The following is a 72,089-nucleotide window of genomic DNA, read 5'->3' as shown; positions in this document are numbered from 1 at the left end:
CGGTATTTTAAAGGTGTGTGTTTGATTCTGGTGCTAAGCTATCAGCCTCCTTTGTTAGCTTCAACTGCTAACAGGTAAGGACACGTGCTTGCTGCCAAATAATATTTACCCAGAAAGGTTTAGTTTTCAATCCAGTAAATAATGTGTCCCTAACATCATTTTACTAAATTTGATAACTAAGTAAACACCATTAAGTCCCATTTCTCCAGAAAGATTTGGCTCTTTTCCAAAATATTCCCTTAATAATATTTCTTTAAATATTATTTTAATAAATAAAGGCAGCTAATGAGACCCCGTTGAGAATTAGTCATCCAGAAGTTTGGTTTTTTTCAGCAGATCATTCTTAAAACATTATTTTATTAAAATAATATTTTATCTGATACTACATTGGGAATGGTTGTCTGAGTTAGTTCCAAGACTAACTTCACGTCACCTTCAGATTCTTCAAGATAATCCTTGGTTCTCAAACATAAATAACATTGCATGGTAATATTGCATCACTCTTCCGATCATGATTTCCAATCATCTTTAATCAACTTGTTTATATTGTACATAGCCCATGAGTCTTCGTTATTCTTTAATTCTGCTTGGTAGTTTAGTTGGATTGTTTTAGCATAGTAAAGAGTTTGTTGATTGAAATATGTTTGACTTTGAGCTGACTTATTTTTGTTAATAAATTCTTATATTTTAAGAAATTGTGTGAATTCATTCCATATATGTGCAGAGTTTTACTGTTCAATAATGTCAGAGCTCGTCTTACATCTTTCTATTTTGTCCTAATACCATCGCCTTACTGGGCTGGTATTCACAGGACAACCCTTAACAGACTGAAATATTATTTGAGAAAATATTAAAATATTCATATTAAATATTAAATAATATTCTCAGATTCATAATTCCAACATTGGCGTCCCTGGGTGGGCATTACTATGAACAGCTTGCACTGTACATAAATGCAAATGAATAAACCACAACTGCACATTATTGATCCACCAAGTGATTAGCTTAAAACCAGCTGTCACTGGTCACAATAGGACTCAAAACATCAGAGTTCTAACATCAGATGTCATTGATTATATTTAAGAGAGCATTATAACTCATGACATTACAGGAGTTCACCATTTTAGACTTTCATCAAAATGAATAACTCCAATATCTACGTGATAGTAACAATCAACTCTGCTACATAGGCTAAATTTTAGATGTTCTGACTCAGTCTGGTTTCTTCTGTGTAAGCAATGACTTGAGACTTGGTTTAACATCAGCTAACCTCACTGTCCAGACAGTTGCTGCACATCTGTATCAAGAGGCTGTGTTTTGTGTATGACCACAATCTGAAACCGAATTAACTTTGCAGTTAATTTTAGTATCTGACCTGATTTATGATGCATGTATCCATTCGGGAACTTTATAGTTTGTTTTATGTTTTGAAAGAACAGGATTTATTGCCAGATTAGATCACAAATTTAATGTAATCCACCCTCCCATAAAGGGGGCTCTATCAAAATCCAAATTGCAATTATTACCCTTAGGAGGTGTAGCAATTTTCTTTTTCCTTTGCATTTTAAACAAAATTCCCTTTCAAGGTTAAGAGTAGTGTCTAATCAAAAAACATTTATGTTAAAATCACAAATATCCTTAGAGAAAGGAGTAGCATTGTGACACTTAGAGCATAGTGTTGTCATAAGTCACAGGTTGAATGATTGTCTGGTGCACCCATTTTACAATCAAATGTTTCCAATATATGTATAGTCAAATATATATATATATATTATATATGGACATACATTTGTTAGATGTTGTTGCTTTTAGCAATATTCTCATAACTTTGTTGTTGTTTTGTAGTGTCTGCCAGAATGATGGAATCAAACTCCATTATGAATTCAGCAGACGTGGAGATGCAGAAAGTGGTGGTTGCTGATCTCATCCGTTTGTCTCCAGATGAGCGGGATGCTTTAAATCAGTTTGACCTTGCTGCATGTGCTGAGAGGATTCAGGAGTTGGTAAACTTCATTAAGTATCTGACTAGAGATGCTCTGATTTCAGATGTTCTATGTCAGCCTACCTTGTATCAGCAGAAATCACAACTGGAAGCTAAAAGATATCTTCAGTTACAGACTGACCACCAGGTGGCTCTTCAAAGAGAGAATGCTGCAAAGCTTGAGCTCTCAAAAGCTGAGGAGAAGATGGGAAAAGCTGAAGCAAAGTTAGTTGACTTGAGGGCAGATGAGTTCAAGAAAGCTTCATCCCAAAAGCAGGAACAGACCCCCACCTTTCAGGTACCTGATTTGCATTTTCACTCACAGCAGCTGCAGCAGCCACAGCAGGAGGCAGAGTCAGACAGCAGACCTCCAGCACCTAGGTTAGAGTCTCCCCTTCCTAAATTTAATCCAAGTGTTCAACTTACTTCCACAGACCTTAACAGAAGTGTTGGAAGTCAGATGGTCTCCAGTGGTGTCCTGCCAAATTCCATTGCAGTGAACAACCACCAAGATGACCATGTGCTGGACTCAGCGTGCACAAGTGGTCCAATTCGGTGGGAGGAGCACCCTTCCTGCCTGATCGGCACCCGTCTCCCTTCTGACTCTGTGGCGACCCCTAGGGGCCAGGAGAGGCGCACATGGTTCTCAGGTGACTCAATCCAACCTGACCCACCACCACTTGCACGAGTCCATTCATTAGAAAGCTCTCATTTAAATCATGATAAAACTTGTTTCATTCCCCTGAGGTTAGGTTATGATCTTCCACCATTTAAGGAACCTAACCAGCATGACTTCTCAGATGGACGTGATCCACCTTGGGAGCATGTCTGTGTCAAACAGCTTGAATCACTTGCTAAGGACATAGACATTTTTGATCCAGGTAGCCAGGAGTCAAATATTGATGCTTAACTGCTTGAGGTTGAACATTGTCTTCTTGACTTGCGTTTTCCTTCTGATCGTGAGAAGCTGAGGCTTATTTGGAAAACAACAGCTAAGAGTGTTCATGTGTTCATAAAAACACTTCCTCCAGAAATTAGTGACAGTTATCCAGCTCTCTGCCAGGCTCTTAGAGAGGAGTACTATGTTTACAGAGATTAAGCTGCTGCCACTATTAATGCTTTGACAGTTTTGCAGAAACAAGATGAACCTCCCTGATAATATTTCCACTGTTTAAAGACAGCTTACTTTCAGGGATGTTATGCCCGAGGTCTTGAAGAAGACCACACTTTTAAGTCTTTGTTTCTTCACAACCTCCACGTTAGCGTGCAGTATGAAGTGACCATGCATTGCATAACAGAGAATCTCTCCATGCAGGAGACTCGTAGATATGCTCAGCTTGTGTGGGAAACGTGTCCATGCAGACAGAGCAGGAAAAGGCAAAGTTAGAGTGTTAAACATTCAAACTGACAACAGACCTAATAAGAAGCACAAAGTCAGTCCCCAAGTGACGCAACAGAACCACAGGGGTGGTAACTGGCGTCAGGCAAAAGACAAGCCACCAGTTAAAAGACAAACACCTTTTCACAGTGCAACATCGAACTGTAAGGTTGGTGGTAAAGAGTGGAGCCACTCCAAAGATGCCATCACAAAGGAGGAGTTTGAGATGATCTGCAGGTGCGTTATAACTGAGGTAACGGCGTTCCTAAAAGACATGGCAAGCCGTTGCAGTCCAGAATCAACCCTGTAAAATCTATCAAACAAGGTATGAAGATGGTAAATAATTTCCAACACCCTATACTCTGTTTTAATCTTTTTCTTTATTATGGTTTTGAACTTGAGAAATTATTAAGGTTTTAAAAGCAGTATTATTATGGTGTGAACATTATTACATGACTTTTGTTTTGTTTTTGTTTTTCTTGAAAACATCTTATTAGTGTCAGTCTCTGCCCAAACCTGCCTCACGCCTGTCCAAACACTAACCTCTGAACCAAAATGAACTGTTGAACTCTGCCTACCTGCAGGAACCCAGTGACTCTTTTCACCTGGCTGAGGACTAATTGTTAGCCCCAAAGACTGTGGACTTCATCTCATTCTTCGGAACTAAAAGGGGGGATGTTGGGACCCAGCCATGGATTTCAACATTAAACTCCGGTACAAACTTTTCTGGAACTTTCAAAATAAATTGCATTAACCTACTTCCGGCACAGCCAAGCAAACTGTAACAGCAGACTTCCCATGATGCCACTGGCTGCATAAAAGCACCCCCATTTCCAATGGTCCGATCTCTTCCACCTGGGACTCCGCTGCGAGGCTGGCCGGAGAGACAAGGGCAATAATGTCTCTTTGCTAGCAAAAAGACCTAAACTTTTCAAACTGGATCCAAGGGTGTCATACAATCATCGATCATATGCACTAAGATAAGTACAAATGAATCACTCTGTGTATCCGGTAGAATAAGGGAATTAAGGTACACGCCTGGCTTGACTTTCTCTCTGAGGCCTGCAAAAGCAAACTGTGTTCCAGAGGAGTCCCAGTAGAGAAGCTGTCTCTATAAGCTGAGTGAAGCGGTTTTTCCTGCCTGAGAGAAGGACAACAGTTTGGCCGACAGAACAGCCGCCACTACCCACAGCTAAGGAGGTTAGCTGTAACTAACCGTTTAAAGACTGTGGATGTTTCTTCAAACGTCCCCCCTCCCACAGCCCCCGACAACCCACAGCAATCCCGACCCAGGGACACCCCTGATCCCATAAACCCAAAAGGCCTCCATATCAACAACAACACCTGCAGGATGAAGCCTAAGGTACCCCACCCCATCTAGGTAATGGATCCAATCAAATGAGCCCAGAGAGATTGATCTGATGTGGAGGCAGAGGCTGTCTCAAGACTACTATAATCAAACAAAGGTCTTTATACTCGTTGATACTAATAATGTTTTTATTTTTCCAATTCATGAAGATTTTTTAGAGATACATAAGGCAGTGAAAACCATGTAAACTGAATTTGTCTCCATGGTGACATCATCTAAGCTGCCCAACAAGCAAACTGAGAGGGAAGATGGAATATTACATCTCAGACACCCTGATAAGTATTCACATATCTGGCACAAGAACTTCTGAAAAGGTACTAGACAGAGCAAAACCCATCCTGAACATTTCTTGACCCATGTAGTATACTCTATGAAGGATTTTGTATTGTATTAATTGCAATCTGGGGTTACTAGCCCCTTCCTGGGCTGCCACCTTACCGTGGTGGAGTGGTTTCAGTGTCCCAATGATCCTAGGAGCTATATTGTCGGGCTTTATGCCCCTGTAGGGTCACCGAAGGCAAACAGGTCCTAGGTGAGGGATCAGACAAAGCACAGCCCCCTTATGACGAATAACATAGATGGAAGCAGTGTTCCTTCATCCAAACGCGGGTCACCGGGGCCCCACTCTGGAGCCAGGTCTGGAGGTGGGGCATGCTAGCGAGTGCCTGGTTGCCGGACTTTCACCCATTGAGCCCAGCCGGTCACAGCCCGAAAAGGAAACGTGGATCCCCTTTTCCGATGGGCTCACCACCCGTGGGAGGGGCCAAAGGGGTTGGGTGCATTGTGGTATGGATGCCGGCCGAAGGCTCTTGGAACATGGAATGTCTCCTCTCTGGTGGGGAAGGAGTCGAAGTTGGTGTGTGAGGTAGAGAGGTTCCGGCTAGAAATAGTTGGGCTCACCTCAACGCACAGCTCTGGCTCTGGAACCAGTCTACTTGAGAGGGGTTTGAGCAAAGCTTTCCACTGACCACTACCTGGTAGTGAGCTGGCTCGGATGGTGGGAAAGGATGCCGGTCAGACCTGGCAGACCCAAACATACTGGCAGAGTCTCCCGTGAGGCGGAACTTCAACTTCCACCTCCAGGAGAGCTTCAACACCTTCAAGGAGATGGGGTACATTTAGTCCAAGTGGGCCTCAAGTGGAGGAGTTCAAGTATCTTGGGATCTTGTTCATGAATGAATTGAGCGGGAGATCGAAAGACGGATTGGTGCTGCATCAGCAGTGATGCGGGCGCTGTACCGGTCTGTCATGGTGAAGAAAGAGCTGAGTCAAAATGCAAAGCTCTTGATTTACCAGTCGATCTACGATCCCACCCTCATCCTACCCTCATCTATGGTCATGAGCTTTGGGTCATGACCGAAAGAACGAGATCACGGATACAAGCGGCCGAAATGAATTTCCTCCGCAGGGTGTCTGGGCTCTCCCTTAGAGATAGGGTGAGAAGCTCGGTCATCTGGGAGGGACTCAGAGTAGACCCACTGCTTCACCACATTGAGAGGAGCCAGTTGAGGTGGCTTGGGCATCTGGTCAGGATGCCTCCTGGACACCTCCCTGGTGAGGTGTTCCGGGCACGTCCCACCAGGAGGAGGCCCAGAGGAAGACCCAGGACATGCTGGAGGGACTATGTTTCTCAGCTGGCCTGGGAACGCCTCGGGATTCCCCCGGACGTGGGCCAAGTGGCTGGGCAGCAGCCTAAGTCAGCTTAGGCTGCTAACCCCCTGCTATCCGACCCCATGGGGCTACACCTCCCATTTCGGAAAGGGCAAAACAAAGATAAAAGGAAAAATGGGGAAGAGATAAATAGAGATATAAGAGGGAATTATTCTAGATTTAAAAGAATTAGAATAACACTTAAGAGTAAAGAAACAATAATACATTTCAAAACCAAACTATATAGACTAACTTGGACTTATTTATTCTAAGCTGATTGTATGTTTTTCTGTCTTTAAAACACAGTTTTGGGTTCAGGAGAAAGGTTGAAGGGGTGGAAGGAGGGTGTCACTCTGAGCACGATATATGCAAGAACCACTACTGCAAACGGAGCGATATTATTGGTGCTGTGGTGTCAGCTGATTACATGACTGATGTATAGACATGTTGTCATTCTTTATAACAGTTCATCACAAGTTCAGCCTAATTTGTAGGTAGGGAGTTTGGGTCTGGGCAAAATCCAGAAGTTGAAAAGGTTCTGAAAGACATACTCCTTTACACAGTAAATCTGAGGCTCCCTTCATATGATAACGTTTGTCCAAGAAAGGAGCAAGATCTTACTATCTCTGGAGATATGGTCCTAATTCCCTGTCTGATCTAGACCAGGGATTCCCACACATTTCAACCTGAGGCTTCAGAGTTCCTCCAGACCTGATGAATAGATCTGTACTTCAATATGAGCCTGGTTGAAATTAAATCTTCCTATGTTCAACTAATTTGATCAAAAATGCACATAGGGGCCACAAATCTCATTTGGGAGCCAATCCATTTTTGGAGCAGCTCCGGAGTTGTTAAACAGAGAGAAACAGGCCTTGTTTCTCACGTTAGCACCAAACACAGAACAACCTGCTGTTATGTTTCATTGTTACGTTAAGATGATGAAACCATCCAGCATCTTGAGCTGAGCTGTCAATCAGCAGCAGCAGTCTTATCTGTGGGCAGCAGGGGCTGATGGGAGCTTTGAGGAGCCGTTAGAAACCACGTGGTCCTCGTCTGATCTCACAGCTCGTCCTTGTTTGGCCTCAGCTGCATCAGAGCTCCACTTCTCCCCAGGTTCACCAGAGGAAACACCACTGCACAAAATGCTTTTCCTCCTAGCTGCTGCTCTGGGCTGTCTGTGTTCAGGTGAGTGTTTCCAGCCAATCAGGAGCCAACACCTGGAACAAACACTGTCCCACTGACTTTCACCTGTCTGTCTGTGTCTCTACAGCGCTGGCTGCCATGGCAACACAGCTGAGTCAGGATGATGTAACTCTGACCAGGAGAGAAGGTCAGAGCGTCTCCTTCAGCTGTGGAGGAACTGGACAGTGTGGTCGTTATGCTGTAACCTGGTACCAGAAGAAAGAAACATTTAGGCCAATTATTTATATCACCAGTGGTGGTAGCGCATCTAAACCTTTCAATCATCCTCAGCAAAATGATTTCTTAGCTGAGAGAAATCAGAACGACTGTAAACTGATGATAATTAATGTTAAACCTGAGCATTCAGACTCCTACTACTGCAGCTGTAGGAAGTCTGGTTCCACATTGAGAAATGATCCCTGCAGCCTGAACAAAAACCTCCAGATGAACAGATGTCAAACAGTGTTTGTGACAGAAAGAGAGCAATAAACCACAGCCCAGGTTCATTGATTTCACATCCATCTCAGAGACACACTGAGCAGGAAGATTTCACATTTCTTTCAATATTATTTACAGACTTTATACGTTTATGGTTTCGTTATAAATGAAATCACAAAATGCACTTGAATCACAAATCAAAATTATTTAAATGATTTAAAAGGCTTGGTTTTATTAAAGACAGCCACATTTATTGTCTTCTTGTCCTTGCAGAGACCTTGCATTGACTTCCATTCATTGCTATAGCCTTAACCTGACCCTAACCCTAAACTTGGTGCCTGGTTCACACGGCAAGATTTTAAAATTGTCGGTGGATATTCAAAACCTGAAAGACCCCACACATGATGATAAAAAATTGAGGATGTAACAGGTTTGGCCCCACGGCAAGGCTCACACACCACTCACCGCTCAAGAGATTTCACTCACAAACAATCATATCCCAGACAGGATATCTCTCAAGATCGAACATGAGTTCAAGTAAATTGACATGGCCGACAAGGAAGAAGCAATGTCAATGTTTTCTGTTAAAACGTGAACAGAGAATAAACATCACAAACAGAAAAGGTGTTGGTCAAAGGAGTGGAGACATTGCAAGCAGGGGATTTGCTTGCAACACTGTGATATGGAGGTGATTAGATGTGTTTGTTTAGTTGTGGGGTGACCATGGCGATGGTGGTAGGGGTTTGTAACCGGACATGACAGACATTTGTTATGATGCGTCACCATGGCAATGGGGTTGTTTGTTTTTTTTTACAACTGGGAGCAGCTTATTAATATCTCAAAAGCTGAAATAATACTTCAGCTACAACCTTCAAACCATCTCTTCCATCGATTATGATGGACAATGTGAGATCATTGGGAAACAACTTGGAAGAAGTCCAAGCCCTACAAAGGACCCTGCCAGAGTATCGGGAATCCAGTATTATGTGTTTCACTAAGACATGGCTGCAGGATCACATCCCAGACTCCAGCTTCTTCCTGCAAGCCTTTCTAAACATACAGGCAGACAGAGATTTAAAATGAAGTGGCAAACACAAAGGAGGTGGAGTATCAGTATTTGAGAACAACAGATGGTGTAATCCAGGACATATTACTGTGAAGTGTCGTCTCCCCAGTCCAGATATTGAACTGTCAGCATAAGTTTTCATCCGAATTATTTACCCAGTGTTATTTTGGGAACAGTTTACGTTCCACCTTTAGCTGTTGCCAACACTGTATGTGATGCCATCATCTCAGTTGTTGCTAAGCTACAGACACAACACCCCAATGCATTTGTGGCAATATCTGGTGATTTTAACCATGCTTCACTCTCTGCTACACTTCTAACATTTCAACAGTTTGTCAGCTGCTCTACCAAAGAACACAAAACGTTGGATTTGTTTTATCCAAATGTCAACGACTCATACATCTCTAAAGCAGGACGAAGGTAAATCAGATCACAATCTTTTGTTTTTCACTGCTGGAAATGTAAGCCACTTGTTAAGAGGCAACCTGTAATAAAGGATTGTGAGAAAATGGCCACAGGAAGCTGAAGAAGCTCTGCAAGGTTGCATTGAGGCTACAGACTGGGATGCACTGTGCCAGCCACATAGAGAGGACATCAATGCCATGACTAAGTGTGTCACCGCCTATATTAACTTCTGTGTAGATAACACCATCCCCACCAGAACGGTGAGATGTTTCCCTAATAACAGACTCTGGATCACCAGTGACCTGAAGGACCTGCTTAACGAGAAAAGCAAAGCCTCCAGAGAGGGAGACAGGGAATTATTGAGGAGTAGCCTAAAGTCAAGATAAGATACAGCAAGGAGGTGTACAAGAACAAGCTGGAGAAAAAGCTCCAGCAAAACAATATCAGACACGTGTGGTCATGGATCAAGAATATCACAGGCTTCAAGCATGTCATGGTTTTTGTAACAGATCTGACCCACATGCAGAAACACTCAGAAGACCAGAGAAAAGTTAATTGAGTTTGGTGGAATGTGGTGGGAGGTGTGCGCGGCGGAGGGTGAGCACGGTTTGGTTCCGGAGGCCAGTGAGACCGAAGAGGCTTGGGGCTGTCTGCTGGAGCTTGATCTGAGGAGGATTACTTGGAGACTTGGAATCTTGGACCATTGAGAGTGGTAAGCTTGATGGCATCAACCGGGACTTGGAGAGACCTGGAAGGAGATCATGAGAAGGTAAGTAACTTAGAGTTCTTAGACAAAGACTTAGAACTTGGACAGTCAGTTACAACAAAGGCAAACACTTAGGCGCTGAAGTGCTGACAGCCTGCCGCCTATGGGCACTGGGAAAGAGGTAATGCGCTACACCTGTGCTCCTCCACACTGCAGCTCCGGCGACCTCTAGTGACTAAACAGAGTTAATAGCTGGCAACACAGACAGAAACTCCCAGACCCCAACAAAGCAGAAAGAAGATCGGACCGATGGATGTCTGGACAGAGCCAATGAACTAATCACATTCTTCAATAGGTTCAGTTCAGAAACAAGCTCAGCATCATTCTCTCCTGCTCACAGCCAAACTGACACCCCACCCTCCTTTGAACTACAGCTTTTCTGTCACACCTCAAATGTTTTATCTTCCACCTCAATCATGGACCCTTCTGCTTTTACACGTTTGCCTTCAACCAAATCAGAAGATGCTGATGATCCCTTTGCCTCCCCTTCCACTTGTGTTTCCCAAGGAGCCGGATGAAGGAGCAACTGGAGATATTGAATTGGAATGAGGCTGCAGGTCCAGATCGTTGCAGCCCTAGAGTCCCGAAGGCCTGTGCAGAGGAGCTCTGTGGGATTCTGCAGCACCGCTTCAATCTTAGCCTGGCCTAGAAGAAGGTTCAAATGTTTTGGAAGACGTCCTTCTCCTCCTCTTGTTTTGGTACCAAAGAAAACTCACCCATCAGTCCCAAATGACTATAGACCTGTTGCCCTGACATCCCCCATCATGAAGGTCCTAGAGATACTGTTGTTGGCCCACCTGAGTAAGCTAACAATAAACTATCAGGACCCCCTTCAGTTTGCTTATTGCTGTGGAGTTGGTGTTGAAGATGCCATCATACACCTGCTTCAACAAACCCACTGTCATCTGGACAGAGCCAGCAGCACTGTGAGGATCATGTTCTTTGATTTCTCCAGAACATTTAATACAATCCAACCTGATTTTCTTTGTCAGAACTCCAGAAGACTCAGGTGGAGGCCTCAACAATCTCCTGGAACAAAGACTACCTGACAAACAGACCACAGTTTGTGATACTGAAGGGTTGTGTGTCTAACCAGGTAGTCAGCAGCACAGGAGCACCACGGGGGACTACTTTACCATTCCCTTTCACTCTGTACACCTCACAATCATCTGCAGAAATGCTCAGATGATTCTGCAGTTGGTGGGTGGATCAGAGATTGAGAAGAAGCTGAGTACAGGAAGGTGGTGGACTGCTTTGTGGCATGGCGTGGAAACAATCATCTCATCTTGAACGTGAATAAAACAAAAGAGATGATTGTAGATTGTAAGAGAAACAGGAATAAGTCAAAAACTATTTCATCATGGGAGAAGAGGTGGAGGTGGTGGAGGAGTATAAATACCTCGGTGTTCACCTGGACAACAGACTAGAGTGGAGATGCAACTGTGAAGCCTTCTACAAGAAGGGACAGAGCAGACTGTACTTCTTGAGGAAGCTTAGGTATTTTGGTGTTTGCAGGTAGTCACCTGAAATGGTTTTCCAACAGTCTTGAATGAGTTCCCAGAGATGCTTAGCACCTGTTGGCTCTTTTGCCTTCACTCTGCTGTCCAGCTCACCCCAAACCATCTCGATTGGTTTCAGGTCCGGTGACTGTGGAGGCCAGGCCATCTGGCGCAGCACCCCATCACTCTCCTTCTTGGTCAAATAGCCCTTACACAGCCTGGAGGTGTGTTTGGGGTCATTGTCATGTTGAAAAATAAATGATGGTCCACCTAAACGCAAACCGGATGGAATGGCATGCCGCTGCAAGATGCTGTGGTAGCCATGCTGGTTCAGTATGCCTTCAATTTTGAATAAATCCCCAACAGTGTCACCAGCAAAGCACCCCCACACCATCACACCTCCTCCTCCATGCTTCATGGTGGGAACCAGGCATGTAGAGTCCATCCGTTCACCTCTTTTGCACCGCACAAAGACACGGTGGTTGGAACCAAAGATCTCAAACTTGGACTCATCAGACCAAAGCACAGATTTCCACTGGTCTAATGTCCATTCCTTGTGTTCTTTAGCCCAAACAAGTCTCTTCTGCTTGTTGCCTGTCCTCAGCAGTGGTTTCCTAGCAGCTATTTTACCATGAAGGCCTGATTCACACAGTCTCCTCTTAACAGTTGTTCTAGAGATGTGTCTGCTGCTAGAACTCTGTGTGGCATTGACCTGTTCTCTAATATGAGCTGCTGTTAACCTGCGATTTCTGAGGCTGGTGACTCGGATGAACTTATCGTCCGCAGCAAAGGTGACTCTTGGTCTTCCTTTCCTGGGGCGGTCCTCATGTGAGCCAGTTTCTTTGTAGCGCTTGATGGTTTTTGCGACGGCACTTGGGGACACTTTCAAAGTTTTCCCAATTGTTTGGACTGACTGACCTTTATTTCTTAAAGTAATGATGGCCACTCGTTTTTCTTTACTTAGCTGCTTTTTTCTAACAGTCTATTCAGTAGGACTATCAGCTGTGTACTGTATCCACCTCCTGCACAACACAACTGATGGTCCCAACCCCATTTATAAGGCTTGAATTCCCACTTATTAAACCTGACAGGGCACACCTGTGAAGTGAAAACCATTTCAGGTGACTACCTCTTGAAGCTCATCAACAGAATGCCAAGAGTGTGCGGAGCAGTAATCAAAGTAAAAGGTGTCTACTTTGAAGAACCTAGAATATAAGACATATTTTCAGTTGTTTCACACTTTTTTGTTCAGTATATAATTCCACATGTGTTAATTCATAGTTTTGATGCCTTCAGTGTGAAGCTACAATATTCATAGTCATGAAAATAAAGACAACTCTTTGAATGAGAAGGTGTGTCCAAACCTTTGGTCTGTACTGTGTATAGATATATATATATATATACACACCCTGAGCGTGAAGACACTGCGGCCTGTCAGCGGAGCTCTGCTGCTTTGAAAACACTGGAGCACATTTTGAAGTAGGCAGACTCTTGGTGAACTGACGTTTTGAGGTCTACTTTCTCATCTTAAAACTACTTTTTGTCACAAGTTAATAGCTGTATAAAAACAATTCATCTCTGCCCTCACCTTCTCCATTGACTGCTGCTGGTGGTGCAGTGCATTATGGGAAACCTAGCTTACCCAAGTCAGCAAGATACATCCTGCTGACATCAGTGCACATTGAGGATACTTGCTTTGATGTGTATTTAGGATTGAAACACTACCTGGCCCACCGCTGATGACGTTTCTCTAGTACACAAGTACAGACAAGAACACATATTGAGACACAGCGCGTTACTCCAAATAATGGCTAGTTAAAAAAAAACTTTAAGATCAATCCTCAAAAAGAACACTTGTTTCTATTCCAGCAAATACTATTTCCTTAAATATTATTTAATTTAATTTAATTTTTTTAATTTTATTTTATTGGTTTCCATGGTCCTTCATTTGTACATAGTTTATTTGCTTTAGTTTTTTCTTGAATTTTGCTTGGTAGTTTAGTTGAATTGTACTAGTCTAGTAAAGAATTTGTTAATTGAGATATTTCATCTTGGAGTTGAATTGTTTTGTTATAAAATTCTTATATTTTGGAGAGAAGTTGTTAATTTTTCCATATGTGTGAAACGTTTGCTGTTCAATAATGCAATAATGTTCAATAGTGCTCGAATCACATTTGTCCACTCTTGTCCTAATACCATGGCCATTTGGGCTGGTGTTCCCAGGACAATACTAGACAGAGCAATCGTTATTTAATTAAAGATTAAATAAATTAAACATCCTTATTGCACAAAAATGTCTACCTCTGTCCTCCAACATGTCTACCTGTGTCCTCCAACATGTCCACCTCTTTCCTCCAACACCTCCACCTCTGTCCTCCAACACCTCCACCTCTGTCCTCCAACATGTTCACCACCTTCCTCCAACATGTCCACCTCTGTCCTCCAACATGTCCACCACTGTCCTCCAACATGTCCACCTCTGTCCTCCAACATGTTCACCTCTGTCCTCCAACATGTCCACCTCTGTCCTCCAACATGTCCACCTCTGTCCTCCAACATGTCCACCTCTGTCCTCCAACAAGTCCACCTTTGACCTCCAACATGTTCACCTCTGTCCTCCAACATGTCCACCTCTGTCCTCCAACATGTCCACCTCTGTTCTCCAACATGTCCACCACTGTCCTCCAACATGTCCACCTCTGTCCTCCAACATGTTCACCTCTGTCCTCCAACATGTCCACCTCTGTCCTCCAACATGTCCACCTCTGTCCTCCAACATGTCCACCTCTGTCCTCCAACAAGTCCACCTTTGACCTCCAACATGTCCACCTCTGTCCTCCAACAAGTCCACCTTTGACCTCCAACATGTCCACCTCTGTCCTCCAACATGTCCACCTCTGTCCTCCAACACCTCCACCTCTGTCCTCCAACATGTTCACCTCCTTCCTCCAACATGTCCACCTCTGTCCTCCAACATGTCCACCACTGTCCTCCAACATGTCCACCTCTGTCCTCCAACATGTTCACCTCTGTCCTCCAACATGTCCACCTCTGTCCTCCAACATGTCCACCTCTGTCCTCCAACATGTCCACCTATGTCCTCCAACAAGTCCACCTTTGACCTCCAACATGTCCACCTCTGTCCTCCAACATGTCCACCTCTGTCCTCCAACATGTCCACCTCTGTCCTCCAACATGTCCACCTCTCTCCTCCAACATGTCCACCTCTGTCCTCCAACATGTCCACCTCTGTCCTCCAACATGTCCACCTCTGTCCTCCAACAAGTCCACCTTTGACCTCCAACATGTCCACCTCTGTCCTCCAACATGTCCACCTCTGTCCTCCAACATGTCCACCTCTGTCCTCCAACATGTCCACCTCTCTCCTCCATCATGCCCACCTCTGTCCTCCAACACCTCCACCTCCATCCTCCAACATGTTCACCTCTTTCCTCCAACACCTCCACCTCTTTCCTCCAACATGTTCACCTCTGTCCTCCAACATGTCCACCACTGTCCTCCAACATGTCCACCACTGTCCTCCAACATGTCCACCACTGTCCTCCAACACCTCCATCCTCCAACATGTTCACCTCTTTCCTCCAACACCTCCACCTCTTTCCTCCAACATCTCCACCTCTGTCCTCCAACATGTCCACCTCTCTCCTCCATCATGCCCACCTCTGTCCTCCAACACCTCCACCTCCATCCTCCAACATGTTCACCTCTGTCCTCCAACATGTCCACCACTGTCCTCCAACATGTCCACCACTGTCCTCCAACATGTCCACCACTGTCCTCCAACACCTCCACCTCCATCCTCCAACATGTTCACCTCTTTCCTCCAACACCTCCACCTCTTTCCTCCAACATCTCCACCTCTGTCCTCCAACACCTCAACCTCTTTCCTCCAACATCTCCACCTCTGTCCTCCAACAACTCCAACTCTGTCTTCCAACACCTCCACCTCCATCCTCCAACATGTTCACCTCTTTCCTCCAACACCTCCACCTCTTTCCTCCAACATCTCCACCTCTGTCCTCCAACACCTCCACCTCTGTCCTCCAACATGTTCACCACTGTCCTCCAACATGTCCACCTCTGTCTTCCAACACCTCCACCTCTGTCCTCCAACACCTCCACTTCCATCCTCCAACATGTTCACCACTGTCCTCCAACATGTCCACCTTTGACCTCCAACATGTTCACATCTGTCCGCCATCATGTCCACCTCCGTCCTCCAACACATCCACCTCCGTCCTCCATCATGTCCACCTCTGTCCTCCATCATGTCCACCTCCATTCTCCAACACCTCCACCTCTGTCCTCCAACACATCCACCTCCGTTCTCCAGCAACTCCACCTCTGTCCTCCAACAACTCCACCTCTGACCTCCAACACGTCCACCTCTGTCCTCCAACAACTCCACATCTTTCCTGCAACACATCCACCTCTGTCCTCCAACATGTCCACCTCTTTCCTCCAACATGTCCACCTCTGTCCTCCAACACGTTCACATCTGTCCTTCAACATGTCCACCACTGTCCTCCAACATGTCCACCTCTGTCCTCCAACATGTCCACCACTGTCCTCCAACATGTCCACCTCTGTCCTCCAACATGTCCACTTCTGTCCTCCAACACCTCCACCTCTGTCCTCCAACATGTCCACCTCTTTCCTCCAACACCTCCACCTCTGTCCTCCAACAACTCCACATCTTTCCTGCAACACATCCACCTCTGTCCTCCAACATGTCCACCTCTTTCCTCCAACATGTCCACCTCTGTCCTCCAACACGTTCACATCTGTCCTTCAACATGTCCACCACTGTCCTCCAACCTATCCACCTCTGTCCTCCAACATGTCCACTTCTGTCCTCCAACATATCCACCTCTGTCCTCCAACATGTCCACATCTGTCCTCCAACATGTCCACCTCTGTCCTCCAACATGTCCACCTCTGTCCTCCAACATGTCCACATCTGTCCTCCAACATGTCCACCTCTGTCCTCCAACATGTCCACCACTGTCCTCCAACATGTCCACCACTGTCCTCCAACATGTCCACCTCTGTCCTCCAACATGTCCACTTCTGTCCTCCAACACCTCCACCTCTGTCCTCCAACATGTCCACCTCTTTCCTCCAACACCTCCACCTCTGTCCTCCAACAACTCCACATCTTTCCTGCAACACATCCACCTCTGTCCTCCAACATGTCCACCTCTTTCCTCCAACATGTCCACCTCTGTCCTCCAACACGTTCACATCTGTCCTTCAACATGTCCACCACTGTCCTCCAACCTATCCACCTCTGTCCTCCAACATGTCCACTTCTGTCCTCCAACATATCCACCTCTGTCCTCCAACATGTCCACATCTGTCCTCCAACATGTCCACCTCTGTCCTCCAACATGTCCACATCTGTCCTCCAACATGTCCACCTCTGTCCTCCAACATGTCCACCACTGTCCTCCAACATGTCCACCTCTGTCCTCCAACATGTCCACCTCTGTCCTCCAACATGTCCACCTCTGTCCTCCATCATGTGCACCTCTGTCCTCCAACATGTCCACCTCCGTCCTCCATCATGTCCACCTCCATCCTCCAACATGTTCACCTCCTTCCTCCAACATGTCCACCACTGTCCTCCAGCTGCAGACACTCTCCATCTACTCCAAACATCAGTCTCCAGATGGGACAATATTGATGACCAAGTGTTGCTCCTTCTCCTTCCTGTGAGTCCAGCTTTGTTCTCCTGATGTGTTTCCATTCCCAACTCAGACGCAGCTCTCACTCTGCTTCATGACACCATCAGCATCCAGGAAACCACAGACCACCATGCAGCATTCATGATCACAGGAGATTTCAGCAGCTGCAGCTCAGACTGAACACACTGAAGACTTTCAGCAAGACAACATCCCAACAAACAAGGAGACACACTGGGAGAGATGAGAGCTTTCATACATGATGTCTGCAGAGCTTCCTTCAGACCTGCTTTGGATCTTCAGAGCACATTTCTGATGTTTCTGCCAAGGATCCAGACAGGAGCTCAGAGCAACGTCTCCAAGACAGTTCAGGTATGATCTCCTGAACATCAGCTCATATTACAGGACTGTTTTCTTCTCATTCAGACACTTTTTAAATCTGCATCCAATCATGAAGAAGCAGCAAACTTTATTCCAGTTGATCCTGAGGACAACATGAAGATCTGAACTAACTCCCAGATCCAGTCCATGTGGACTAAAGTAGTGGACCGACCCACTGACTGACATCAACATCAGAACCATGCTGCTAGTGTGGCTAAAAGAGAAGAGAAGAAGAGACAGTCATGTTGATGTGAACATTAGAGAAACACATCATGGAGCTGAAATATGGTCCTGCTTCATCATTTGGACCGGTTCACCTCAGCTGACCCATTCAACAGCAGACTGGGTTTTGGAGCAGTCTTTCTCACTGTGTGGAGGGTTCTGGTACCACATCTTTGGTTCTGGAACCAAACTCTCAGTAACTCTAACCCTGTAATATCTGCTGATATTGTTGATAAACGTCTAATTACTGTCAAATATTCTTTATACATTTACTAACTGCTAAAACTCAGTGTTTCATGTAGCTGACAGTGAAAAACTGAATATAATAAGACCAGAAAACAGCAGACAGGTTTTTGTAGCCGTCTTTCTCACTGTGGAATGAATACCTCTTTGGTTCTGGAACCAGACTGTATGTTTCAGGTAAGAAACAACATTTATTGTTTTATTATAGAAGTTAAAATGTGTTTAAAGTCACTTTCTGCTGCTTCAGGATTTACGGGAACTTTTCTTTCTTTAATATAAAATCTCTGTTAAACTAAACTCAGTTTTCAGCTACTAATCCTGATGCTAAGAGGTTTTAAGGTTTAATCTTTTAAAACTGGTCCGATCTGTTAGTTTTAGTGAAAATATAGTGAATATAAAAACTGAGCAACAAATATAAAAGGTTTTATTTTAGATGAAAGTAAAGAAAAACTTTACTTTGTAAAAAATATATATAGAAAATTCATCTGCAACACAAATAAAGTATTAATTAGTGAAGTAAGGAAATAAAACAGTCTGATATTTTATTTAACTGTAGATTAATTTAATGACGGTCGATAGTGAGACAGGCACCAACCCCCCCGCCGCCCTGCAGGTAGAAGCGCTTATAAATGATCAATTAAATGGATTAAAAGGAATAAAACTTTGAGGTTCTGTGGGAGTGAGTCCTGGTTCTGTAGTGAACTTTGTTCTGGACTGATGAGTAGTTCAGTGATCAGAGAATATTTGGGTTGAGAAAAATTACCGCCTTCCAGAATTCTTCTGTTTTTAATTTATTTTCACTCTTAGATCATATTTCAGAGCATCAAATAAAGTTTAAATGAGACAAAAATAACCTGAGAAATTACAAAAAACTGTTTGAAATTATTTTATTTATTCAGGGAATAAATCTATCTAAACCAACCTGGTTCTATGTGAAAAAAGTATTTACACCCTAAAAACTGGTTGTTGATCACCATCAGTGATCATGATAACTGGTAAATGAGTGTTTAACATCACTGTGGAGGAACTTTGACCCACTCTGCTCTGCAGAATTGATTTAATTCAGACACATCTGAGGGTTTTCCAGCTGGAACGGCCTGTTTACGGTTATGCTACATTATCTGATTCAGATCTACGTCCAGGCTTTGACTAGACCATGCCTAAATTGTTTTTTTTTTGTAATTTATTTATTATTTAAATATTTTATTTAATCATTTTCTTGAGTAATTAAGAGGTGGTCCTGAAGCATAAAGCAGACCCAGACCACCACACTACCACCACCGTGTTTGACTGTAGGTATGAGGTTCTGTTTCTGAAATGCTTGTTAGTTTTACACCAGATTTAACGGGACGCACACCTTCCAACAAAGTCCATTTTTGTCTCATCAGTCCACAGAATATTTTGGGGATCATCAAGAGGTTTTTCTTTTAAATGTGAGACAGGCCTTTGTGTTCTTTTGGGTCAGCACTGGTTCTGGCCTTCGAACTCTACGATGGAGGCAATTTTTGCCCAGTCTCTCTTTCTTATTGTTGAATCATGACCTCTGACCTTAACTGGGGCAGTGAGGCCTGCAGAACTTATATGTTGTTCTGGGTTCTTCTGGGAACTCTTTGGAACAAAGATTTCTCTTTGGGCTGGAAATGATGCTGAAGTTTGACCGAGTTCTTACTGTTAGTGATCTTAGTATTAATGGTGTCCTGGTTCATCTACGGCTCAGTCCTTTTTAAACCGTATTGACTCTGTTAATCTTGTGCAGTCTGTGATGGGTCCCACGCCTGAACATGGACACAGTTGATCTGGTTTCATCTCATGGTTTACCTGTTTGTAACCTGGTGATTAGTGATCCAGTGTTTTTGGACCACATGCCTGTTTTATTTGAGATGAACCTGTCCTGCATTAAAGCTAAACTCGGTTCTGTCGTGTTTTTATCTCTTCCACTGCTGGTCAGTTTTCATCTGTTTATAATGAAGTGTGCCATCCCAGAGATGGTGCAATAAACCTGATGATCTCACCTCATGCTTTACCTCCACCTACAAAACAGTTCTGGGTTCTGTGGGTCCATTACAAATCAGGCATCCTAGACCCAAGTCTGAGTCCTGGTTAAATTCTGACACTCAGGCTGCAAGGAGAGAGCTGAGCGCAGATGGAAGACTGATAAATTACAGGTCGGTCCAAATATGAAAGGAGTGCTGGTGTTAAACACCAGTCTGATGTGATTGCATCAGACGTTACAATCCTTGTGTTTTATTTAAAACTATTGATTTTGTTCTAAATGAACCCACACTCAGACTGGACTGAACCTCACCTGCTGCAGGTGAAAAGATTTCCCAGTTTTTCATTGAGAAAGTCACTTCCACCGGGGCCCAGATCTCACCTTCTGGTCATGACCCCTCAGTCTCTGTGCCTTGCTCTGCTAGGTCTGACAGCTTTGAACCTGTGACTCTGTCGTCTCTGCAGGAGGTGGTCAGTCAGTTAAAGCCAGCAGGTTCTCCAGATGATGCTGTTCCTTCTTCATTATTTAAAGAGGTTTTCCTCACTGTAGACCTTTGGCCCTTGCAGCTGTCCAGCCTCTGATTAGGAAACCCACTCTTGACCCTCTGTTCTTCCTAATTATAGGTCAATCTCTAAACTGTTGTTTCTTCTGAAAGCCCTTGAGAAGGAAGTCTACAACCAAATAATGTCATTAATGAAAGAGCAGAACATTTTAGAGGTTTTACAGCCTGGTTTTAAATCTTTACACAGTACAGAATCAGTCCTTTTAAAGGTTTTTAACGACAGATTAAAGACGGGGGGCATCAGCGGTGCAGCTCTAGACCAGTTTAGCTCAGAGGAGACCGAGCTTTTCCTGCAGCAGCTCCTAGATGATGGAACAACCTTCTCTTGGACATCAGACAGGCCTCTACTCTGTCTGCTTTTAAATCCCTTATTTAAACCCATCTCTTCTCCCTGACCTTTGACACCATCTGAGATGTTAACTTTTAAATCGTTTAAATTGTTTTATTTTAAGTTTTGTTTTTATCTGTTTCCATTTTACTCCATTCTGACTGATTGTTTTATTAATTTTAGGAGCTTTTGATTTAATTATTGCTTTCTTATTGCATCATGTCACTGCTGTTTCATTTACTCTGTGTACAGCAGGCTGGTTCTGAGGGCGTTTAAAGTCCTCTTTAAATAAAGCTGGTATGGTTTAATACATTTATAATAAATGAAATTATCAGCTTAAAACAACTTTTTGTATTTTCTCAGTTTATCTTTGAAACATTTATGTTTAATTAAACAAAACCAGAACAAATCTGTGAGGGTGTAAATACTTTTTCTCAGCTCTGTAGCTGCTGCTGACTGTATCTGTGCTGCTTGTTGCTGTTTTCTTCAGGTAAACCGGTGAAGAAACCCGAGGTGACTGTGTGCTCGGTGAAAACAGAACCCACCATGGAGGGAAAGACCGCTCTGATGTGTCTGGCCTCAGACATGTTTCCTCCTCTGGTCCAGATCTCCTGGAAAAGGCAGGAGAAGAACAACAAGCAGGAGCAGCTGCCCCCTGCTGAGGAGAAACAGGTGGAGTTCAGCGGGTCAGAACGTTCTGCCATGGTCAGGCTGGTTAATGATGATACTCTCTACAATTATGAATACATCTGTGAAGTTATACATGAGGGCGGCAAAGTGAGGAACCAAACCCTGACCCAAGGTAAGAAAAGCAGAAGATCAGTTCAGCAGTGATTCAGCTTCATAAGAAGACTGGGACATTTCACACCATGATTGACCTGTTGGACTTCTTTTTCTTCTAGAACTTCCAGATCCAACAATCGCATCTCCACCAGGAGCAGTACCTCCACGTTCTGGTCCACCAGCAGGTTCTGTCCCTCCTCAGCTGCCAGTGAAGCTGTCAGTGTCCTTCCAGTCTCAGTGCAGGGTGAAGCTGCTCTGCCTGCTCTACACGGTACTGATAGTGAAGAGTCTGGTGTACTGCTGTGGACTCTCTCTGCTGATGATGCTCAGAACCAAGGGACCGTCCACCATCTGAACACCTGCTGACTCACTGTTTTCTCTCCAACTTTTAGTACCATCACATCTCAGTGATTTATCTCATTCACCACTTTAATCAGTATTAACAAATGTTATTAAAGACAAACTAGAAAATAAATTTGATTTCATTTTGCTGCTTTTTATTCAAATAATTATTTCTTGCTTTTTATTTTTTATACACTGTAAACACAGAGTGTTAAAGGTTCTGTACATTGATTAAAAAGTATTTTAATAAACTCAAAAATATAATTTTTGTGTAAATTTCTAATTTTTACATCAACAATGTTTAAATGGTTTAAATTTAATTAATTGATATATTTTTGATAGAAAGTCTAGCAAACAGTGTTGATATCCAGCAGGTCCACCTGTTGGTCCTCTGATGGTTTAGTTTGTGTCTGAATCATCTCACAGTGAGAATGTGAGACTCTACGCTGATGACACTGTTGTTTCCACACATCAACAAACAGCAGAACGAGCTGCTTTGAAGCTCCAGCAGCTGAAAATAAACATCAAGAGGTTTGATCAGTCCGGACTGAACGCTGAATGTTGGCTCCATGAGTTCATCAGATACCTGAAGTAGTTTCATCAGCAGGAACTCAGTCAGACAGTGGGATTTACCAGTGGAAAATGAAGAATTAATGATCAGAATCAGCCTTATTGGCCAAGACTGTGTGCACAAACAAGGAATCTGACTCCAGTTTCCAGCGAATGTCGGTTTCCAGACATTAAGAATGAATATATTCACCTTAGAGGTAAAAAAAAAAAAAAAGATAAAAGGAACCGTATGCCGTTGCATGTACAGCCATTTTTTTCATATCAAGTCAAAGAGAAAGGCAAGTTCTAATAGTGCAAATAAGCTTATTTAGTTTCGCAGAGTCGCTGACTACTCGCCGACTTTATTGTGTTCATCAAAGGCAAGGAAAGGCAAGTTTATTTATATAGCACATTTCAGTAGCAAGACAATTCAAAGTGCTGTACATGAAAGAAAGAAAAAGAGACATAATAGGGAAAGTACACTGCAGTGGCATAAAGGTAATTAAATAATAAAAGAGAATAAAAAATCAATAATTAAAAAGATGATAATAAAAAATAATTAAATAAAGAATTTATGATAAAATGATTGATAAGAAATGCAATGAAAGTTGGACTGAAAACATAACCAATAATGTTTAGATGGCCCAGTCAAAGGCCACTCTAAACAAATAAGTTTTTTATCTTGATTTAAAGCAACTTAAGGTTTCGGCGCTTTTACAGTTTTCTGGGAGTTTATTCCAGATTAGTGGAGCATGAGAACTAAAAACTGCTTCTCCATGTTTGGTTCTGGTTCTGGTTCTGGGTATGCAGAGTAGATTTGAGCCAGAAGACCTGAGAGGTCTGGGTGGTTGATCCACTGACAACAAGTCTGTAATGTATTTTGGTGCTAAGCCATTCAGTGATTTATAGACTAACAGAAGTATTTTAAAGTCTATTCTCTGAGCTACAGGGAGCCAGTGTAGGGACTTTAGAACCGGGCCGATGTGCTCCACTTTCTTAGTTCTAGTGAGGACGCAGGCAGCAGCGTTCTGAATCAACTGCAGCTGTCTGATCAACTTTTTAGGCAGACCTGTGAAGACATCGTTGCAGTAATCACTTCTACTAAAGATGAACGCATGAATTAGTTTTTCAAGGTCCTGCATTAGTCCTTTAATCCTGGAGATGTTCTTTAGGTGATAGAAGGCCGACCTTGTTACTGTCTTTATGTGCCTCTGAAGGTTCAGGTCTGAGTCCATCACTACACCCAGGTTTCCAGCCTGACTGGTGGTTTCTAGCTGTATTAACTGAAGCTGTGTGCTAACTTTTAAACGCTCTTCCTTTGGTCCAAAGATTATTACTTCAGTTTTGTTTTGATTCAGCTGAAGAACATTTTGGCACATCCAAGCATTGATTTCTTCTAAGCATTTACCCAGCGCTTGAATGGGTTCATAATCATCTGATGACATTGTAACGTATAGCTGTGTGTCGTCTGCATAGTTATGATAACTTACGTTGTTGTTTATTAAAATCTGAGTTAGGGGGAGTATGTAGATATTGAATAGAAGGAGCCCTAAGATGGATCCTTGGGGAACACCACATGTGATTTTTGTGCTCTCTGATGTAAAGTTACCTACTTACACAAAAAAAGTCCCTGTCCTTCAAGTAGGATTTAAACCAGTTGAGTGCTGTACCAGAAAGGCCGACCCAGTTTTCCAGGTACTCTAATAAAATGGAGTGATCAACAGTGTCGAATGCTGCACTAAGGTCCAATAATACCAGCACTGTGGTTCTTCCACAGTCTGCATTTATACGGATGTCATTGAACACCTTGACAAGAGCAGTCTCTGTACTGTGGTGAGCAGGAAGCCTGACTGGAAGACATCGAAGCGGTTGGTCGTTGTTAGGAAGTTGTTTAACTGCTGAAACGCAGCTTTTTCAATAATCTTACTGATGAAGGGGAGGTTTGGTTAACAAAGCCCAGAAACCACCCTGACACTCTGCCTCCCCCCCCCTCCCCCCTCCCCCCTTTTTTTGCTGACAGGACACCTGTAACCTGTAACTCTATGCGTTACATTAACGCTCAGCATGGACTCCTGCTTTACTTGCACAATGATCATCTGCACTGTTGTATTGCTCTTGCATCTTATACTGCTCTATATTTACTCTCACTCACTTAAAACTGTGCACATATATTTATATTATATTGTATTGCACCGACTACGCCAAAACAAATTCCTTGTATGTCCAAAAACGTACTTGGCAATAAAGCTTTTCTGATTCTGATTCTGATTCTTGATATAGGCCTGTAGTTCTGTAGGAGCAGCTTGTCCAAGTTGCTCTTTTTCAATAGAGGTTTGATAATTGCTGTTTTTAGGGCCTGGGGGAAAACACCTGACAATAGGGACGTGTTTATTATTTGTGTTAAATCAGATTTTATTACAGGCAAAGCTTTCTGAAGGAAAGCTGTGGGTAAAACATCGAGACCTAAGAGCTTAGTTGCTGTACGATTTCTTCTAAGTTTTTATGGTTTATTTGGTGAAATTGGGAAAGATTCTCTCATATTTTTCAGTTGTAGGTTATATCTGTATAGTCTCTCTTTATAGATAATATAGTGAACCTGGAGTCCAGTCTTTCGTCACCTGCCTTCAGCTTTTCGACACTCCTTTTTTTCACTTCTGACTGGTGGAGCACTTCTCCATGGACACATTTTCTTCCCAGAAACAACTTTCACTTTAATTGGAGCAATTGAATCAATGATGTCGGAGATTTTAGAATGAAAGTTATCTACCAGCTCATCTACAGTGTTACAGGGCAAAATGGAGGTAGAAGAGTAAATAAGCTTTAATGTTGATTTAGTTTCCAGGAAGCAGAAACAAACCACAGAGATGGAGGGCAGATGATGAGTTTGTAGAGCAGCAGATATGAATCTGTTCTCAGTGGTTATTAGAACAGAACAAACTGCTGACAGCCAATCAAACCTCCTTCCTGCAGCTGTGTGGGTTTGTGCTCTGCAGCCTCCACACCGTTAGCTGTGGCTTTTCACTTTAATAACACGATGACAGTTACAAGCATCGACTGAGCTGAAAGAATCAGTCCAGGAAGCACCTGTGGTCTTCATCTGGGAGAGAAACATCTCAAACCCTGAACTCAGAGCTGATCCATCACCTCTGATCAGACTGAAAACAGCTGAATCTGTTTAATGATGATTATTCATTCTAATAATCATCATTAAACCAAAACCTGAATCTAAATTATGATCAAACTTTTCTGTATTTGTCGATGATGCAACAGGAGAGATTTCAGCTGCAGGAAGAAACAAAGCAGCCGACTGTACTTCTGTTCTCACTGATCAGAGCAACACAAACCACACTGAGACAGAAACACAAACCACCGACACAAACAAGTCATGTTGTTTTGTTCCTCTGAAGACAAAAGCAGGACCAGACGTCCATGTTGCTTCAGCTCCAGTCTCATTATTTCAGTGGCTGATAGTTGAATAAAAAACCTCCTGCAGAGCCGTCAGAGGAGTCTGGACGTCTCAATCAGAGCTGAACTTTGGTTCAGTTCACTTCAAACTGGTTCTGTCTCTGTGGACCTGCTGTCCACTGGTTTCCATCAGACTCACCACACAAAGTATTCAGAGTCACTGCTGACAGCTTCAGTTCTTCAGCTGCTCTCATGTTTAGTGGAGTCCCTCAGGGCTCAGTTCTTGGTTCTGTTATTGACCATTTCAGCCCAGTGTCCCAGCATTGTTCCACTGGTGATTCTGTTCTATGTCTCATTAGAACTAAAGTCAGAACAATCTGGGTTCTCTGCATCCCTGCCTTCCTCCCATTAGGAACCATATTCTTATTTCCTGGAACTAAACCCAGATCAGACTGAAGTCCGTTCTATTGGACCTGATAGTTGTTCTAACAGTGTCACAGTCACACCTTAAAAAACCAACAAAAAGCTCTCAGATGGAAACTTGGCAGATGTTTCTAATCAGTAGCTGAACTTCAACCAGCACATTAAGGTTCTTGTTCAGTCCTGCTGTTTATGGCGGCCCACTCATTACACACCTTCATTTAAGGTTCTGTTGAAATCCTACATGTTCTGTCTCTACTTTACATGTCAGACCTCTGAACCCCTCATTCTGAACCTTGACCCCTCAGATCACAGACTCAGCTGTTGGTTAAAGATCCACGGTTCAGACTTAGAACAAAGAGAACCATGTTTTTACTGTTTTAGCTTCAAGAACGTGGAACAAACTCTCCATCAGCATCAGAACAGCTCAGATAGAGCTGGTTTACAAGACTTTAAACACCTTCATGTTTATATTCTTCATCTATAATTATAAATTGGTTTTCAGTAAATATGTTTTTATTGAATATGATGGTCTAAACTAGATTATTATGGGATAGAATTGGACTGTTGTCTGAACTGGGTCATTTTCTCAGTAAAAGAGTCTCCAGCTTCCTGATTTTATGTTTAAAAACTAAATGAAATAAAAATGTGTATTTGATGAAGGTCTTGTGGGTCCTTGACTCAGACCGGTTCTGTAGAAATTGAGCAGATTGTCCTGAAGCTTCTCAGCATGTTGCTCATCAGCCACAGTTGAGATGAAATATGTCGGGACAAAGACTCCTGGTTTGATGGACCATTGAAGAACAAACACAAACAGTTTATGTGGTCATTTTGGCCACAAGAAGGTTTAATAATTATTTGTCCATAAAGTTGTGTTACAATGAAAGAAAAATGACCAAACTGATGACAAACAATCAAATATGGAGCAGACAGAAATGATCAGAGAGGATCTAAATCAAACTATAAAGTTATTAGAACACAGATTACAGCCCAGGACAGAAATATTTCCTCATCTGGATGGAAATCCTTACAGAAACTCTGTGAAGCTGCAATAAACAGATTCTCTTCATGATCGACTTCAACGCATCATAAGAAGCTTTAAAACAAACAATCAGTAACAATGAAAGGAGGAAAAGTTGGAGAGAAAACAGTGAGTCAGCAGGTGTTCAGATGGTGGACGGTCCCTTGGTTCTGAGCATCATCAGCAGAGAGAGTCCACAGCAGTACACCAGACTCTTCACTATCAGCACCGTGTAGAGCAGGCAGAGCAGCTTCACCCTGCACTGAGACTGGAAGGACACTGACAGACACACAGAGACACAGAGACCTGAGACATCTAGAAATCCAGGTGATGATGAGCTGAAGATGATCATGTATTTGTCAGCAGGAGATCTTACAGTCAGCTTGCTGCAGAGCTGCCAGGTCTGGTCTCTCTGGAGGACAGGAGGCTGCTGGAGCTGGAAGCTCTGGAACAGAAAAGGAGTCAAATGTTTGGAGTTGCAGTGAGAAATGTCCGTCCTCTGCTCCTCTGCTCTCTTTGACAGCGTCTCCACATGAAGCTGAATCACTGCTGAACACAGTCACCAAGCCTTCATTACCTTGTAGTGTTTGGGCCTCCACTCTGCCTCCCTCATGCTGGACAGAGCAGCTGTATTTAGATGAGCCGTTCTCCTGCCGATGGACCAGTAAGATGGAGGCGGTGCGACCCGACTCTCTGAGCTCCAGCTGCTCTCCCTCAGCAGGGGGCAGATCCTCCAGATCACCGTCCTTCTTCTGTCTTTTCCAGGAGATCTGGACCAGAGGAGGAAACATGTCTGAGGCCAGACACAGCAGGGAGCTCTTCCCCTCCAGGTGGGCTCTGGATGCTGCTGGGTACACGCTCACCACGGGCTTCACTACCTTCTCATCTGAAGTTGGACAGCAGCAACAAGCAGCACAGACACACATTGACACAGTCAGCAGCAGCTTCCAGCACTGCACTGCATTCAGTCTGATCCTGGAAACTACATGGACTCTGATCACTAAACTACTCATCAATACAGCACAAAGTTACCTGCAGACACTGGATCCACCTTCACATCAAACACTAACTCATGGCAGCTCCACCAGAGGTTATTATTCTGAAGGAACGCTACTCTTACTGGAGAACATTTCTGGTTCCTCTCCCCACCTCCAGTTACTTCACTGAATGAAGAAAACATGTTTGACCCAGAAATGCAGCAGAACCAGACAAACACCTACAGCTGATGTTAAAGTGAGACTTCTTCTCCACAATCTTCATGGTTCTGATGTTGGTTTCTCTCTGCTGGGCCTGCTGGGCCAGATGGAGGTCAGGTGAACATACAGTAAACAGTAGATATCGTCACTGGAGGACCTTTGACCTGTTCTTGGGGTTAACTGTGGTCCAGTAGGTAGACCAGTCATCTGGAAACCTGAGAGTTGTGGGTTTGATTCCAGCTTCCTCATGTCAATGTGCCCCTGAGCAAGGCACTTAACCCCAGGTTGCTACCGATCTGCGTGTCGCTGAATGAATGTGTGAGTTAGTGAGTGTGACTGGGTGAATGTGGTTCTGGTGTAAAGAGCTTTGAGTGGTCGGTATGAGTAGAACAGTTCTATATAAATTCAGTCCATTTACCATTCTAACATATATATACAGTCATATTTAACACATTAGAATCTGGTTCTGATCAGGCCCGTTTGTCAGATTAGAACCTTTAGAAAATAACAACCTTTCAGCAGGTATTAAACATACTTCTCATTAATCCCACATTTCTGTATTAAATGTTTTTATTGGTCTGATGTAATATTCTGATTTTAAATGCTGTGTTTTCATTGGCTGGAAGCAGAAAATCATCATAATTAACAGAAATAAAGACTTAAAACATCCGTCTGTGTGAAATTAATCTATATAATGTGTTTCACTTAGTGATGGAGTTACTGGAATAAATCAGCTGTTCAATAATATTTTCATTTATTGAATATGACTGGATATTAACTACTGGAAGAACTGGTTTTTAAAAAGCTTCATGTTGTAAAAAATTAGATCAGTTTCTTCTGCCTGAATTTCTTTTCTAATAATGTCATTTATTTTTACTCATTTCTGATTTTATTCTTTAAAATACCAGAAACTACGGAGGCCATAAAGGGACTTTGAAGGGAAAATAAATACATAAAGTTTCATGTTGGCACCAGATACTTTCTACCAATTCATTGTGTGACTCTCAGGATCTTTCAGAGTGTTTCAGGCTGCTGTGTTCATTGAACTGGAAATACGTGACCTAATGGTGCTATATTTCCAGTTTGGGCTGCAGACAAAGACATTGCTGCGTTGCTTGCCAGACGTCACCGTTATGTTGTTTCAGAACCACATTTAAAACGAATCTGAAGCTGGAGAAAGTATTTGGTGCACAGGTGAAATGATCTGCTGCACCAGAACCTTTATTATTTCTTTTCCCTTCAATGTCCCTTAATGAGCTCCGTAAGAATCTACACCTAATTATATATTTTAGTTTTCCATCATTTTCACAAATTAAATCAGATGTTCTGATCCAACAGTTACTCAGAACCTCTGAGCTTCAATCACCTGATCATTAATCATCATAAAATGTCAAATTACATTTTAATGTAGTTTTCTATCATTCATATTTATAAACTAACATATTTAACAACAAAGAATATTAAAATAAATGTTTTTCTCGTTGAAGTTTAGATTTTTTTAAATGAATCAAATTTATAAAAATCTTGAAATAAAATATGATGAAATTTTTCTATATTTAATTTTTCTGAAGTAATTTTGCTGAAAAGCTGCAGATTTCTGACATTTATCTGATTTAATGAATAAAATAATAAAATGTTTAAAAAGCTCAGTGATAAAATCATATTAATATTTGTTCAAGATAAGCTGGTAAAATATTAAATCTGCATGTCCAACATGTCAATAAAATACTTTTTATTTTTATTTATGTCAGAAATGAAAACGCAGACATTTTATGAATGTTTCACAATTTTTCTCATGTTTGATCTTTTGTTTTATTATTTTTCTGTTTGATTTAATAGAAACAAAGTTTAATAACTTTAACCCACAGCTTTAATAACCTGAGTTGTTTTAATTCATCATAAAATTATTTAACTAAAAGGATTTATTTCATGTTATATGATTAAAATCTTTTATTTATTTCTCTTTTTATTGAATAGCTTTTCTACATATATATATTTCATTAAACTGAAACTTGATTTTTGTTATTTATATGTATAATATATATATTTATATATTTATTATAATGTTAAAATGTTTTTTATTCTGAATAATAATAAACAGAAAATCTTTAATGTGAAAACATCCGTCTCATTGAGTCATTAATAAAGATAAAATATTAATAAAAGTCCAAATTAAAACACCATCTTCATCATTTCACAGTAAAATATTTCATGGATCAAACATTTTGACTCTAAATCATATTTTTCAAGGTTTTTATGGAACAAGTTTTCTTTATTTGATGGAAATCAGACAGAAAACCAGGCAGAGAAAAGGAAACTGTGCAGTAAACGGGCCGGGCTCCGAGTTCTGACCCAGAACCGCTGCATCCAGGCCCAACAGTGTGAGAACCTGATGCAGCTGCTCTACCCACTGATCCAACCTGCAGCCACACTGAACACGGGTCAGAACCAGGACGCTAAAAGCATTTGATTCATGGCAGGAAAATGTTTCTGTTGCTCGACTCTGAAAACTCAGAAACTTTGGAAGTTTGAACTCATTGAAACATTTTTACATCGTTGCTGATCAGATCACATTTAGGGTTTTATTACCAGGGAAACTTTCCAACCTTTAAAAGTTAAATCTTTGATACATTCAGAGACATTTTTCATCTTTTTCTGTCTAAATTATATTTTCATTTGATGCATTTTCAGCAGATTAAACAGGATTATTAAAATGATCAAATAATAAGTAGTTTGAAATCCTGAAGTAGCAGAAAGTGACTTTAAACACATTTTAACTTCTATAATAAAACAATAAATGTTGTTTCTTACCTGAAACATACAGTCTGGTTCCAGAACCAAAGAGGTATTCATCACACAGTGAGAAAGACTGCTACAAAAACCTGTCTGCTGTTTTCTGGTCTTATTATATTCAGTTTTTCACTGTCAGCTACATGAAACACTGAGTTTTAGCAGTTAGTAAATGTATAAAGAATATTTGACAGTAATTAGACGTTTATCAACAATATCAGCAGATATTACAGGGTTAGAGTTACTGAGAGTTTCACATATTATTCTCTAATATTTGTAGAAATATTAAATTTATTTCATAAAGTTGTTGAGAGACTTTTTAACATGTTTTTATAAATGATTGATATTTTCATGATGAATTCTCTACTGATGATAAAAACTAACATGTAAATCCTGAAGCAGCAGAAAGTGACTTTAAACACATTTTAACTTCTATAATAAAACAATAAATGTTGCTTCTTACCTGAAACATACAGTTTGGTTCCAGAACCAAAGATGTGGTACCAGAACCCTCCACACCGTGAGAAAGACTGCTCCAAAACCCAGTCTGCTGTTGAATGGGTCAGCTGAGGTGAACCGGTCCAAATGATGAAGCAGGACCATATTTCAGCTCCATGATGTGTTTCTCTAATGTTCACATCAACATGACTGTCTCTTCTTCTCTTCTCTTTTAGCCACACTAGCAGCATGGTTCTGATGTTGATGTCAGTCAGTGGGTCGGTCCACTACTTTAGTCCACATGGACTGGATCTGGGAGTTAGTTCAGATCTTCATGTTGTCCTCAGGATCAACTGGAATAAAGTTTGCTGCTTCTTCATGATTGGATGCAGATTTAAAAAGTGTCTGAATGAGAAGAAAACAGTCCTGTAATATGAGCTGATGTTCAGGAGATCATACCTGAACTGTCTTGGAGACGTTGCTCTGAGCTCCTGTCTGGATCCTTGGCAGAAACATCAGAAATGTGCTCTGAAGATCCAAAGCAGGTCTGAAGGAAGCTCTGCAGACATCATGTATGAAAGCTCTCATCTCTCCCAGTGTGTCTCCTTGTTTGTTGGGATGTTGTCTTGCTGAAAGTCTTCAGTGTGTTCAGTCTGAGCTGCAGCTGCTGAAATCTCCTGTGATCATGAATGCTGCATGGTGGTCTGTGGTTTCCTGGATGCTGATGGTGTCATGAAGCAGAGTGAGAGCTGCGTCTGAGTTGGGAATGGAAACACATCAGGAGAACAAAGCTGGACTCACAGGAAGGAGAAGGAGCAACACTTGGTCATCAATATTGTCCCATCTGGAGACTGATGTTTGGAGTAGATGGAGAGTGTCTGCAGCTGGAGGACAGAGGTGGACATGTTGGAGGAAGGAGGTGAACATGTTGGAGGACGGAGGTGGACATGTTGGGGGACAGAGGTGGACATGTTGGAGGACAGAGGTGAACATGTTGGAGGATGGAGGTGGAGGTGTTGGAGGAAAGAGGTGAACGTGTTGGAGGACAGAGGTGGGCATGTTGGAGGACAGATGTGGACATGTTGGAGGACAGATGTGGACATGTTGGAGGACAGAGGTGGACATGTTGGAGGACAGAGGTGGACATGTTGGAGGTCAGTGGTGGACATGTTGGAGGACAGAGGTGGAGGTGTTGGAGGAAAGAGGTGAACGTGTTGGAGGACAGAGGTGGACATGTTGGAGGACAGAGGTGGATGTGTTGCAGGAAAGATGTGGAGTTGTTGGAGGACAGAGGTGGAGGTGTTGGAGGAAAGAGGTGAACGTGTTGGAGGACAGAGGTGGAGGTGTTGGAGGAAAGAGGTGAACGTGTTGGAGGACAGAGGTGGAGGTGTTGGAGGAAAGAGGTGAACGTGTTGGAGGACAGAGGTGGAGGTGTTGGAGAACGGAGGTGGACATGTTGGAGGACAGAGGTGGAGGTGTTGGAGGAAAGAGGTGAACGTGTTGGAGGACAGAGGTGGAGGTGTTGGAGGAAAGAGGTGAACGTGTTGGAGGACAGAGGTGGAGGTGTTGGAGGAAAGAGGTGAACGTGTTGTAGGACAGAGGTGGAGGTGTTGGAGGAAAGAGGTGAACGTGTTGGAGGAAAGAGGTGGAGGTGTTGGAGAACGGAGGTGGAGGTGTTGGAGAACGGAGGTGGACATGTTGGAGGACAGAGGTGGAGGTGTTGGAGGAAAGAGGTGAACGTGTTGGAGGACAGAGGTGGAGGTGTTGGAGGAAAGAGGTGAACGTGTTGGAGGAAAGAGGTGGAGGTGTTGGAGAACGGAGGTGGAGGTGTTGGAGGAAAGAGGTGAACGTGTTGTAGGACAGAGGTGGAGGTGTTGGAGGAAAGAGGTGAACGTGTTGTAGGACAGAGGTGAACGTGTTGGAGGAAAGAGGTGAACGTGTTGGAGGACAGAGGTGGAGGTGTTGGAGGAAAGAGGTGAACGTGTTGTAGGACAGAGGTGGAGGTGTTGGAGGAAAGAGGTGAACGTGTTGGAGGAAAGAGGTGAACGTGTTGGAGGAAAGAGGTGAACGTGTTGGAGGAAAGAGGTGGAGGTGTTGGAGGACAGAGGTGAACGTGTTGGAGGAAAGAGGTGAACGTGTTGGAGGACAGAGGTGGAGGTGTTGGAGGAAAGAGGTGAACGTGTTGTAGGACAGAGGTGGAGGTGTTGGAGGAAAGAGGTGAACGTGTTGGAGGAAAGAGGTGGAGGTGTTGGAGAACGGAGGTGGAGGTGTTGGAGAACGGAGGTGGACATGTTGGAGGACAGAGGTGGAGGTGTTGGAGGAAAGAGGTGAACGTGTTGGAGGAAAGAGGTGAACGTGTTGGAGGACAGAGGTGGAGGTGTTGGAGGAAAGAGGTGAACGTGTTGTAGGACAGAGGTGGAGGTGTTGGAGGAAAGAGGTGAACGTGTTGGAGGAAAGAGGTGGAGGTGTTGGAGAACGGAGGTGGAGGTGTTGGAGAACGGAGGTGGACATGTTGGAGGACAGAGGTGGAGGTGTTGGAGGAAAGAGGTGAACGTGTTGGAGGACAGAGGTGGAGGTGCTGGAGAACGGAGGTGGATGTGTTGGAGGACAGTGGTGGACATGTTGGAGGACAGAGGTGAACATGTTGGAGGACAGAGGTGGACATGTTGGAGGACAGTGGTGGACATGTTGGAGGACAGAGGTGAACATGTTGGAGGTCAAAGGTGGACATGTTGGAGGACAGAGGTGAACATGTTGGAGGTCAAAGGTGGACATGTTGGAGGACAGAGGTGGACATGTTGGAGGACAGATGTAAACATGTTGGAGGACAGAGGTGGACATGTTGGAGGACAGAGGTGGACATGTTGGAGGACAGAGGTGGATGTGTTGCAGGAAAGATGTGTAGTTGTTGGAGGACAGAGGTGGAGGTGTTGGAGGAAAGAGGTGAACGTGTTGGAGGACAGAGGTGGAGGTGTTGGAGGAAAGAGGTGGACATGTTGGAGGACAGAGGTGGAGGTGTTGGAGAACGGAGGTGGAGGTGTTGGAGAACGGAGGTGGAGGTGTTGGAGAACGGAGGTGGAGGTGTTGGAGAACGGAGGTGGACATGTTGGAGGACAGAGGTGGAGGTGTTGGAGGAAAGAGGTGAACGTGTTGGAGGACAGAGGTGGAGGTGTTGGAGAACGGAGGTGGAGGTGTTGGAGAACGGAGGTGGATGTGTTGGAGGACAGAGGTGGAGGTGCTGGAGAACGGAGGTGGACATGATGGAGGATGGAGGTGGACATGATGGAGGTCAGAGGTGGACATGATGGTGGTCAGAGGTGGACATGATGGAGGTCAGAGGTGGACGTGTTGGAGGATGGAGGTGGACATGATGGAGGACGGAGGTGGACATGTTGGAGGACAGAGGTGGACATGTTGGAGGACAGAGGTGGACATGTTGGAGGATAGAGGTGGACATGATGGAGGACAGAGGTGGACATGTTGGAGGATAGAGGTGGACATGATGGAGGATGGAGGTGGAGAGTCAGGAGTCTGATTCTTTCTTCATCCAACCTGTTTTCATGTGAACTCATGTTTCCAAACAGAAAGTTGAGGTGGTGGAGATGTTGGTGTTGAGACCTCCATCATCCTCCATCATCTCTAATTCTCCAGCTGCTCCTTTCCTCCTCAGGAGAGGAGAACATCGTGATCAGATGAAATGATGGAGATAAAATATGTTCACACTGGTTAAAGTAGAACCTGCTTTGTTAGCATGTTAGCTTTGTTGTATCAGTTTGTATATCAGCCACTGGGCGTCACAATCCACATGTGTTTTGATCATTTCCTTGTTTATTTATGTTCTATGAAGTTTTGCCTTATTTAGTTCATTCCTTTGCATTCATTTGGGTCAGACAGGTCTCTTCATATTTAGTTCATTCCTTTAGGTTTAGTTCCTTTCTTATTTCTTGTGTTCTGTTCTCTGTGTATTTTAGTTCATTCTCTTAGGACAGTGTTAGTCTTTTCCCCTTGGTTATTTATTTATTTGTGTCTAAGCTCAGCTCCATTTGTGTTAATTAGTCTCCCTCCCTCAGCTTCACTGCTTCTATTTTACCACAGGTGTTCCACATCTCCACTGATGAGCTCTTCTGGTTCCTTTGTGATTTTCCAGCCCAACCTCAGTATTTAATCTCCAGGTGTTTTCACAGTTTGTTGCTGGATTCTTTTGTTACTTTGACCGTTACTCTGCCTATCCATGACCTGCTTTTACTGCGATTCCCCCTCTAAGTTCTCCTTCTTGTTCACCATTAAAAAAATCTGTTTTTCTAGTCTGTTTCTGTGCTTTGGGTTCTTTACAAACCACAACATGACTCTGGGAAACCTCCCAGTACTCCCAGTAAGTAGTCCACCTTTGATGACATGCAGTCATTTCAGTCATTGTTCATTTAAAACACTCATTTGAACCAATTCAAAGTTTAGACAGAGTGTCTGTGATTCCTGTTGAAACATGTAGTTCATTTATTTAAAGGGACAGCGCACATTAATCACCATCATTGAAATGTTCCAGATTTAACCTTAGAGGCTAATTTTCATCTGCAGCTCCTGGCAGGTTGATGCTATATAACAAGATTAAAACATTAAATCAGAAGATTTGTTAAATTACAAGATAATAAATTAAAGATTGCCCAACATAAAATGCTGACCTGAGATCAGTCCAAGATTTGTTGCTTAAAATAGAAGAAAGTGAAATTATCTGCAGAAATGTGTTAAACAACAATATCTGCTTGAAGTGTTTTCATTAAGAGCTCATTAACATTAAAAAGGACCAATGGACTTTATTCCATTAGGACATCATGATATGATCTCACTTTTTACTTTAAATCATTTAAAATATTTAATGATTCAGGAAAATGTTGTAACTTCATCTTTAACTTTAAAACTATAAACTTATAAAGTCTGTAAATAATAATGAAGAATCTTCCTGAGCTCAGTGTGTCTCTGAGATGGAGGTGAAATCAGTGAACCTGGGCTGTGGTTTACTGCTCTCTTTCTGTCACAAACACTGTTTGACATCAGTTCATCTGGAGGTTTTTGTTCAGGCTGCAGGGATCATTTCTCACTGTGGTTCCAGACTTCAAGCAGCCGCAGTAGTAGGAGGCTGAATGATCGGGTTTAACTGTATTTATCTTCAACTCACAGCCGTTCTGATCAGCAGAGAAATCACTGATCTGAGGATGACTTGAATAACTTTTGTCGATGTTACAATTTTCTCTATCAATATCAAAGATAACTTTGAATGTTTCTGTTTCTTTCTTCTGGTACCAGAATACATAACTACTAGCACACTGATCCGTTCCTCCACAGCTGAAGGAGACGCTCTGACCTTCTCTCCTGGTCAGAGTTAAATCATCCTGACTCAGCTGTGTTGCCATGGCAGCCAGCGCTGTAGAGACACAGACAGACAGGTGAAGGTCAGTGGGACAGTGTTTGTTCCAGGTGTTGGCTCCTGATTGGCTGGAAACACTCACCTGAACACAGACAGCACAGAGCAGCAGCTGGGAGGAAAAGCATTTTGTGCAGTGGTGTTTCCTCTGGTGAACCTGGGGAGAAGTGGAGCTCTGATGCAGCTGAGGCCAAACAAGGACGAGCTGTGAGATCAGACGAGGACCACGTGGTTTCTAACGGCTCCTCAAAGCTCCCATCAGCCCCTGCTGCCCACAGATAAGACTGCTGCTGCTGATCTAGTTTTCACATCTCCACCCATCAGAAGGTTACTGGGACACCCTGGACTGGTTACCAGTCATTTAAAGGGACAGTATTTTCTAAAAAGCAACAGAGTTAATCACTTTGGTGCTGTGCCACCCGGACAGTTATTTATTTCAAATTAAGTCTTAAAAATTAAAGGCTGAAAAACCACAGCAGACATCTTTGGAACCAGAATATGTTTAAATTGGAAAACATGCAGTTATCCTTCCAGCGCCTCGGTAACCGATGTTCTTCAATTTAATCGTCTCTGCCTCCCTCTGCTGGTCAGGATATGAAATGGCTCCCAGGTTCTTGTTTCCATCTGTTCTTTCACTCACTGCTACTTCTCTGTTAAAATAAAATATTTATTCTCCATATTACATCTTAAAAAGAGTGAAACTCAGGCAAATTGAAAACAAACACAGGAGTGGGAATGGATCAGAACCAGAATATTTCATGAATTCCAGACAGGTAGGATGTTGTTTCAGTCTCTGTTTAAGTGAAAATATTTAAAAATATGAAACAAAGAAATTTAACAGAAAAGAAAATAATTTGTAAATAAGCAATGAGAAGTTAAATAAAAATAAGAAGTTCCAGTGAGATTCAAGTTTAAACACTATGGTAAATAAATTAAACTCCTTTTTTAAGTGAGCGGTACTGTACAAAAACTGCACTAGTTTAACGAAAGTCTGTTAGATGATAAATTAAATGGTGTGTAAAGTCTCAACAGCCCACAGTATCTGGGCTGCAAATTATTTTATTTTGATTTTATTAATTATTGGATTAATTGCGGGCTGCACGGTGGTGCAGTTGGTAGCACTGTTACCTTGCAGCAAGAAGGTCCTGGGTTCAATTCCTGGCCAGGGATCTTTCTGCATGGTGTTTGCATGTTCTCCCCGTGCATGCGTGGGTTCTCACCGGGTACTCTGGCTTCCTCCCACAGTCCAAAGACATGCCTGTTAGGTTAATTGGTCAATCTAAATTGACCTTAGGTGTATGAATGAGTGTGCATGGTTGTTTGTGTGTTGCCCTGCGATGGACTGACAACCTGTCCAGGGTAAACCCCGCCTCCTGCCCATAGACTGCTGGAGATAGGCACCAGCTACCCTGTGACCCACTATGGAATAAGTGGTAGAAAATGAATGACTGACTGACATTCTCCATCATCCGGGCCATGGCGAATCCAAAAAACAATATTGGACTTAATGTCTTGTAGTTGAAGATGTTTTGCTGATCTGAAAAGCTGACAAGGACATTGTCATACCCAACATTGCTGGAACATGTGAGAAAGTCAGGAAATTTCCTCCAAGCACAACATCCCAGTGACCTTCAGACCTCACCAGACTCACCAAAGACAGAGGTTGGTTTATCCCAAGGACAAAATACCTCATCACAAACTGAGCTGCAGGGTTTATGTAGTTCAGAGCAGCGAGGAATGTCCAGACCTTTATATTGGAGAAACTCAACAACCTCTCCATAGATGCATGGCTCAACACAGAAGAGCCTGCTTCTAAGAACAAGCCTCAGCTGAGCCTCTGCTCCTCCAGGATAAGGGACATTCTTTTCAGGACTAATATCTTCACATTTTGGACAGAGAAGATAGATGGTTTAAGAGAGCAGACCACCTCTAAACAGAGAGGAACCCTGCAGCAGAGGCCCTTCTGTTCCTCTGTTACAATATGTTCTCATTTTGTAAAAATCACACTTGAAAGTTTTAGGATTAGGCCTTAATATGTTGAATATAGACTTTCGTTCTCGTACTCATCGTCTTCCGCTTTATCCGGGACCGGGTCGCGGTCTCAGACTCAGTAGAGACGCCCAGACGTCCCTCTCTCCAGACACCTCCTCCAGCTCCTCCAGGGGAGCCCAAGGCGTTCCCAGGCCAGCCGAGAGACATAGTCCCTCCAGCGTGTCCTGGGCCTCCTCCCGGTGGGACCTGCCTGGACCACCTCCTCAGGAAGGTGTCCAGGTGAATATGGACTTTAATAAATGAAATATAGAACCCTTTAATAGTTCTGATTATGTTTTCAATGACCACCAGAGATCTCCACCTATAGAGGATAGTTTCTCCTGACATCATTTCCACCTTAGTTTATAAACACTATTGGTGTGTTATATCATCATTTTGAGGTATTAAAAATGAATAAATCCTGTTTCAAACACTGAATGGATCTCCATTTTACACCCATTCTGGTACCAGTCAGGTCAGTGGTCTATGTTGTGTATTATTACTATGTTTAGTTATTCAATATTTAATCAAATAACTTTCAAAGGATCAAAAAACTACTGAACTATATACAAATAAAGGGAAAAGGGGGCCAATAAAAAAAAAGATTGAAATCCAAACTGAAATGATGCAACAATATTACAGTTTAGTGTGGATAGTTTTAGGAACCAAGGTTTATTTTGAGGAATTTGGAAATTAGTTTTAAAACTAATTAAGAAAGAATAGTGTTTGTTCTAACAACCAGTCACAATGCAAATTTGATGAGTAGATTAAACATCATTTTAATCAAGTAGATTTTTATTGTTAGGTAATGCCCTGCGATGGACTGGTGACCCTTCCAGGGTGAACCCCGCCTCTCGCCCACAGACGGCTGGAGATAGACACCAGCTTCCCCACGACCCACTATGGAAGAAGTGGTAGAAAAAAATAACTGACTGACTGTTAAGTAATGATCTGTCAGTGAATAATTGAACTGAATTATAAAATGTTAGACAGTGAAGGGAAACTTTGTTTTAAACTCAATAATACTGAGCTTGAATGTGAACAAGTTATTGTTTTTAAAGGTTTTATGTCTTCCACCCACTGTACTGCTAAAAGTATTGCTAATATTTCTCCTGTGTATACTAATAAACCATTTGTGATTCCTTTTCCTACTTTTATTTGAAATGTCGGTACTATGACGACTATTCGGATTTTATCATTTGTTTTCAATGCATCTGTATAAATCTGAAGGTATTGGTAATAATTATTATAATATTCATGTACTGTATTTAAATCTAATATACATGTTATTTTCTTTTTTTCCATTAATGACATATCTACCTGTGCTTCTGGTAAAATCCAGGGTGGTACTGCTGCTTGTCTTCTAACAGGTACCAGAAGGCCTGACTTCATCACCCCAGTTTTAGATGATTTACATTGGCTACCTGTTGATTTAAAGATTTATTGTCGGTTTTATTAACTGATAAAACATCCCTGTCCTACCCTGTGAGGAAGAGGGGATATATTTTCTTTAATTTTGATTTCTTCCTCATTAAAATCTTTCAGAATGTATTTTGATTTAGTCATGTTAAGACAGAGTATCTTTAACAAACCAGATCACCTTTTTGACCATCTGCCGTCACAAAGGTCCAGTCCTGCTTCACAGAATCTTCTTTAATCATTGATCTCTATAACTTTTAGCAGAACATCTTATAGTGGATTTCTCATTAAACACTTCTTGCTGTAAGACATCATCTTCTCATCCATAAGCTGAGCTGCAGCCCAAATTCCTTTGGACCTCCATTCATCCATGTACATGACTTGTTTACTGAGACTGATTTATCTGTTATTCCATAATAGAGTATTTAGAGGAGAGAAACTGTTATTAGATTCATTTCTAGAACAGAAAAAGCTGCTGGTGGAGATCAGAGAATTTCTCTGGTAATGAGCTGCAGTTAAAATCACAAAAAGTCTATTTGACCCATTTTACCATAAATTATGTTTGGAATAATGTCCCAAACAGAGATTCTATCTTTTTAAATAATCAATTTTGATTTTAACCCAATGATAACAGTGCAAAACAATAAACAGTTTTCCTCTCATGTCGTCCTCCGGTGTTGCAGGAGCGCACACACTTGTTTAAATTAGGTAGGTCATATGATCTTCAATAGCTTCATAAAAACCATAAATAAATAACAAATGAATAAAAACTGCTCACATTTGAATCCTTTGGTTTCTGTTAAAGTTTCAACCTCAATACATTAATAATGCACCAAACACAAACATTTCTATAAGCTACGTTTTGTTGCTTGTTTGGTTAAAACATCTGCATCCAAATGATTAGTTGGACAATACTTTAGGATAATTTTTTCTTCATTAGAGCTGATCTGATAGAGTATTATTTAACATCCACATGCTTACATCTATGCCTGCATACAGGATTATTAGCTAAGGACATGGTACCCTGATTGTCTTTATAGACCTTGCATACATAATTGAGATAACACATGTTAAAAAACAACTGTCTCACATATAACCACCCCTGTATAATAGCATATATAAGGAAATATTGGTTAAAATATAAAACTACAAACCAAATTTTTCACATTTTTGCTAAATAAGCTGAAGTTGAAACTAATCTGAAATAAGCAGCTTTTGAGCAGTAATAGGTTTGGTTTGGCTATGAAAAACAATAAGTGTCTGTTAGGTATTATTTAGTCAACTCAGAGGTAAGAACGATACAGTCAGAGTTACTTGTGACAAGGGTAGCCCACTTTGCAGTGAAACTACAAAGTTTTTGACACCCTATCTCTTTATTTATATGCACAGTTCAACAGACAGTTCAGACAGGGTGTGTGTGTGTGAGACGGAAAGGAGGCTGGTTCACACAGAGATAACAATGATCTCACACACACAGGGAGGAAGGCATAGTGCAGGTGCCTTGCAACACAAAGTTTTTACATGAGTGATAACAAGTTTTTGCACCAATCCAACAGTCCCTCCTTTTATCACAAGTAAAAACATTTAATATAAAAACGAATAAAAAAAAATACTTTGTATGAGCGAAAACCCACGGACGGTAAACAGATTATATTTTGTGGGAAATACTCATACGGTCCCACCGCCCTCGGCGACCATTAAAAGTTAAATGTTGATTAATACTTGAAATCATAAAAATAAAAGAATAATACTTGAAATCATAAAAATAAAAGAATAATACTTGAAATCATAAAAATAAAAGAATAATACTTGAAATCATAAAAATAAAAGAATAATACTTGAAATCATAAAAATAAAAGAATAATACTTGAAATCATAAAAATAAAAGAATAATATTTGAAAACATAAAAATAAAAGAATAATATTTGAAAACATAAAAATAAAAGAATTAAAAAATCTGCCCTGTTTATGTCATCATTGTACTTTTTCTCATTTCACTTGAGCAACAACTTCTTTCAATTTTCTGCTGTAAGGTCATTTTATGAAATACAATGTATGAGTACACTCAGGCTTTCGATGTGATTTATTTACAACATGTCATCATAATCATCCCCTTCATTTTCGTTCATTTCTACCTAGTTCAGTGTTGCATATGCTACCGTGACTGACTGAGTTACTATTCTTTGTACCATGCATTTGCAACATATTGACAGGAGACACAGAAAGCCCATGCATGCTATTACTGCAACTAAGAGAACCTTAAACAGATTTATCCATCCCCCTGTGAGCATCCAATCTAACCAAGAAGAGTTAGGATCTGGGTGGTCATGTGCCATGACATTTTGCAGATTCTGTAGGTTGTTTAATGCTCCCGTTATGTTTGCAGAGTGTATATTATCTGGGATATATGTGCAACAGGTGTTATTCAATAGAACACAAACGCCCCCCGTTGATGCTGTTAGAATATCCAAAGCCATGCGGTTCTGAATTATCATGGCTCGCATAGCGCTCATTTCTGTGTTTTGACCCTCTTCTACTATTATGGAGTTATTTAGAAACAATCCAAATCGATAACTTAAAGTTTCTACGCGCAGCATTAATTTGCCCACACCTAACCAGGGTAAGAGAGATAATAATGTTTTATCATCTTTAGACCAAAGTTTAAATTCATCTGGGACATTTGTTCCCCAAATGGGGTCATGTGATTTAACATCTATTTCCCTTTTTCATCTCCTATGTGGTATAACTATAGTCTGCTTACTAAGTACCACAGTGTGATCTGATGTGAAAACTGGGGCACATACACCATACCAACTGGGTGGAAGTACATAAGCATTATTATCACATAACCATGCCACCCCTTCTATCCAGTATGTGCCGTTTCCGGGATTATTCCTGTAAGTGTAGAAGTAGTTACATTTCGTAGTATTCCCTACAAAATGAGTATGATTCCCTGTAATATTTTGTCTTATGCAGTGTCGATGGTTTCCGGGGTCTGTTACATATGCTTTGAATGGTTCTGATATCCCTGTAATGTTGAGAGGTTGCCATTGTTTTCTGTCGCAAGTGCAGTTTTCTGGGTCACAGCTATAATTTAATCTCTGGTCACTGAAAGATTGGTCTGGCATAAGAAATAACTTTTTATTTGTATATCCTATCAGGCCCATTGATATGGCGCAACTTGTCTCGGTGAGGTTCATAGCTTTGACATATATGGTGGGGCCTTGGGAATGCACGGGCATTATAGAACACACATAACAATCAGTTTTATTTTGAGTTTTAGCTGTGTCATACACATAACGATACCAGTAATTTTGCAGAAATGGGTGTGTGTCATGTCCTTCCGTCAGTGGTCTGAGATGGGTCCCGTCTGATGTCCATCTCTTCTGGTTCGGTATCGCCTCCTGTGGATCCTGCTTTAGATAGAGAAAGAGTCCTGCTACCAGAATTAAGCTCAGGCTTATCAGTCCTGTCCACATGTTACAGAGAGCCATTTTATAATTGGGCACAGATCAGCTGTTTTCTTCACCGGTTTGAGACGCTGGGCCATACGGGTCCTCCAACTCCTTTGAACCCGGACTTCCTCTGCTACCCCGTCGGTTGGTTTGGCTCCTGTAACGGCAAAACTGGCTTACAGTGGCTTTTATGGATCCAGGAAGGCCTCTCTGCTATTTTCAGAGCTGTGGGCGTTGTTAGGAGTACTTGAAACGGCCCTTTCCACCAAGGAGTGCTCCAATCCTTCCGGTGGAGTGTCTTAATCAGGACCAGGTCTCCAGGCCTCAGGTCATTCTGTGGGATAGGAGCAGAGATTATCGGCAGACCACTGGACATTTGTTCTTCTTTTGTCTGCAACATTTTATTCATTCACTCAACTAATAAAGTTTCCTGTTGTGCTTTCTCTATTTCATTCATGTCAGAGGGCAGAGAAAACGGTCTGCCATGTACTATTTCTTTGAGAATACAAATTCACATCAGCAACTTGGTGTCACGTGATCTCAGACTCAGAATATAGTGGGTGGAGCCATACAATGATGTACAGTAGGTGGCAAATGGAGTAAGACCAGTTTGATTTGGAGTTATTCTCATCCATAATTTAACCAGGGATAGGCATCCGGGCCATGGCCTCCCTGTTTCTTCCATTGTTTTCCTTAATCTTTAACTGAAACCCTAATGCTTTAGAACTTAGTTCTATTAATTTATTTACAAAATGAGTTCCATTATCTGACCTTATAATCTGTGGGATACCATATGTGGGGAAGAAATGTGTCACTAGGTTCATCTATTACAACTAGGCAATATTTCTTCCCCCGTGTTTGCAACAAATTATGCATGATCTGCAAAAATGATTTGCATAGTCAGAAATATTTATAGTGTAGCATTAATGCTTTACCAGATGTGACATATTCCCCCCTTTGACACGTGGGTCTTCCCAATGTGTCACTGTAGCCGCTGTGTTGTATACATCTTTTGGGAGGATTGGTTTATCTTCTATCTGATAAATGTCATCTTTTTTCTGTGCTCCTCTCTTTAGCCAGGCCTTTATTTCTGTCTTGGTTGCTGACTGTTGGGCGTCTTTCAGCTCGTCTGTGTCTATAAATAGCAGATCTGACATTTTCTCTTTAATAGGTTGAAATGAGTTAGTTCTGTCCCTGATGATGTTTTAAAACCTCTATTTTGCCAAATCTTAGCATGGTGATGTACTGATCCGAAAACGTATTGGCTGTCTGTGTATATAGTAAGTATTTGTCCCTCATGTAATTCACAGGCTCTTACTACAGCATATAATTCTGCTGTTTGGGCTGAGCATGTATTGGGTAGAGATTTAGCTTCTATTATCCTATCGATGGTTGTTACTGCATAACCAACTCTATTCTTTCCATATTCATCTTTAGATGCTGAGCCATCTACAAACACAACACATGAATCTGGTATAAGGGTTTGAGAAATGTCTTGTCTGGGTTTGGTGTCTTCTTCAACTTTTGCTTTATAAGAATGTGGTTTTCCATCTTCTGCAGTAGGTATTAGAGTACTTGGATTTAAAGAGTACATCTTTTTAGAGTTATGTTTGGCTGTGATAATAATAGCGATGTCAGTGTGATATGTCTTGCATGTAGCGTCAGGTGCTTCTTTTAATATTCCTGACTTCAACATATCTTGTATTACTGGCTTAGTACCTTCTTCAGCTTCTGGCTTTAAGGGGTATTGACGGACTGATTGCCTTTTTTCAGATATTAGTTTAACCTTGTATGGTGGGAACCCCTTTATAAGTCCTACATCAGTTGATGATTGGGACCACAGTTCAGGTGGGACAGCAGATAGGGCAGGATGCATGTTGCTCTCTTTGCTCTCAGCTAAACCCTGTATTTGTCCCTCTGCCTCATCTAAATGTGTCCTTGGATGGACTTTGACTATCCACCCTAGAATGAGCTTCCAGATTCCTGTATTAGGATCTACCTTTGACAGTGTCAGTGCTGTTCCTGCAGAGGTTTAAAGCCTCTGTTTTTCCAAATTCTTATTATTATTTTTTATCATATTTTATAAAGTAAGTCCTTATTACATTTAAAAATGAGATCACTATTTTTGGTAGTTGCTATTATTATAAATAATGCTTGGTTTAGTTCTTATTAAAAATAAAAAATAAAAACTCACTCACTGATGAACACAAAAAATGAAGGCATATTATATCTTATAATCTTAGTTTATCTTACCCAGTTTTATAGATACAACATACAGTTTCAGTCAGCTTTGTATTTAGTTCAAGTAACTAAAGTTTGTTTCAATTAACTAAAGTTTTCTCTATTTCAGTCCAGTCCAGTAATTCTGTTAAGGTTCATTTCATCTTATGTTAAGTTTGAGTCTAATTCAATCATTTTGAACCTGACTGGAAAAAGTCTAAACATCTGTTTAAATCTTTTTGTTTTACCATAGAGAACTGACCTAATATTATTATGGTAATGTTGAGGACTCTAATTTTTACATAACATGAAACAAACATTTATTTCACAAAAACAGAAAGTCAAACACAGACATTTGGTCACATGAAAGTTTAAATACCCTGTTTGTAAAAGAATTATGAAAAATTGAAGACGGGTCTATGAGCTTTCTTATGGTTATCAGTATTTTCAATAGAGGTAGAACCTTTGCCATCTTTATATGATTTTTCGAAAAAGATTCTGGAAACCTTATTAAGATATAAATTTGGCAAAGATCATCAGAACATCAGCAGCAGTGAGAGTGAAAGTGGTCATTATGTCCTCCAGGAGCCTAAGCCTATAGCAGCATAACTACAGAGATAACTCAGGATAAACTAAGCCACTCTAACTATAACCTTTATCAAAAAGGAAAGTTTTAAGCCTAGCCTTAAAAGTAGACAGGGTGTCTGCCTCACGGACTAAAACTGGGAGCTGGTTCCACAGGAGAGGAGCCTGATAACTAAAGGATCTGCCTCCCATTCTACTTCTAGAGACTCTAGGAACCACCAGTAAACCTGCAGTCTGAGAACAAAGTGCCCTGTTAGGAACATATGGACCAATCAGATCTCTGATGTATGATGGAGCTAGATCATTAAGGGCTTTATATGTGAGGAGGAGAATTTTAAATTATATTCTGGATTTAACAGGGAGCCAATGAAGGGAAGCTAAAATAGGAGAAATATGATCTCTCTTTTTAATTTTCATCAGAACTCTTGCTGCAGCATTTTGAATCAGCTGAAGGCTTTTAACTGCATTTTGTGGACATCCTGATAGTAAAGAATTACAATAGTCCAGCCTTGAAGTAACAAATGCATGGACTAGTTTTTCAGCTTAACTCCTGGACAGGATATTTCTAATTTTGGCAATGTTCTGGAGATGAAAGAAGGAAATCCTAGAAACCTGTTTAATATGGGATTTAAATGACATGTCCTGGTCAAAAATAACACCAAGGTTTTTAACTTTATTACCTATTAACACTCAGAAAAAACAAAAATACAAAACATCTTCAAGATATATGTGAATAATGTTTAACTGTAAATGTAGTAGGACAGATATAGAAACATTAATTATAAAAGAAGTGACCCAGATATACAGGGAGAATTAAAGGTGGAACTAAAAACGGACTCACGTTTCCATATGAATTATTAGAATGTAACATCAATATCTGCCCCATTAATTTTAGGTTAGAAAAGTTCTGGTTTGAATCAAAGAATGGAGTCTGGTTCTGCTGCCAAGCTGCTGTTCTACTCCAGTCCAGCAGGGGGCGGTAAATGGACCAATCAGCTGCTTTGTCTCAGTGTGACGTCCAGAGGAAGTAAAACTAAAGGCTCCAGCAGCAGCTTGTTTGGACTCAGCTGGAAGACGGTTGTGTTTTCGTATCTCAGCTGAATATTTCAGTAGTTTCAGTAACAATGTCTTCAGTTCAGCATCTGAGAGAGTTTATCAGAGAGCGACTAACTGCTGCTGCTGAAGAAATCTTCTCAGAGGTTGAGAAAACCATCGTCCGCTACGAGGAAGAGCACAAAATAATGGTTATCAACTGGAAGCCACAAATAAAGCTCAACAGAATCGGTAAGAAATTACAAAAAGTGGCAGATAAATAATTTTCTAATCTGAGCTCTCAGCTTTAAATACAGACTTTAGTCTCTGAAGCTCCGTTCACACCTGAAACCATCATCCTCCCAGTTTTCTCATGAACTGAGGCCTCAACATGCTTCATTTGCTCTACTGCGCCATCAAGTGGACAATAAATGTAAAATAGGCGGAATGATTGTAATGAGGTGAATTTCTTTTGTGAAGCTTTAAGTTGACTACATAAATAAATGGTGTTAGTGATGCTGGTACGGTCCGGTTCTGCGTACCACTAAAAGATTCTGCGCCGGTACGCAGTACCGGGAAGAGGGAGGAACGGCTGCTATGAAGCCGTCATCCAGAACCAGTTACGGCTGCAAAAATTCACGATCACACAAAGAACATCAGATCCGTTATCAACAGGCAGTCTAAAACATAAATTTAGCTTTTTTTTTCCCCTCATTCCAGATAGTTTCTGAACTGTTCTGCTTTTCTGGAGCCTCAATGCTCTTTGCTTTGCGTCTCTCCCCTCAGAGGTCGAGGTTTTAATGAACGGCCTTTAAAACGTTTAATGTCTGTCCGCTAAATACTCCAGTTAAAAGCAAAGGGAGAGAAACTAGTTGTTTCATGTTATTCTGCTGAATTACAACACAGTACAGCTCGAAAACACAGCTTATGTTCAGAGATTTCACTGACACTACACGAGAGCGCATGCGCGCTTTTCCCTCCAAAACTGAACGGTTGCCAAGGAGTTTGGTGCGTTCGATTTAATAGACGGGGACATTTTACACAGACATAAAAAACCGCCGCTTGCATTAGGACAGGATGAACAATAAATCACTGACCATCTACAGACTTTTAAATAAAAACCACGAAAACAACCAAACTGTCACATTTTTTATTTAAATGAAATCGAAACTTGACCAAAAAGAAAAGAACAATAACTTCTTTGTTCGAAAGAAAAGACGGAAACTGAAGATGAAAAGTTATGCTTCAGAAAATAGTTTATAATTTTTTCATACATGGCAGTTCTTTAACAATTGATATATATATATATATTATATAGGCACTGGGGGCATATATGCATGCATATATGCCCCCAGTGCCTCCCCAGCCCCCCCTCTAGCTGTGCCCATGAGTAACGGCAAGAATTTAAAACTACTTTCACCCCTGCCTATAATGGTTATAATAGCAGTCTTTATTTAACCGGGTGAAGCCTCCTTGAGATTAAAATATAGATTTATAAAAATATGTTCCCTAACTGGGAATCAATCCAGGTGAGCTATTTAACCAACCGCAATTTTATACAAGTTGTGATAAATATATTTCTATTTGTTCCAATATTCTCATCTTTCTCACTGATTCCAAACTGACACGCAAACAGATTGCTAATCCACGATCCCAAGACAACTAAATGTGACTGGGAATCAGCAGCGTTGTGCTGTCCCTTACACTTCGACCCAGTTCCTGAATCAGTCACGGGGTGCAGCTGGTTCTCGAGGCCTCGAACGTCACCACATATGCGGTCAGGATAAGCCTCGATATGCGCTTTACATAAAGTCTGCCTGGATTACTCGACACACGCTCCGAAGCATCAGAGTAATGATTTCAGTCATACTGCGCATCTGCCATGTTTTCCTCAAAAGAAAGATTACACTTTTGCTATCTACACAACAACGGAGGCAGGGGGTGATGTACTCAATGAAACCTTCACCTCCTTTTAAATTAAACTCTTCAAACTAATCTTAGATGAACCGTGTGACGCCTACAGTTCAGGATCATCCAGGAACAACCAGGCTGATGCTACAGACAGTCTTCAGTTGAATTATATCAATGATCTCTTTCTTGTCTCCACAGACCTCCAAAAGCCACAGGTCTCCAGTGAGAAGGAAGCTTCTGCCATCCACAAGCTCTGTAACCAGGGCAGAAGGTCCAGTCATGACCAGGAGGTAGCAGAACATCAATGGACTGAGGAGGAACAGATGGAACCAGATCCTCCTCTGGTTTATAGACAAGGGGAAACAGGATCTCCATGTGTGAAAGAGGAAGAGGAGGACCTAGAACCTCCACTGCTTGAAGAGGAAAATGGGAAACCAGGGCATCCAGGAGCTAAAGAGGAACATATTGAACCAGAACCTCCAGTGATTGAAGAACAGGAGGAACCAGAACCTCCACTGATTGAAGAACAGGAGGAACCAGAACCTCCACTGATTGAAGAACAGGAGGAACCAGAACCTCCACTGATTGAAGAACGGGAGGAACCAGAACCTCCACTGATTGAAGAACGGGAGGAACCAGAACCTCCACTGATTGAAGAACGGGAGGAACCAGAACCTCCACTGCTTGAACTGCAGGAGGAATCCGAATGTCTACTGATGGTAGAAGATGAGGATCTAGGTTCTTCAAGGCTTAAACCTGAACAGCAGGTACCTAAGCATTTTCCAACCAGACAGGACCAGAACCTTCACAGCTGTCAGGAGGGAGAGCAGCTTGTCCAGAAGCGGTCCGTTGCTTTAATGGAGACTTCTACTCTTCAGGAAGGTGACTTGAGTGAAGGAGAACCAAGACTGTTTTCTTGTAAAACGTGTGGGAAAAGTTTTAATAGACGTTATCACTTAAGTTTACACCAAAAAATCCACACTGGGGAGAAACCTTTTTCTTGTGAGACATGTGGAAAAAGGTTTTCTAGACTTAATGTGTTAAAGGTTCACCAGAGAACCCACACAAGTGGAAGGACTTTTTCTTGTGAGACATGTGGAAAATGTTTTATCCAAAGTACACATTTGAATAATCACAAGAGAACTCACACTGGAGAGAAACCTTTTTCTTGTGAGACATGTGGAAAAAGTTTCTCTCAAATTGGTCATTTAAATATTCACAAGAAAGTTCATAAAGATGAGATGTCTTTTTCTTGTAAAACATGTGGAAAAGGTTTTTCTAGGCGTAGTGAATTAAATATACACCAGAGAAGCCACGTAGTGGGGGGGCCGTGTTCATGTGAAATATGTGGAGAAAGCTACTGTGATGTCGTGGATCTGAATTTCCACGTGGGACAAAAACACAAAGTGATCATTGATTGGTCCCAGCCATGGATTTAGAACAATCACTGAGCTACACAAACAAAACAGACTGGGGAGAAAATGCAGAATGCCCGGCAGTAACCTCTTTTCAGAACAGCCCAATGAATAAGGATCCGATGTTTGTGTACCGGACAACATAAGACTAGTCGCCTTCGCCTTTCTTTCTAAGCCAGAGATTCACAAGGAAGAGACTCTCTCTGATGGAAGCGGTTTTCCTCGCTGCCTGAAGAGGACTGCATCGACACTACAGCTCTGTGGGCTTGACACATACCGCAGAAACTAGTCCCACCGCTAGACCGAAAGCAGCCTCCTTTGTTCAAAGCTTCTCATTGCGTCCTTCGGACCTCCTGGACAGAGAAAATTTGTTCTTTTTATCTTGCTGTGTTTGTGGTGCTACAAGCTAAGCCATTCGAGTGCCAACAGCGTACCTAGCCATGATACTTTAAACTTGGTTCGGTTGTATTTTAAAGTTACGACAAGCTTTACTTCAATGAGTGGTTTAAACACAGATCAGCCGTAAGGCGCCACCAGCACTCATGCGTATAAATATCTGTATTAATGATACCCGGTCACATGTGTGACTAAAAGGGTTGCTAAAGTAAGCTTTCTCCTTTGTGTTTAACTTAACCGCTAGCTCCAGATGTGACGACATCATTCGTTCATTCGCCATCTTGTGAGAGGCCGTAAACGTTCTGCGTTGCCAATCTGTTCCTTGTGACGGTTGATTAGACAACATTAGGAATCAATTGTTCAAACGGTTCTTGATTTCTAATTCAGCTTTTAAAACATTTTATTGGGACAATATTTTATTTACCCGTCTGATTTGCATTGTGAACAGCTTGTTTAAACACAAACAAGCTGGTGTTTCTAATCAGAGGAGGGACCAAGTCATCACTTCCAAGTCACAAGAAAGTCTTAAGTCAAAACTGGCATGTCTCAAATCGAGTCACAAGTCATTAGTTTTCAAGTCACAAGTCTTTTCTAATTTAAGTCAAAGTCCACATCTATGTTCTTAGTTAGTTTGATCTCACTCACAAATTCTTCAAAATACACTTTGCTTCTTTAACATAAATATCAACTGTGCTGTTGCATCATTTTATTATTTCTTTGTTTCAGTTTATTTTTTAGTTTAATACGTTTCCTTTTTTGCTTAGTCGGTTTAGTTGATTCTGACTGGAGTTTGTTGATGGAAATATTTTCACTTGGAATCGCATTAGTCTGTAAATAAATGTTTATACTACAGAAAGTTGTTTGTATTTATTCTACAGTATATGTTCAGGTCTTGCTGTTTTGAACACCAGCCCTTGAATTTGTTCTTTGACCCATTGTTCTGTAATACCACCACCTTGGGCAGGTATTCACAGGACCCTGACAGACCGACCATTGTGAAGGGATTCCTGAACCGGTGATGCTGATTTTTTTTTTTTTTTGTCTGACTAAAGATTTAATATTCTTAATTTTATTAATATTTTTAATACTTAATTGTAATTTTTAATAGTTGCTAACAGCCATACCTATTTTTGCACAACCCATTTGACCCAGCTCCTCGAGAAAGGTTGGACTCTTCTACTTTGGACTGGTCCACGTTGAGAGGTGGCGGACGGGTTTGCTAGTCGCCCCCCAGCTCAGACCTCTCATATTGGGTTCTGTTACAGTCAGGGATTGTCCATTATATGCACAACGTTTAAGCATAGGTTATTAGTGTTGGTGTTTATCAGTGTACTTGTCACCAGGACACCCTAGGCAGGAAGTCGACGATCAACTTTGTAGTGGTCTTCGGACCTTCAGCTGTATGTCTTAGACACTCGGGGGAGAGAGGGGCTGACCTGTCCCCCAATCACCACCTGGTGGTGAGTTGGTTTCGTCACGCCTTCCCTGGTGGAAGCAGAGTCTCGGGGACTTGTTCATCACCCAGGTTAAAGGGTGATGAACCGGGTCATAAAGCTTGATATGTTCTGCTTGAAAAACAAGAGAACAAGAAGGGTCGTCACAGAGTCTGGTTTCTGCTGGCCGGCACACTGAGGAAGAGAGGTGAGTGAGAATGGGTGGAAGGAGGTAACATGCAAACTTGAACTGACTGAAAAAGCGTCTTACTGTTTTGGTTGAAGAGACGTTTCTGGGAGAAGGCGGGTTATGCCACAGAGGAGAGGTTCACAGGGGAGGTTGTTGTGCAATGGCTGTGGTTCTCTGATTATTGTACAGGTGGTGGAGTTGGAGGGTGGAGAGGCAGAGGAACTTGAGGCAGGTAATCTGAAGTAGAGGTTTGTACCTTCCTTGGGCTTGCAGGTTCCAGGAAACTGAAGGAGGCTCTCAGTTGGGTTAGCATAGCTAGGTATTTCCAGCCAACAACAAAGTTGGACACGCAACATCAGACAGGGAACATCCAGGTCCGTGTCTTTGAGGTCTTCCAATCTAAGGAATAACCCCGAGGCTTTAAAACATAATGAAATTGACTTGAAAGTGCTTTACCAACAATAAATTTGCTCTTTAAAATAATGGATGTGTTGTCTGCCAACTGACTGATCTTGAATTTTTTACCAAATATTTAAATTCCTTGGATATCTGTATGGTTTTTAATGAGCATGGTAAGTAGATGGATGGTCAGAATAAGGAGTTTTGGAGAGAGAGGTCATCCTTGCTGAGTACCGTGTATGACCCTAAATCTAGGGGTTATCCCAGGATTCAGAGAAACAACTATATACACTGCTCAAAAAGATAAAGAGAACACTCAAATAACATCCCATGGAAATCAAATTTATTAACCAATGGAGGCCTGGATTTGGAGTCACAGACAAAATTAAAGAGGAAAAACACACTAGAGGCTGATCTAACTTTGATGTAATGTCCTTAAAACAAGTTAAAATGAGGCTCAGTATTGTGTGTGACCTCCATGTGTCTGTATGACCTCCCTACAACGCTTGGACATGCTCCTGATGAGACGGTGGATGGTCTCCTGATGGATCTCCTCCCAGACCTGGACTAAAGCATCCACCAACTCCTGGACAGTCTGTGGTGCAACGTGACGTTGGTGGATGGAGCGAGACATGATGTTCCAGATGTGCTCCATCGGATTCAGGTCTGGGGAACGGGCGGGCCAGGCCATAGCTTCAATGTCTTCATCTTGCAGGAACTGCTGACACACTCCAGCCACATGAGGTCTAGCATTGTCCTGCATTAGAAGGAACCCAGGACCAACCGCACCAGCATGTGGTCTCACAAGGGGTCTGAGGATCTCATCTCGGTACCTAATGGCAGTCAGGCTACCTCTGGCGAGCTCATGGAAAGAGATGCCACCCCACACCATTTCTGACCCACTGCCAAACCAGTCATGCTGAAGGATGTTGCAAGCAGCAGATCGCTCTCCACGGTGTCTCCAGACTCTGTCACGTCTGTCACATGTGCTCAGTGTGAACCTGCTTTCATCTGTGAAGACCACAGGGCACCAGTGGTGAATTTACCAATCCTGGTGTTCTCTGGTAAATACCAAGTGTCCTGCACGGTGTTGGGCTGTGAGCACAAACCCCATTTGTAGACGTTGGGCCCTCATACCATCCTCATGGAGTCGGTTTCTAACCGTTTGAGCAGACACATGCACATTTGTGGCCTGCTGGAGGTCATTTTGCAGGGCTCTGGCAGTGCTCCTCCTGTTCCTCCTTGCACAAAGGTGGAGGTAGTGGTCCTGCTGCTGGGTTGTTGTCCTCCTACGGCCTCCTCCACGTCTCCTGGTGTGCTGGCCTGTCTCCTGGTAGCACCTCCAGGCTCTGGACACTACGCTGACAGACACAGCAAACCTTCTTGCCACAGCTGGCATTGATGTGCCATCCTGGATGAGGTCTGTGCAGTTGATCAAAAAACAAAGAGGATAAGCGTTTCAGTTGTCGTACCTATTGGCACCTTAGTTTGCCTCTGTCGCTGCCCCCTGGTCGCAGTCTTTGATTTAATTTATCCGTTTCTACCCTTGTCTATTTTTACTCTCTTGTCACTGCCTCAGTATAATTTATTGTCTTTACCGTGTGAGTTTCCACAGCTCTCTTCCTGACTTCACAGCCCCATATATCACAGTGTGCTTGTTGCATTAAACCGGTTCATTCTTTCCACATTCTTCAAACACCTTTGTTTCCCTTTGCAGGCCACGGTTATAAGTCCATACCTCTGACATTTATAGCAACGAAGAGGTGGAGGAACGTATGGTCAGACAGTAAAACTCATACAACCTATTTTTACTTGTTCAGGCAGCACTAAGTCCTGAATGATTCATTTAGTTTTTCCAGATCTACTGCGATAGGAAGGTCAAACATCACTCCACAAGACATTTTCACCCAGAACTCCTCTCTGAGACCCGTTTCTAGCAAATGTTTTCAATATGTAGAGCTTTATTTAGCTGTTTTTCATCTTTTCATTTTATCAACAAATTCCCATCTCTAAGATCTTTTGCCAGTTCTACATCCCCCAGCTTTTTTTCAGTTCCCTTGACAACATGATTGGACCAAAATTAATTTCTTCTCCCTACTAAATTTAAGGAACATTTTGAACTTCTCCCCTTTCACTTTCCTTTGAATAATCGTGGTACCGTCATCTGGACTTACTGCAATTAAACTTGTTTTATGTGAAGTTCTGGCATCCTCGTTACACCTTGTGTCCATCGTGCCTCTCTTCCTTTTTCAAACACTAAAGTCCAGTCAGCAAAATGTATTTCCTCACTTTTATCTCTAATGCCATTCCGACCCAATTACACCAACCTCCAAGTCAAAAAGGAAGTCCTTCTCAAAAACCGCAATCAGAACTTGTGAGCTTCTCCCACAGTTCTGATTGCATCCAGCCATGATTTTCTGACGCTAATTATCAGGTCAGCTCAAGCTGCTGCTGGTTCCATCATCCTGATTTAAATTTAAAACAGATGGAAAAAATCTGCCTCACATGATGCAGAAACGCTAAAAACATTCAAGCTTGGTGCTAAATTTAGGATCACAGACTCACACACTGATGGCTTCATAGCCTGCAGAACCAAAGGATGAATGCCACTTGATTCCAGGCACATTTAAGGGAGGTGAAAGGCACCCAACTGTCATGTCAGGCCGTTTGAAACCGTTTACATCAGCATGGTCTGCGTGCTAGATGACCTGCAAGGATACCTGACCACACAACCAGCCACAGACATCATCGTCCTGCACGGGACAGGGAGTATTTGTTCTGTATGAGGGACCAGGGGACCCCAGTGCTGTTCTCTGATGAAGGTCGGTTCATGTTCAGCAGAAATATATGCATGCATATGAATTCTGGGGGTCCAATCGCTTCCATGGCTGCAGGTGTCTAAAGTTTGCTGTGGAGAAACTTGACTGGTCTGCATAGAGTCCTGACCTCGGTTGTACAGTTACGTTATTACAGTTCATTAATTGAGTAATCTTTCTATTATTGGTTTATTATTCCTCAGTTTATTGGCTCACATATATTGACTGTAAGGTTGAGCTGTTTTGATAATAAATTCTCATTAGTGCGTATTCTGTGTCGGTACAGTGACTACTGTTTTAAAGCCAGTGCTCACCTCTCCTCTTTCCCCTGATGTCCTACAATCCAGCCGCGTTGAGCTCAGTTAACAGAACAATACCTGACAGAGTGACTCAATTTATTATTCTGACTAAAAACCCAGTATTCTTACTTTATTAGTCATTTTGTTCATTCATTTTTCATTATAATTGTGAATAATTTCTAAAAGTTAAATCAATCACCGTCACCCAGCGGTGGTGCTGTTAGAGTTTTCTTAAAGTTACCTATGTCTCCTTACAGGAACATAGAATGAAAATATGTAATCTGCTTATTAAATGGCTTATTAGAAGTTTTACTGCTGCACACACAAGATGAGGTTTTATCAGACCCACAGACCACACTGTTCAATCCAGTAAAAGCTGCTCCAGGCTGACACATAACCGTGGTTCCCTGGTTGTGCTATTTGTTGCTTTTCTACATAAAACATCTTAAATTTAATTACAGAGTTGTAGTATGTCATCTATAGTTTAAAGGGCAAATGGAAATTCTTTGCCTGGAAAAAAGGACTTGAGTAACCAAAGCGGAACAGTTACAGTTCTCTGATTTGTTAGTCTGACTGAAAGTTTTATATTGTAACTTTATTTAAAAAGTTGTTAATTATTGGTAATTATTCATTATAATTATGAATTGTTCCTAACAGCCAAACAATCGTTATTTCACAACAATGGTGGTGATTCACAGTCAGTGGAGACGTTATACAAAGCAGCTTTAAAGATAAATGTGAATAATGTTTAACTGTAGTAATATATCATTAAACTCATCAGGTAAATTTAGTAGGACAGATATAGAAACATTAGTTGTAAAAGAAGTGACCCAGATATACAGGGAGAATTAAAGGTGGAACTAAAAACTGACTCACGTTTCCACATGAATTATTAGAATGTAACGCATATGAGGATAGTAGGAAGACTCTGAAACAACTGAAAATAACTTTTACTGTAGAAAATATTTTTGGTTAATATCTGCTATATTGATGACAGTTTAGAAAAGTTCTGGTTTGATTCAGAGAATAGAGTCTGGTTCTGCTGCCAAGCTGCTGTTCCACTCCAGTCCAGCAGGGGGCGGTAAATGGACCAATCAGCTGCTTTGTCTCAGTGTGACGTCCAGCGGAAGTAAAACTAAAGGCTCCAGCAGCAGCTTGTTTGGACTCAGCTGGAAGACGGTTGTGTTTTCGTATCTCAGCTGAATATTTCAGTAGTTTCAGTAACAATGTCTTCAGTTCAGCATCTGAGAGAGTTTATCAGAGAGCGACTAACTGCTGCTGCTGAAGAAATCTTCTCAGAGGTTGAGAAAACCATCGTCCGCTACGAGGAGGACGTCAGACTGCTGGGAACCTGCTGGAAACCTCAGATAAACACGACCAGAACCGGTAAGAAATGACAAAAAGTGTCTGATAAATCAGGTATATATAAATATACTTCAGTATTAAAACATAAGATTATTTGTTCTGCCAACTGGCGGCACCTGAACCTGTTTCTATCCTGTTACTTCAGGGCGAGTTGATTAGAACACATTTCAGTATCAAGATCATTCAAAGTGTTTTAGATGATAAAAAACACATCAAAGTAAATAACAGTGGATAATAAGGGAACATGAAGGAAAGTTGGACTACAGATTAAAATGAATGATGCTTCAGTTAATAGTTTAAATCAAAAAGTCAAAAGCAAATCTAAACACATAAGTTTCTAACCTTGATTTAAAACAACTCGGAGTTTCAGCATCTCTGCAGTTTTCTGGAAGTTTGTTCCAAGTTGGTGGAGCAGAAGAACTGAAAGCTGCTTTTCAATATTTGGTTCTGGTTCTGGATGCAGAGTAGACTGGAACCAGAGGCCATTCAGTGATTTAGAAGTCTAATCTCTGAGGTCCATTGGAAGGACTTTAGAACCGGGCTGATGTTCTCTACTTTCTTGGTTCTAGTGAGGAAGCAGCGTTCTGGATCAGCTGCAGCTGTCTGATAAACACGTGAATGAGTTTTTCATTATCCTGCTGGATAATTAAACCTGTAAAGGTTCTTCAGGTGATAGAAGGTCGACTTAGTGATTGTCTGTGTCGGAGCCGCCATCTTTAAAGTGCTGAAAGTGTCTGTTTTACAGAGGAAAACACGTTGCCTTCAGGTACATTTGACCTGCATAAACTGTGTACCATGTACCTTCTAAGTTATAGAAGGTGAACCCTGTACCTTCTAAGCTATAGAAGGTGAACCCTGTACCTTATAGAAGGTATACCCTGTACCTTCTAAGTTATAGAAGGTATACCCTGTACCTTCTAAGTTATAGAAGGTATACCCTGTACCTTCTAAGTTATAGAAGGTATACCCTGTACCTTCTAAGCTATAGAAGGTGAACCCTGTACCTTCTAAGTTATAGAAGGTGTATCCAGTACCTCCTAAGTTATAGAAGGTGTACCGTGTACCTTCTAAGTTATAGAAGGTATACCCTGTACCTTCTAAGCTATAGAAGGTGAACCCTGTACCTTCTAAGCTATAGAAGGTGAACCCTGTACCTTCTAAGTTATAGAAGGTATACCCTGTACCTTCTAAGTTATAGAAGGTATACCTTGTACCTTCTAAGCTATAGAAGGTGAACCCTGTACCTCCTAAGTTATAGAAGGTGAACCCTGTACCTTCTAAGTTATAGAAGGTGTACCCAGTACCTTCTAAGTTATAGAAGATATACCCAGTACCTTCTAAGTTATAGAAGATATACCCTGTACCTTCTAAGTTATAGAAGGTTAACCCTGTACCTCCTAAGTTATAGAAGGTGAACCCTGTACCTTCTAAGTTATAGAAGGTGTACCCAGTACCTTCTAAGTTATAGAAGATATACCCAGTACCTTCTAAGTTATAGAAGGTATACCCTGTACCTTCTAAGCTATAGAAGGTTAACCCTGTACCTCCTAAGTTATAGAAGATATACCCAGTACCTTCTAAGTTATAGAAGATATACCCAGTACCTTCTAAGTTATAGAAGATATACCCTGTACCTTCTAAGCTATAGAAGGTTAACCCTGTACCTCCTAAGTTATAGAAGGTGAACCCTGTACCTTCTAAGTTATAGAAGGTGTACCCAGTACCTTCTAAGTTATAGAAGATATACCCAGTACCTTCTAAGTTATAGAAGGTATACCCTGTACCTTCTAAGCTATAGAAGGTTAACCCTGTACCTCCTAAGTTATAGAAGGTGAACCCTGTACCTTCTAAGTTATAAAAGGTGAACCTTGTACCTTCTAAGTTATAGAAGGTGAACCTTGTACCTTCTAAGTTATAGAAGGTACAGGGTTCTGAATGGATAGGGGGTAGAGTCACCGTTTCCGTACAAAGAGTGACTCCAAAACATCAATCTGAGCGCCGTATAAACATCGACAGCAGATTACTTTCACTGAACGAAGATGGAAGCATTCGGATCGACGCCGGGGTCCAACGCTGCGCTGCGCACATTTTGGCACTTGGTGGTAGATGAGAAAATGCATACAGAGCTGGTCAGAGCAACTAGAAATGAAAAAGCGTTTACAGAGTTGCTTGAGCTAATGGCCGGTCAAGGCTACCAGCTAACAGCAAAACAATGCCGGGTGAAGCTTAAGAAGTTGTAGAGTGATTACCGGACCATCGAGGACCACAACGGCCGGAGCGGTTCGGACTGGAAAAATTGGAAGTAGTTCGACCAGATAGACTCCATCCAGGGGAACCGACTGGCCAGCGATATGAGGGAAAGTGCCTGCGACTCGGCCACCGTGGAACTGGGTTCCAAGATGGATGATGGTAAGTGTTAATGTGACTCTAAAGTATTTTTACTGGTATCTTCGGCAGGAAGCTAACTTTGTATGAACAAAAGATATTATGACAACATCTTCTGCATACGGACAATAGGCTAGTCATCCTCCATGCTAACTCTGTGCTGTGTTTGTATATTTCCCTCCTTGTCCCTGAAGTGTGTTTTTATCATGTGGTGTGAGTGCGCTGAATGTCCTGTCCTCGGTAAGAAACTATGAACACGCTTCACATAACTGATTTTAGCATTGGAGGAAGTGCAGCACTACCTTTCTGTCCCTGAGGTACATAATAGTGACATGAATGCACTAATATTCCACTACAATGACTTTATACTAAAGAACTCACTCTTAAATCCACTGAGTTAGTTTAGTTTAGGAGTTGGGCTGAAAATCATTAGTGGAGGTTTCTGTTGTTGTCCAATCAGAGGTCAGCATATGAACAGTGGCTTAGAGCAGATAAATTCACTGCTTGTGATGTTTGAGTGGCTGCTGGACAAGGAGAGGATCTTTTGCATAGAACCACAACATTAAACATAGAACTCTGTCACTTTTCTTTGCTAGCTTCTATTTCTATGTTTATTTCCACTAAATGTCTATTTGTTAACCACCTCCCATTTTTGCCTTGTCAGGTCAACAGGAAGAGGAGATGGGTATGGATCTCTCAGCTGTTTCAAGGAGATGCAGAACCAATGCGCACTTGACCGAGTCCAGCGAAATAAACAGATGCAGCTTCTTTTAAATGAGACGCGAGAATCAAGGGAACATGAAGCTAACGTGATGGAGAAGCAGCTTCATTTTAAATGGAAGAGACGGCACAGAATGCTGCATTCATTCATGCTGTTCTTGCAGTGCTGGGGGACCTCAGATGTACATTTGGTCAGACATGTTTGACCGATAAAACCCTCCTGACTTTTATTTTGCTTTTTGTTGTGGGAGGCAGTCCTGTTTGGTTCTTAAACATTGTTTCTGTTGCCTGACGGTGCTTTTTATTTTTCTGCTATAAATAATAAAAAAAAGACTTGCATGCTTGCATCATGATTTCTTATTTTATTTGAGCACACACTGGTAATTGCTAATATTTAAGAAATACAACCTACATGTTGCTGGATGAAGTCATATTTTATATGAAGGATTTCTGTGCTGTACTACCATCTATATTTTTCTGATGATGGGTTTGTGTTTAATGGAATTTAATTTCTTTTAACTGGCTACTTCATTGCTCATAATTCTGTTAATCAAATAATACAAAACCAAAATAGATATATCCAGCTGTGGTATTATTTAGGTTTCTGTTTAGCTTTCAAACTGACATAATCTGTAATGTGCAAAAATCAAAAGTTTATTGTTAACATTCGTAGTATGATATGGCTGGGAATCTTTAACTATTGCTTGGTAAGTACTGAATCGGAGCATCCCATACATCTGTGCCCGGTTCCTCTACACCTTGTGACACTGTTGCCACAGACTGAAGTGCTGCTTCCTCTGCAGCAGGTTCTTCCCAGAAGGTCTCATTAGTGTCTCCATGAGTTTCACATTGGTTTGCAGAGCACAGCAGATCAAGACCATGGCTTTAACCAGCTGAACATCACAATCATTCGTTTTCAGAAGGAAACTCCTTCTCTTTAGCCTTCCAAAAGCACTTTCAACAACCACTCGCGCTTGACTGAATGTCTGGTTAAACATACGCTGTTCTGCAAGGGGTACGCAGAGGATGTAAAAGCCATTTGTCACTGTAGCGGTGTTCCTGGTGTAAGCTGAAAATAGGTTTCCCCTGGTGGCTACATCCCACAGTGTAGACAGTCTCAGAACCCAAGCATCCTGCAAGCTGCGAGGTAATCCAGCAAACACATTTCAGAACAGTCACTTTCTATCCACGGCTTAATGGATTATGTGTGGAGAGAGTCTCCTCGTTCAAGTTTCTGGGTGTCACTATGGCTGATGACCTCATATGGAACATCAACACAACAGCGATGGTCTGCAAAGCCCAGCAGAGGCTGCACTTCCTGAGAAGCTCCGGAGGTGTCATCTGGAGACAAATCTGTTGCACACTTGCTACTGTACCACTGTGGAGAGTGTGCTGACATATGGCATCTTAACATGATACACCAGCTGCACAGCCGCTTAACCCACGGCCCTGCAGCAGGAGTTATAGAAGGTACAGGGTTCTGAAGCATTGTACGAGCAGGTTCAGAAACACCTTCTACTCCTGGGCTGCTGAATAACACTACGTGCATTACATGGGGGCGTGTGTCACATTTAGTCTTTAGTTTTACTGATTATGTTGTTTTTACATCATGTTTATTGTGCTTGATTTATGCTGTTATCTTTTTCTAACTCATTTTATTATAAACACGAGGTACAATGACAATTAAAAAAATTAATCAAAACTAATCAAATTAGTCATTCAACTAATGTGGATGGCATTTAATTGGCACTAAATTGAATTATTGTAATAAAGTAAAAAACCTTGGTGTTACCTTTGACCAGGAAAGAGTTCTGAGTTCTTTCAGTGTTTGACCCTTTCTCTCTCCTAGACATGGCTACTGACTGAGCTTCTACTGTAACTAACTCTATCTGCTCTCTTTCAGACTCTAGACTTGAAAACTGGCTCAGAGTTCATCTACTTATCTGTCTTTCTCTCCTAGATGAAGCCACTAAAGGAGCTACTACTATTAAATTTTCTTATCTTATTTTCCTTCCCATAGAAAGTACTCCTGGATCAGTGCTTCTTTGTTCTCTTTGTGTCTCTGCTCTGTTCTCTCAAATCTCCAGTCGGTCGTGGCAGATGGCCGCTCACACTGAGCCTGGTTCTGGTTCTGCTGGAGGTTTCTTCCTGTTAAAAGGGAGTTTTTCCTCTCCACTGTCGCTACATGCATGCTCAGTATGAGGGATTGCTGCAAAATCAACGCCAGTGACTGTCCACTGTCTCTACATGCTCATCCAGGAGGAGTGAATGCTGCAAGTCACTGACTGGATGCAATCTGCTGGGTTTCCTTAGATAGAAAAACTTTTAACCAAAATGACTAATAAACTGATTCAGTGTTTAATAATTATGATTAATCAAAATGAAAATCGCTTGATTAAATTAAAGGACTTTAAGTCCTTTAGACGACATGTGTTGTGAATAAATTTAATTGAATATTTTAGTTAGCGTAATATGAGTTAATGATGCTAACTTTTATTTAGCTGTGCTCACCACTGGTGGTGCCAATAACTGGCAGCAGAGATCTTATTAAATACATTTTTTATATACAGGTCCTTCTCAAAATATTAGCATATTGTGATAAAGTTAATTATTTTCCATAATGTCATGATGAAAATTTAACATTCATATATTTTAGATTCATTGCACACTAACTGAAATATTTCAGGTCTTTTATTGTCTTAATATGGATGATTTTGGCATACAGCTCATGAAAACCCAAAATTCCTATCTCACAAAATTAGCATATTTCATCCAACCAATAAAAGAAAAGTGTTTTTAATACAAAAAAACGTCAATCTTCAAATAATCATGTACAGTTATGCACTCAATACTTGGTCGGGAATCCTTTTGCAGAAATGACTGCTTCAATGCGGCGTGGCATGGAGGCAATCAGCCTGTGGCACTGCTGAGGTCTTATGGAGGCCCAGGATGCTTCGATAGCGGCCTTTAGCTCATCCAGAGTGTTGGGTCTTGAGTCTCTCAACGTTCTCTTCACAATATCCCACAGATTCTCTATGGGGTTCAGGTCAGGAGAGTTGGCAGGCCAATTGAGCACAGTGATACCATGGTCAGTAAACCATTTACCAGTAGTTTTGGCACTGTGAGCAGGTGCCAGGTCGTGCTGAAAAATGAAATCTTCATCTCCATAAAGCTTTTCAGCAGATGGAAGCATGAAGTGCTCCAAAATCTCCTGATAGCTAGCTGCTTTGACCCTGCCCTTGATAAAACACAGTGGACCAACACCAGCAGCTGACACGACACCCCAGACCATCACTGACTGTGGGTACTTGACACTGGACTTTTGGCATTTTGGCATTTCCTTCTCCCCAGTCTTCCTCCAGACTCTGGCACCTTGATTTCCGAATGACATGCAGAATTTGCTTTCATCCAAAAAAAGTACTTTGGACCACTGAGCAACAGTCCAGTGCTGCTTCTCTGTAGCCCAGGTCTGGGGAATGCGGCACCTGTAGCCCATTTCCTGCACACGCCTGTGCACGGTGGCTCTGGATGTTTCTACTCCAGACTCAGTCCACTGCTTCCGCAGGTCCCCCAAGGTCTGGAATCGGCCCTTCTCCACAATCTTCCTCAGGGTCCGGTCACCTCTTCTCGTTGTGCAGCGTTTTCTGCCACACTTTTTCCTTCCCACAGACTTCCCACTGAGGTGCCTTGATACAGCACTCTGGGAACAGCCTATTCGTTCAGAAATGTCTTTCTGTGTCTTACCCTCTTGCTTGAGGGTGTCAATAGTGGCCTTCTGGACAGCAGTCAGGTCGGCAGTCTTACCCATGATTGGGGTTTTGAGTGATGAACCAGGCTGGGAGTTTTAAAGGCCTCAGGAATCTTTTGCAGGTGTTTAGAGTTAACTCGTTGATTCAAATGATTAGGTTCATAGCTCGTTTAGAGACCCTTTTAATGATATGCTAATTTTGTGAGATAGGAATTTTGGGTTTTCATGAGCTGTATGCCAAAATGATCCGTATTAAGACAATAAAACACCTGAAATATTTCAGTTAGTGTGCAATAAATCTAAAATATATGAATGTTAAATTTTCATCATGACATTATGGAAAATAATGAACTTTATCACAATATGCTAATATTTTGAGAAGGACCTGTACACTGGCTGCTGGGCCTTGCGTGCACAGAGCAGCCCTCTGCGTTGATGATACTTATCTTTGGTTAAGGTAACTCCTAATGGGGAGTGGTGGCCTAGTGGTTACAGAGCAGGGCATTTGTTTCCTGGAGAGGCCTCAGGAACCCAGGTTCGAATCCCACAGCCTGCCACTCTGGGTCCCTGAGCAAGACCTTTAGCCTCCGAATGCTCCCTGGTCACCGCACAGTGGCAACCCAAGTGTGGAGGACACTTACCCTGAAAACTTTCACCTCCTTTTAAATTAAGCACTACAAACTAATATTTGATAAACCGTGTGATACCTATAGTTCAAGATCTCCAGGAACAAGCAGGCTGATGCATGAGACAGTCATCAGTTTAATTATATTAATAATCTTCTCTGTGCCCACAGATATCCAAAAGCCACATGTCTCTAATGAGGAGGAAGCTTCTGCCATCCAAAAGCTCTGTAACCAGGGAAGGAGTTCCAGTCATGACCAGGAGGAATCAGAACCTCAGTGGACTGAAGACAAACAAATGGAATCAGATCCTCCTTTATTTGAAGAACAGGGGGACCCAGGACCTCAATGGATTAAAGAGGAAGAGGAGGACCTAGAACCTCCAATGACAGAAGAAGAAAATGAGAAACCCACGTCTTCAAAGGCTAAAGAGGAACAGACTGAACCAGATTCTCTACTGATTGAAGAACGAGAGGAACCAGAACCTCCATGTATTAAAAAAGAAGAAGAGGAGCCAGAATCTCCACTGCTCGAAGAACGGGAAGAAACAGAATCTCCATGGCCTAAACATGAACAACTGGTACCAGAACATTTATCAACTAGACAGGACCAGAACCTTCACAGCTGTGAGGAGGGAGAGCAGCTTGTCCAGAAGCGGTCCGTTGCTTTGATGGAGACTTCTACTCTTCAGGAAGGTGATTTGAGTGAAGGAGAACCAAGACTGTTTTCTTGTAAAACGTGTGGGAAAAGTTTTAATAGACGTTATCACTTAAGTTTACACCAAAAAATCCACACTGGAGAGAAACCTTTTTCTTGTGAGACATGTGGAAAAGGTTTTATCCAAAGTACAGATTTGAATAATCACAAAAGAACTCACACTGGAGAGAAACCTTTTTCTTGTGAAACATGTGGGAAACGTTTTACTAGACGTTCTCAATTAAATGCACACCAGAAAACCCACACAGATGAGAAGCCTTTTTCATGTCAGACATGTGGAAAAAGTTTCTCTTTAAAGGGTAGTTTAAACTTTCATAAACAGATTCATACAGTTGAGAAACCATTTCCTTGTCAAATTTGTGGGAAAGGTTTTATTAGACGTTATCACTTGAACGTACACGAGAGAATCCACACAGGTGAGAGGCCTTTTTCATGTGAAATATGTGGAAAAAGTTTCACTGAAGTTTGGAGACTTAATTTCCATATGAAACAAAAACACAAAAATGAAAATAGCCATTAGACTTTCACACAGATTTACAATTATGCATATTTAAACTTTTCTTAGTAGTTTAGAAAATAAAAAGTAACTAACGTTCTTAGGCGTGAAGGCCAGATGTTGGGTTTATCAGAACCAGGTCTTAAGAAACCTTTCTGAGTCTGAACACCAGCAGCTTGGACCTCATGGACAAACAGACCTTTTTCATACTATTGTTAAGATCAGCTTAATCGCAGCGTTACTGCCTGATAGAGGCGATATTACCCTGCTTTGTACACAGTCTCCTCAGAAGAAGAGAAGAACTTAAAAAGCAGGAATGAAATGATAACTCATCAGAATATCAGAGCAGGTTTTGGATCTTTGTGGTTCCTAAGAGGCAGATGATCCAGATAGTAAAACCAGCTGATTTCTTCACACAGTTTCTTATAAACAAGAGTTGTTGGACTTGTTTCTTCTTCTGCTTTTGATCTGACTTCCACTGGTTTATCTGCTGTGTTTGGTGCCACCCTTTGATTAAGAGTATTACTGTTGCCGTTTGGCACACAGTCAACCGGGTCATAAAAGTCTGGGCTGCATGCCGACTACCACAGGAGATCCTAGTGGACCTTAATGGGCAGGTATAGATCATGACATTTCTGCCCAACAGGCTTTGAGAGGACTGGGAGGCATGAATTAGGCCTTAGCTGCAGGGTCTCTGTGTGAAGGACCTGTTTTAAATGAATGTATTCAACCAGAGTTAGAGGTCATGTTTCTGACGATGTTGCAGATTGTCTGATTCCAGTTCAAACGTGATGGGGCACCCACTCCTGGAAAACTGGGAGCTGTCTTTCATGTTTTCACCCAGTGAGAAGTCATTTTGTTGTACAATGTTTCTTTTCAATATTCAATAAAGTGACCAGTCTTCATTGTCTTTGTAATTTCTGCTGAAACTCGGACCATTCGTTGCTCAGACACATTACAACTCAAGAGCTCAGCCAAAGACTCTACAGACGTCAGTTAGCAAGAAGCATGCTAATATTCATCACATGACACTTGGAAAAACACTGAACATGTATGGCTTCCCTGGGAGGAATGTGTGATAAAGCCTCTTAAAAACAATGTGGCAACACAGCTTTGGTTTGAAAACTAGAATCTGGACAAACCACGAGACTTCTGGAGTAATGAACCTTGGACAGATGGGACCAAAGTAGAGGTGGTTGACCATCATGGACAGCACCATGATTGGACATAAAACAGCATGTAGTTGAGCATGGTGGTGGAGGGTTGATGATGTGGGCTTGTTTTGCAGTCATTGATTCAACATTAACTTCTCTGTGTACCAAAGTCTTCTAGAACTAAATGTGGGTCCATCAGCTGAAGCTTGGTCCAAACTGGGTCACCACCAAGATGTTGATCTCAAACACAGCAGCTGATCTACAACGAGCTACAACAAGGAGAAGGTTGGAATGGCCTAGTCAAAGGGCAGACTTCAAACTTACTGAACCTCTGATGTTCAGAGAGCTGTGCAGAAACAGATTTTTCTAACCGTAAATGATCTGAAGCAGGGTTCTAGAGAGGACTGAAAGTTGCTCCACAGCAATGATTTTTGTTTTGTAAATATATTTCATTTCTTTACATTTTGCGTGTGTGAAGAAGCAGAAAACAGGATTTCAAATGGAACAGAGAACCTTAATATGCAACACATAAAACATGCTTGACTGTTTTACGGCACCTTGTCCTTAAATATTTTCTGCAAATAGTCTCCATGTTTATTGGAATTAAATGCTTTCAAACACTGAACCATTTTAACATTGCTTCACATTGACCCTGTGGTCCAGAAAGGTTCTGTTTCTCCACCACCACTTAATTCAGACCAACATAGTGTTCCTTAACTTTGGGGCTTATTTGGGGTCCCCAGGTGCACTGAAGAGTTTACATCACTTATTTCCTCGTAATGATTGATTTCCTTAAGTTCTACCCGTTTTTCCTCAGCAGCAGCATTTTGTTGCTGACCCGATGACATTGGTGCTGAAGGTGCTGACAGATTTGGTTAAAAACAGCTGTTATACATCCAAATACACATTTACCTTATCCTTATCCTGTTGAGTCTTTATTTAATGGGAGGGGTTTCATTGCTGTCACTGAAGTCGCTGGTCCGCCATCTTGGGTGTCTCCGTATCGCTTCACAGCTCTTCACAACATTGCATACTTTTTCGACCATGGATCAATATTTAGAGTCATTACAGCCTCCTGATGAGGCCATGTACCTCAAGAAAGTTGCAGTCATCAACAAGGTGGATCCATATGTTGGTTTGTTTAGCGCAAATCCGAATGATTGGCCAAATAAACTTTTTCATAGCCACAACACTGGCAAAAATCCATGATAACTTCAAAATTGCCTTTTATAGGATAACTACGTAATAGTTATATTACTAGATAATACATTTACAGCATAACATTAAAGGTAAATTGCATCTGACCGCGACTTAATGTCAAAACCCCCCATTCCGCCGGATGTGCAGTTTGCAAACATGATTTCAGTAACCTCACCGCCCCCTGCTGGTCGCAGCTGTCCACTACAGGGATTTGAAAACATTTAATTATTTATTCCCTCCATTGAGTCTCCACCTTGGTTGTGGCTTTTTTTCAATCCACCTGCTGTTTATATAAAGCAAATAGTTTCTCTATGAAAAAGTATTAATTTGCTGGACACTTTTACCATCTATCTAATGTTATAGAATCCTTAACTGTAATATTTCCAAACCAGACAACGGAAGAAAATGTTCAAACCGGAAGACTTTTTGCACCTTCCTGGATATTTATAATTTTCTACAGTATTGCTCTTTGTAGAGTTAATTTTAGTCTTGGATGGAAGGTGAGAAGACTTCCTAAAATCAATTGCTATTATGATTATAGTTCTTTCTGTGCTCAAATAAAGGGGCCTCATCACATTGTTTGACCAAGTCCTTCACCACAGGTCCATCCTCATCACCATAAAACTGACTAATAAAAACCATATCAACTGCAAATTCCGTTCTCGTGGTAGGATGTACAACAGAGGCGACAGGAAACATTGAGAGATCGATGTGTCATTTACTCTCTCATATATATATATACATATATACATAAAGACACTGCTCAAAAAAATAAAGGGAACACTTAAACAACACAATATAAATCCAAGTAAATCAAACTTCTGTGAAATCAAACTGTCCACTTAGGAAGCAACACTGATTGACAATTAATTTCACATCTTGTTGTTCAAACGGAAAAGACAACAGGAGGAAATCTTTGGTGATTATCAAGACACTCAATAAAGGAGTGGTTCTGCAGGTGGGGACCACAGACCACTTCTCAGTACCGATGCTTTCTGGCTGATGTTTTGGTCACTTTTGAATGTTGGTGGTGCTTTCACACTCGTGGTAGCATGAGACGGACTCTACAAGCCACACAAGTGGCTCAGGTAGTGCAGCTCATCCAGGATGGCACATCAATGCGAGCTGTGGCAAGAAGGTTTGCTGTGTCTGTCAGCGTAGGGTCCAGAACCTGGAGGCGCTACCAGGAGACAGGCCAGTATGACCGGTTTGGCAGTGGTGTGGGGTGGCCAGAGGTAGCCTGACTGCCATTAGGTACCGAGATGAGATCCTCAGACCCCTTGTGAGACCATATGCTGGTGCGGCTGGCTCTAGGTTCCTCCTAATGCAGGACAATGCTAGACCTCATGTGGCTGGAGTGTGTCAGCAGTTCCTGCAAGATGAAGACATTGAAGCTATGGACCGGCCCGTTCCCCGGACCTGAATCTGATTGAGAACATCTGGGACATCATGTCTCCATCCATCCACCAACGTCACATTGTACCACAGACTGTCCAGGAGTTGGATGCTTTAGTCCAGGTCTGGGAGGAGATCCCTCAGGAGACCATCCACCGTCTCATCAGGAGCATGTCCAAGCGTTGTAGGGAGGTCATACAGACACGTGGAGGTCACACACAATACTGAGCCTCATTTTGACTTGTTTTAAGGACATTACATCAAAGTTGGATCAGCCTCCATTGGTTAATAAATTTGATTTCCATTGATGATGTTTGTGTGATTTTGTTGTCAGAACATTTAACTTTATACAGAACAAAGTATTCAATGAGAATATTTCATTCATTCAGATCTAGGATGTGTTATTTGAGTGTTCCCTTTATTTTTTTAGGTAGTGTGTATATATATGTAGCGCTTTCTGGTATATAAGGCTAGATTTAGCGCTCTGGGTTCTACTAAAGGTCACACCCCAAGAACTGGTTTTACTACACCTCCCATGAACTACCAGGTACTGAGTTGTTATAAAGAATTAAACTTAGTTAAACTACCTATGTCTGACCCATAAATAACGAGGCTTTATAAGGGTAAAGTATTTATTTTCCAAACTTTGAAATGAAATTTAAAGTAGACCACATGTGAACTTATGGAATATACCATCACACTGAATAGTGTTACTAACCGACCTTATGTTGGACTGAATGATTATAAATTAAAACAGGTTTGCATTTTCTTTAACCTCTCCAATACTCCCCAAAAGAAAATACAAATAAATATACAACAAACTTTGTCAACCACCTGATTTATAGATAGGGACTTTCCCGTTAAATAAATTAACTTATTTTAAACAGTCCCGAACACATCAGAGTCCTTTAGTCTTAATTCAATACACAGAAATTAAATGATTATTTGAATTAGTGGGCCCACAAAAAAAATATAAAACAAATAGAAGCCGGAATATAGTCCATAAACCCCCGGTGCAGGTCTGTTACTGACGACACTCACTCTTGGTCCTGAACCACAGTGACGGATTTATATAAAGTCCTAATCTCGCCCGGTAACCCGCAGTTAATCCCCGCCTTTCTCGGTAAAGGCGGAGCCAAATCCAACCAGCGGGT

At 41.8% G+C, this 72,089-nt stretch overlaps 3 protein-coding genes across 4 annotated transcripts; 2 read left to right on the top strand and 1 right to left on the bottom strand.

Moving 5' to 3' along the window:
• Positions 1–27,479: 27,479 nt before the first annotated feature.
• LOC124870150 (immunoglobulin lambda-1 light chain-like) lies at positions 27,480–37,874 on the bottom strand. Its single transcript, XM_047368676.1, has 7 exons — positions 37,617–37,874; positions 37,190–37,531; positions 32,914–32,996; positions 31,696–31,753; positions 28,266–28,574; positions 28,065–28,133; positions 27,480–27,967 (listed from the first exon to the last, which is right to left on the bottom strand). Exons 1-7 carry the CDS (start codon positions 37,657–37,659, stop codon positions 27,834–27,836), a joined length of 1,038 nt encoding a protein of 345 aa, XP_047224632.1. The 5' UTR covers positions 37,660–37,874; the 3' UTR covers positions 27,480–27,833.
• A 10,378-nt stretch (positions 37,875–48,252) lies between these two features.
• On the top strand, positions 48,253–52,851 carry LOC124869717 (oocyte zinc finger protein XlCOF7.1-like). Of its 2 annotated transcripts, XM_047367784.1 has the most exons (3): positions 48,253–48,525; positions 50,383–50,651; positions 50,685–52,851. In XM_047367784.1, the coding sequence occupies exons 1-3, from the start codon at positions 48,366–48,368 to the stop codon at positions 51,621–51,623; spliced, it is 1,368 nt and encodes a 455-aa protein (XP_047223740.1). In that variant the 5' UTR covers positions 48,253–48,365; the 3' UTR covers positions 51,624–52,851. The 2 variants fall into 2 exon arrangements, with proteins under 2 accessions (XP_047223740.1, XP_047223739.1); XM_047367783.1 differs by having other exon boundaries at positions 50,383–52,851.
• A 5,348-nt stretch (positions 52,852–58,199) lies between these two features.
• LOC124869721 (zinc finger protein OZF-like) lies at positions 58,200–68,091 on the top strand. Its single transcript, XM_047367789.1, has 2 exons — positions 58,200–58,518; positions 66,147–68,091. The coding sequence occupies exons 1-2, from the start codon at positions 58,359–58,361 to the stop codon at positions 67,208–67,210; spliced, it is 1,224 nt and encodes a 407-aa protein (XP_047223745.1). The 5' UTR covers positions 58,200–58,358; the 3' UTR covers positions 67,211–68,091.
• Positions 68,092–72,089: the final 3,998 nt, after the last annotated feature.

Source organism: Girardinichthys multiradiatus, chromosome 6 (assembly GCF_021462225.1).
Source record: "Girardinichthys multiradiatus isolate DD_20200921_A chromosome 6, DD_fGirMul_XY1, whole genome shotgun sequence".
NCBI classification, from domain to species: Eukaryota; Metazoa; Chordata; class Actinopteri; order Cyprinodontiformes; family Goodeidae; genus Girardinichthys; species Girardinichthys multiradiatus.
This window is presented reverse-complemented; position numbering and strand designations above follow the sequence as displayed.

What these genes read in the sequence shown, in the direction of transcription:
- LOC124870150 (XM_047368676.1), bottom strand. Translation starts at nt 37,659, where the DNA reads ATGCTTTTCCTCCCAGCTGCTGCTCTGTGCTGTCTGTGTTCAG. An exon ending in TGTTGCTCCTTCTCCTTCCT is followed by an intron (nt 31,754 to 32,913) that starts GTGAGTCCAGCT and finishes TTTTTGTAGCAG; the next exon opens with TCTTTCTCACTGTGTGATGA. An exon ending in GGAGGCCCAAACACTACAAG is followed by an intron (nt 28,134 to 28,265) that starts GTAATGAAGGCT and finishes TTTCTGTTCCAG; the next exon opens with AGCTTCCAGCTCCAGCAGCC.
- LOC124869717 (XM_047367783.1), top strand. Translation starts at nt 48,366, where the DNA reads ATGTCTTCAGTTCAGCATCTGAGAGAGTTTATCAGAGAGCGACTAACT. An exon ending in AATAAAGCTCAACAGAATCG is followed by an intron (nt 48,526 to 50,382) that starts GTAAGAAATTAC and finishes TTGTCTCCACAG; the next exon opens with ACCTCCAAAAGCCACAGGTC.
- LOC124869721 (XM_047367789.1), top strand. Translation starts at nt 58,359, where the DNA reads ATGTCTTCAGTTCAGCATCTGAGAGAGTTTATCAGAGAGCGACTAACT. An exon ending in GATAAACACGACCAGAACCG is followed by an intron (nt 58,519 to 66,146) that starts GTAAGAAATGAC and finishes CTGTGCCCACAG; the next exon opens with ATATCCAAAAGCCACATGTC.